This window comes from Argopecten irradians, chromosome 13, assembly GCF_041381155.1.
Source record: "Argopecten irradians isolate NY chromosome 13, Ai_NY, whole genome shotgun sequence".
In the NCBI taxonomy this organism is placed as follows: Eukaryota; Metazoa; Mollusca; class Bivalvia; order Pectinida; family Pectinidae; genus Argopecten; species Argopecten irradians.
In genome coordinates this window covers 37,033,151-37,105,239 of record NC_091146.1, presented here as the reverse complement: position 1 = coordinate 37,105,239, position 72,089 = coordinate 37,033,151, and the positions used below count along the sequence as shown (strand labels likewise).

The 72,089-nt window shown below is 35.8% G+C and overlaps 1 protein-coding gene across 6 annotated transcripts; it reads left to right on the top strand.

The window, feature by feature from the left end:
* The first annotated feature begins 17,244 nt into the window (after positions 1-17,244).
* LOC138306283 (uncharacterized) lies at positions 17,245-43,595 on the top strand. 6 transcript variants are annotated; one of them, XM_069246699.1, is made up of 8 exons: positions 19,405-20,103; positions 29,203-29,548; positions 30,107-30,166; positions 35,722-35,901; positions 36,757-36,870; positions 38,028-38,078; positions 39,934-39,964; positions 43,555-43,595. In XM_069246699.1, exons 2-7 carry the CDS (start codon positions 29,224-29,226, stop codon positions 39,945-39,947), a joined length of 744 nt encoding a protein of 247 aa, XP_069102800.1. In that variant the 5' UTR covers positions 19,405-20,103; positions 29,203-29,223; the 3' UTR covers positions 39,948-39,964; positions 43,555-43,595. The 6 variants fall into 6 exon arrangements, with proteins under 6 accessions (XP_069102797.1, XP_069102801.1, XP_069102798.1 ...); XM_069246697.1 differs by lacking the exons at positions 39,934-39,964; positions 43,555-43,595 and adding an exon at positions 20,643-20,821 and having other exon boundaries at positions 19,401-20,103; positions 38,028-38,225; XM_069246696.1 differs by lacking the exons at positions 19,405-20,103; positions 39,934-39,964; positions 43,555-43,595 and adding an exon at positions 17,245-17,391 and having other exon boundaries at positions 38,028-38,223.
* The last annotated feature ends 28,494 nt before the right edge of the window (positions 43,596-72,089 follow it).

Sequence of the window (72,089 nt, the reverse complement as noted above, 5' to 3'; positions counted from 1 at the left end):
AATCAAGCACTTATAATCTTTGTGTTAATTGATTAATATTATAACAACGTCTAACCAGGCATGGACACGCTAGTTAGACCACTGACCCGTGAGGCGAGTTCTATCTATTAGCGGTTTCCTAGTACATATATGTTTTTATTTTATTAACGTCTCAAAAATTATTATAATTATTATAAAATTATTATTGCAATGCATCAGGTTAAAAACAGATACAAATTTTAGACCGTGTAATATAGATCTCACTAATATTAAAAACCATTATATATGCTTTATCAAGAGACTAAATTTTTATCCGATAAGGATATATTAAGCATAAAATATATTCGTATGTGTTATGGTTTGTAATTAGGTATGAGTTCAGTACGACACTGGTCGATTTTCGGAGTCTCGGGGAAATCACCTTACGGAATTCTATAGATAGTGCTATCTAATAAATTTGTATCTGTACATTATTCATCATCTTCAGATATCATATGTTAGAACCAAAACTGTTACAGCTATGAGATTTTCCGTTTTAAAAGTTATCTTTATATTATTCATTATTCTATTATATGAAAAGAACTCGCCACATTAAAAACGATGCATTTGATTATGTATTAACAAATCAATAGGATGCATAAACGGTAGCCCAACTTTTATTCTGCATATTGTTTGAATCTAGAAAGAATATATCTGGTCTCCACTCACTCTCGAGAGTGACGCCCAACTTCAAAACCACAGTCAACCATAGTTTACCATTATACGGCTCTTTTGACGTACATCCAACGACTAACCTTCTATTTCCTGTTCTGTTTTGTTGCCTCCAATTTTACAATGAGATAGTCCAGGGGTGTAGAGATCTTAAGTGGTCGGAATTTCTGGAGTATCGAAGATGGTGTCTACTGTGTCTTGTACCACACGTACACAAAGAATAACACTCAGACGTATTTATAATATTTATTATTCCATTTATTTCCTCCAAAATTACGAAGCTTTCATCAACATTAACAAATAAATCATAACATGCATGCCAAAATCACACAGTGTATAGAAACAAGTGTCACGTGTGAAGAGTCATCATTATTACTATCGGTAATGAAATAGGCAAAACATTTCGCTCCTATATTATACACTGCCCCTCCAAAAGTTCTGTTACAAATGTTAAAATTAAAAATGCCATTAATGAATTAGAGAAGATGGATAAGTTGATAAATGATGTATACTGATGCCTGCAATAACAAGGTTTACATATCTCCGTACTTTATGTTTACTTGAAAAACTGCACGTATATAAAAACTTTCGGAGGGGAAATACATGTGTATCATTCAACCGAATCCTTTTCACAATTCCATGCACATTTGGTCTTTAATTGTTAATGAAAGGGCATGGTCACTTTCCGCCTGCGAGTTAATATAAGCCTCACACGGCTCTTGTTCGAACTAAAAGTACACTATAGGTAAAATGTAGCGTGAAGTATGATAAGAGATTTTGATATTATAGATCTCAAATGTCAAAAGTATTTTTCAAAAAACCCAGATCGACACAGTCTGTTCAATTATTTGCATAATAACTGGCAAACAACACCATTTATTTCTTTAATAGTATATGTATTTGCTGCTATAATTAAAGTGTATTAATAACTCATCCATATATACTCTCTATTGGATTGGTATGTTGGCACTATTATGGATCTTAATGGATTTGTGCAGTCAAAAATGATAATTTAAGTTTATGCTGGAAATGGCTTTGTTAGACCGTGTAGAAACCTCTCCGTGCCGCGCGCGCGACCGGAATAACCTGTAAACTGCCGATATTGAGGTCAAACTTTCTGACCACCCGATTATCCATATTTTCTAGCTCTAAACCGTGTGACGTCATAATAGTCCGTGGCTTATAGCTGTACTATAACTGATGTGCTATCACTTACATCGACGGTCACAGGAAAAGCCGATCAAAGATTTTTTATGATTACTTTTGAGTGAAGTTAATCGTACAATAACTTTGGCTCGAATATAAATAACTAAAAGAGTGAAATTCGATGTTTCAAATACTCTAATTTATGCTTTAATAGCAGGTATCTTCGTGTAATTATGAAAGAAAATCCACACAGAAATAAAAGTTTCAGATTTTTTGTCGAGGAGTTCAGCAACGAATAAGCTTTAATTAGATAATATTTTCCTGTATTCTGTATCTTTGATACATTGTGAATAACAATTGCAAAATTTGTGACTGTAAAATGAAATTTTACGTAACAATTTAAGAAATCCTTGATTAAAGAATCAAGGATATGATGCTTAACATACGTACACACCGATGATTGATCATTACAAACATTGTGTTGTGTGTTGCTAACCGAATAAATCGAGATACATTTATTACAATACCGTAAAACCTTTCAAACATGTGGTAGAAAGAATTTACTTTTGATATTATAAAAGATCAAATAATTGAGATATTAAGCAAAACAAACTATTTTTCAGACCGTGTGGTCGCTTTCAATTTAATTTTAATTATACGAGTTGACACACCGATATTATAGATATATAATTAGCCATGCCTTTTGTTTGATGGTTATGTAATACCTGGACCAGGATGTTGTTTACCTGTACACAGCGCCATTCATCGAACTCACCTGTAATTACCTGGCCGCGGGCAATTTGCTATTCGGTGGACTTTATCGGGTATTTGCTATTGTCTTACTGTCAATCAGGTTAGGACATCCGTTAATTGGATTGTGATTTGAATCATGGAAACCCCGTACATCTATGATCTAGGTTTTTTATTGTCACCTCCATTTTTAGAATGAAGATGTAAAAAGCAAATGGAAATAAAATATCCCTGATCATACCTAGGAATATATATTACATACACACATATATATATGTCGTACACAGGTAAAACAAAAATGGAAGATGACTTATTCAGAAACAAAAATGGTTCTAAGAACTATTTCAACTAAAGATTTAACCTTAATTATTCCAGTCTAGTACTGTAATTACGGAATCGTGGCATATAGAAATCTTCCGTAATTTCTAAGGTATTAGTAAAAATTCTAAGCATGTATTTTCACCATTTCGAATCTAAATGTACATGTATAGTCATACAAGAAGGGTTACAACATTATTACACTAAATATACTTATTTAAATATCACTTAGTATATTTTTAAAGATACAAGATATTATATCTATTTATAATGCCTGTATACAAGTAATTTCAATTTTCATTTGAACACTTTATGTGGTTACTTTTTGGATTATACGATAAATGTTCATATATCATACTATTAAATATCGGTATGATATACAAAACGGTCGACAATGAATATACTATTTTAAGGATTTAGTATAATTTTGAAATAATGAATTTAAATCTACACTTAATCTGTAATTTTGGAAAATATATCAGAAATACCATTGATGTATTTCTGCTTTTTAGTAAACGTTATGGATAAAGTTTCAAAGGCAACAGTATAGATATACATATTATTTTCGGTATAAGTTCGGTACTGTTACTCCAATATCACATAACTTATAACCGTCCATATTTTATTTTTACTCAAAAACTGTGCCGTGTTTGCATCGTTATAACAGAAGTTTGAAATAAAAACACGGATTCTAGATATATTCATGCTAAATTCTGGGATTTTACTCGTAAAATGATAGTGTTACATTATGCTGTTTTTTTTTATTACACTGAAATTTACATCATATGCTATCTAAATCTCAGTCCAGACTGATATATATACACCATGTTTTCAAGGCTAAATAGTGTTCAGCACTTACTCCAGGTAAAAACGTCGTCAGCTAAGTCTTGTAAAATCCAAGTTTTACAGATTATTGAAAATTGCTATCTGCTATTATGTCCAGATTAAAAGTTTTTAAAACTATTAATCATATCTGGACATAATTAACATACAATTTACCTTTTAATGATAACGTGAATTATTGTTGCAAAATAGTGACACAAAATAAAATTAATGCTTATCATTAAAAAGGTCCAATACACTATACGTTTTTAATCCGTTTTATTCAGCAATTTACAAGCAATTGAGTAAAGTACACATTTTCGTTTTAACCAATTTTATATATGTATACAAATATATATTATTACAGTGCATATCTCAAAAAGCAAGATGTAAGTTCGCCTTTGTATCAAACACACGTATATAAAGTGTACAGCGACACCAAAATATTAGGAAAATATGTTATATGTCCATAAAATGATAAATTGGCGGTAAATAAGGAAAGAAAACAGTTCAAAAAGTTTTATAAACATGTCTTCCTTGCTTTTGCGTTTTATATTGCAGGGACCCGGCATCTAGTGAAAAGGGAATGTTCTAATCCGGGTTCTCAAAGGTACAAACACAGTATGGCGACTAATAAAAACAATAACAGATACGTACATTGTACATCCCTGCTACACAATCGATACGTTGACAATTGTATACACTTTCATACTTGCAAATTCTGATTTTAAAATAGTTTCTTATTGTTTCAGAGGTTACAGACATTTATATTTATAATTGTTTATTGCTAAATATATTTGTGTAGATTTAGTGTTGACGCCAGCTTGCGAAGCGGTGCCGGGCCGTCACACGTACCCGCTTTTTGTTCATACGTAGAAATCCATGTTGTGAAATGTTATGAATAGATAATTGATTTCAATGTATCATATTTCTGTTATACAAGAAAAATCTGTTCATAACACTATTTAATATAAATATATACGAAATGTGAACCACCTGGCCAGACCACGACCGCTTGTGCATGGCTTCGCTGGTAGATCACCTCGGGCAACAGCCAATAGTTGGGAAATTAATAATATTTATACGTAATTACTAACACATACCTCAATAAGTATTTGTAAAAGATATATATATTTCGTTATTTCCCATGTATATATTATTTTAAATGAATGGTATAAACCACTGTTACACATAAATGAAGATGTATGTGTACGTACAGTATGGCTGCCGATATCTCGAAAAATAAAATCGTGAAATCGTTCAATTTCATGAGTTTATTTTTTCATTTTTTTAGTCACTTTTATTCCATGCGCCGTTATGTGAAGTCCGAAATTGAGGTGATATTACTTTAAAATAGTTTGAATGCATGTTAGATAGACTACATTTAGATTTATGAATATGCATATACACTAGCTGTATATATGCATGTAGCTAGAACGTAATTACTATAAATGCCGACCAGGACACATTGCGCAAGGCTTCGAGAATCCTAAAATACTCGTAGTTTTGTTTTAGAATATGATAAAAAGTAACTATAAACTGACTCATTTGAATGTCATAAACTAAATTCCAAAATTTCTGACGAAAAAGTTACCCAGAATACATAATTTTGTGACTCTGAAAAATGACGAAATTCGGGATCTCGGCAGTACTGTACGTAATGGCTGCCGTGCGCTTGGGGTAAATTTGGTCATAATCACACATCGTAAGGTGTTTTACCAAGTAAGACTTAGAAAACAGTAATCGCTTATTAAAATTTCAGTATAATATTTGGGGAAACTTGGAATTTGAATTTGTAGTTGCTGTCAATTTTGTAATTTCTGTCAATGTCGTAGGTCTAATGGCGACTGTGTTTTTTTTCTCGTGGCAGTCGAAAATGGAGTATAAACAGAGTAAAATATATGATTACCAGATGATCTAAATATTATTGTTAAATATATTTATTAACCCTTTTTATCATTAAAATAACACAATAGTTCTCGGATTGTCGTACTATTTATTACAATAAAATGTAAACAAACATCGCAAGCGGCTGTGTTCCCTCTATGTTTATGTGTAGATATACGGAGTTGTACCTTTGAGCGCCCGGATGTATCTTTGTGTGACGTCATCGCCATCTCTTCTGAAATCTCCTATTGATTAGTGACAACACTAATCCGCTTAGCTCCGCCCACTAATGGTTTCACTTCGGTGGCTTGGCTAGGTAAGCTACACAATAGTAAATTTTGACTGGCGATTTCGTCTTCACTTTTTGACACAGATTTTATTACCATACACCAAAATGGAGAATTAAATACTTCCCTTTACAATGGTATAATTCACTTTTCACTGCCACGTCTATGTCAATAGTTATCAACTTACCTGTATTTTTCTCTATTAGACAATACGTAAGCCAAGCCAAGTTAGGCCTTCCCAGTGGGTGTGGCCTAATCTACCCATCTGACCAATCACTGACGAAGACGGCAAGCGTTCGTATGAATCGCACGTGGTAATGATCAGTCGGTCACAGAGAGTCCAGCGGTCCAGGAGCCCCCCTGTGGCGCGATACAATGGGCCGCCGAGAAACTGAACGGTTCCCCTCTACCTGAACGATAAACCCACTAGACGAGCTCACCACCCCTACACGTCGACATTAATTTATTAATCGTATATACGTATGCCGCTTATTGTTAATAGCCCTATTAGCAGTATAGTATACGCATACGGATATGTACGTATTGGAAGGGGAGCGACCATTATTCTTAAAATATTTCATATTTTCTATTTTTGTGTGTTTTGAATATTGAATTTAAAATAAACTCTTACTATCGTAATTTGCATGCTAGAAATAACAATTCTCCTTAGCCTGTCAATAGACATATCCTTATCTCTGGAAGGCTACCCGCTCAATCGAATACGCACGATCATTGCCTGACTGCCGTGTGTATTGTACCTGTGTCACAGTGTGTTCTGTGTAATACCTGGGTAACGGGTAGGATTATACAGTTCACGTTATAGTTTGTTTCATTGTACAACGATTGATTGATTTTATGAGATCAGAAGAGAATTACAATGTGTTATATAACTTATGAATAAAACAGACGCAAAATAGAAAATATGTAATATTTTAAGAATATAATGGTCGCTCCCCTTCCGATACGTACATATCCGTATGCGTATACTATATACTGCTTATTGTAAGTATCCCTAATACTGCTACATATTTATACAACGTTATTTCATAAACTACAGGTTTTATGAGGGAGAACAGTGTGTGCCTCGTTTCATTATTCTAAACTTTCGTTAAATCATTCAATGTATTTATTATAAATAAATATTCTTTTGAGCTATTGTTGTCGGCTAAACTTTGTAGTAATTCTATATACTCACAGTCTAGTGTCCTAGTGTTATGAATCAAGCACTTATAATCTTTGTGTTAATTGATTAATATTATAACAACGTCTAACCAGGCATGGACACGCTAGTTAGACCACTGACCCGTGAGGCGAGTTCTATCTATTAGCGGTTTCCTAGTACATATATGTTTTATTTTATTAACGACGTCTCAAAAATTAATTATAATTATTATATAAAATTATTATTGCAATGCATCAGGTTAAAACTGATTACAAATTTTAGACCGTGTATTATAGATCTCACTAATATTAAAAATCCTATTATATTATGCTTTATCAAGAGACTAAATTTTTATCCGATAAGGATATTAGATTAAGCATTAAATTATATTCGTATGTGTTATGGTTTGTAATTAGGTATGAGTTCAGACGACACTGGCTCGGCCGATTTTCGGAAGTGTCTCGGGGGCAAATCATCACCTACGGAATTCATATAGATAGTGCTAATCTAAATAAATTTGTATTTGTACATTATTCATCATTCTTCAGATATTCATATTTTAAACCAAAAAACTGTTACAGCTAGCTATTGAGATTTTCCGTTTTAAAAGTTATCTTTATATTATTCTATTATATGAAAAGAACTCGCCACATTAAAAACGATGCATTTGATTATGTATTAACAAATCAATAGGATGCATAAACGGTAGCCCAACTTTTATTCTGCATATTGTTTGAATCTAGAAAGAATATATCTGGTCTCCACTCACTCTCGAGAGTGACGCCCAACTTCAAAACCACAGTCAACCATAGTTTACCATATTATACGGCTCTTTTGACGTACATCCAACGACTAACCTTCTATTTCCTGTTCTGTTTTGTTGCCTCCAATTTTACAATGAGATAGTCCAGGGGTGTAGAGATCTTAAGTGGTCGGAATTTCTGGAGTATCGAAGATGGTGTCTACTGTGTCTTGTACCACACGTACACAAAGAATAACACTCAGACGTATTTATAATATTTATTATTCCATTTATTTCCTCCAAAATTACGAAGCTTTCATCAACATTAACAAATAAATCATAACATGCATGCCAAAATCACACAGTGTATAGAAACAAGTGTCACGTGTGAAGAGTCATCATTATTACTATCGGTAATGAAATAGGCAAAACATTTCGCTCCTATATTATACACTGCCCCTCCAAAAGTTCTGTAACAAATGTTAAAATTAAAAATGCCATTAATGAATTAGAGAAGATGGATAAGTTGATAAATGATGTATACTGATGCCTGCAATAACAAGGTTTACATATCTCCGTACTTTATGTTTACTTGAAAAACTGCACGTATATAAAAACTTTCGGAGGGGAAATACATGTGTATCATTCAACCGAATCCTTTTCACAATTCCATGCACATTTGGTCTTTAATTGTTAATGAAAGGGCATGGTCACTTTCCGCCTGCGAGTTAATATAAGCCTCACACGGCTCTTGTTCGAACTAAAAGTACACTATAGGTAAAATGTAGCGTGAAGTATGATAAGAGATTTTGATATTATAGATCTCAAATGTCAAAAGTATTTTTCAAAAAACCCAGATCGACACAGTCTGTTCAATTATTTGCATAATAACTGGCAAACAACACCATTTATTTCTTTAATAGTATATGTATTCGCTGCTATAATTAAAGTGTATTAATAACTCATCCATATATACTCTCTATTGGATTGGTATGTTGGCACTATTATGGATCTCAAAGGATTTGTGCAGTCAAAAATGATAATTTAAGTTTATGCTGGAAATGGCTTTGTTAGACCGTGTAGAAACCTCTCCGTGCCGCGCGCGACCGGAATAACCTGTAAACTGCCGATATTGAGGTCAAACTTTCTGACCATCCGATTATCCATATTTTCTAGCTCTAAACCGTGTGACGTCATAATAGTCCGTGGCTTATAGCTGTACTATAACTGATGTGCTATCACTTACATCGACGGTCACAGGAAAAGCCGATCAAAGATTTTTTATGATTACTTTTGAGTGAAGTTAATCGTACAATAACTTTGGCTCGAATATAAATAACTAAAAGAGTGAAATTCGATGTTTCAAATACTCTAATTTATGCTTTAATAGCAGGTATCTTCGTGTAATTATGAAAGAAAATCCACACAGAAATAAAAGTTTCAGATTTTTTGTCGAGGAGTTCAGCAACGAATAAGCTTTAATTAGATAATATTTTCCTGTATTCTGTATCTTTGATACATTGTGAATAACAATTGCAAAATTTGTGACTGTAAAATGAAATTTTACGCAACAATTTAAGAAATCCTTGATTAAAGAATCAAGGATATGATGCTTGACATACGTACACACCGATGATTGATCATTACAAACATTGTGTTGTGTGTTGCTAACCGAATAAATCGAGATACATTTATTACAATACCGTAAAACCTTTCAACATGTGGTAGAAAGAATTTACTTTTGATATTATAAAAGATCAAATAATTGAGATATTAAGCAAAACAAACTATTTTTCAGACCGTGTGGTCGCTTTCAATTTAATTTTAATTATACGAGTTGACACACCGATATTATAGATATATAATTAGCCATGCCTTTTGTTTGATGGTTATGTAATACCTGGACCAGGATGTTGTTTACCTGTACACAGCGCCATTCATCGAACTCACCTGTAATTACCTGGCCGCGGGCAATTTGCTATTCGGTGGACTTTATCGGGTATTTGCTATTGTCTTACTGTCAATCAGGTTAGGACATCCGTTAATTGGATTGTGATTTGAATCATGGAAACCCCGTACATCTATGATCTAGGTTTTTTATTGTCACCTCCATTTTTAGAATGAAGATATAAAAGCAAATGGAAATAAAATATCCCTGATCATACCTAGGAACATACATTACATACACACATATATATATGTCGTACACAGGTAAAACAAAAATGGAAGATGACTTATTCAGAAACAAAAATGGTTCTAAGAACTATTTCAACTAAAGATTTAACCTTAATTATTCCAGTCTAGTACTGTAATTACGGAATCGTGGCATATAGAAATCTTCCGTAATTTCTAAGGTATTAGTAAAAATTCTAAGCATGTATTTTCACCATTTCGAATCTAAATGTACATGTATAGTCATACAAGAAGGGTTACAACATTATTACACTAAATATACTTATTTAAATATCACTTAGTATATTTTTAAAGATACAAGATATTATATCTATTTATAATGCCTGTATACAAGTAATTTCAATTTTCATTTGAACACTTTATGTGGTTACTTTTTGGATTATACGATAAATGTTCATATATCATACTATTAAATATCGGTATGATATACAAAACGGTCGACAATGAATATACTATTTTAAGGATTTAGTATAATTTTGAAATAATGAATTTAAATCTACACTTAATCTGTAATTTTGGAAAATATATCAGAAATACCATTGATGTATTTCTGCTTTTTAGTAAACGTTATGGATAAAGTTTCAAAGGCAACAGTATAGATATACATATTATTTTCGGTATAAGTTCGGTACTGTTACTCCAATATCACATAACTTATAACCGTCCATATTTTATTTTTACTCAAAAACTGTGCCGTGTTTGCATCGTTATAACAGAAGTTTGAAATAAAAACACGGATTCTAGATATATTCATGCTAAATTCTGGGATTTTACTCGTAAAATGATAGTGTTACATTATGCTGTTTTTTTTTATTACACTGAAATTTACATCATATGCTATCTAAATCTCAGTCCAGACTGATATATATACACATGTTTTCAAGGCTAAATAGTGTTCAGCACTTACTCCAGGTAAAAACGTCGTCAGCTAAGTCTTGTAAAATCCAAGTTTTACAGATTATTGAAAATTGCTATCTGCTATTATGTCCAGATTAAAAGTTTTTAAAACTATTAATCATATCTGGACATAATTAACATACAATTTACCTTTTAATGATAACGTGAATTATTGTTGCAAAATAGTGACACAAAATAAAATTAATGCTTATCATTAAAAAGGTCCAATACACTATACGTTTTTAATCCGTTTTATTCAGCAATTTACAAGCAATTGAGTAAAGTACACATTTTCGTTTTAACCAATTTTATATATGTATACAAATATATATTATTACAGTGCATATCTCAAAAAGCAAGATGTAAGTTCGCCTTTGTATCAAACACACGTATATAAAGTGTACAGCGACACCAAAATATTAGGAAAATATGTTATATGTCCATAAAATGATAAATTGGCGGTAAATAAGGAAAGAAAACAGTTCAAAAAGTTTTATAAACATGTCTTCCTTGCTTTTGCGTTTTATATTGCAGGGACCCGGCATCTAGTGAAAAGGGAATGTTCTAATCCGGGTTCTCAAAGGTACAAACACAGTATGGCGACTAATAAAAACAATAACAGATACGTACATTGTACATCCCTGCTACACAATCGATACGTTGACAAATGTATACACTTTCATACTTGCAAATTCTGATTTTAAAATAGTTTCTTATTGTTTCAGAGGTTACAGACATTTATATTTATAATTGTTTATTGCTAAATATATTTGTGTAGATTTAGTGTTGACGCCAGCTTGCGAAGCGGTGCCGGGCCGTCACACGTACCCGCTTTTTGTTCATACGTAGAAATCCATGTTGTGAAATGTTATGAATAGATAATTGATTTCAATGTATCATATTTCTGTTATACAAGAAAAATCTGTTCATAACACTATTTAATATAAATATAACGAAATGTGAACCACCTGGCCAGACCACGACCGCTTGTGCATGGCTTCGCTGGTAGATCACCTCGGGCAACAGCCAATAGTTGGGAAATTAATAATATTTATACGTAATTACTAACACATACCTCAATAAGTATTTGTAAAAGATATATATTTCGTTATTTCCCATGTATATATTATTTTAAATGAATGGTATAAACCACTGTTACACATAAATGAAGATGTATGTGTACGTACAGTATGGCTGCCGATATCTCGAAAAATAAAATCGTGAAATCGTTCAATTTCATGAGTTTATTTTTCATTTTTTAGTCACTTTTATTCCATGTGCCGTTATGTGAAGTCCGAAATTGAGGTGATATTACTTTAAAATAGTTTGAATGCATGTTAGATAGACTACATTTAGATTTATGAATATGCATATACACTAGCTGTATATATGCATGTAGCTAGAACGTAATTACTATAAATGCCGACCAGGACACATTGCGCAAGGCTTCGAGAATCCTAAAATACTCGTAGTTTTGTTTTAGAATATGATAAAAAGTAACTATAAACTGACTCATTTGAATGTCATAAACTAAATTCCAAAATTTCTGACGAAAAAGTTACCCAGAATACATAATTTTGTGACTCTGAAAAATTACCCAGAATACATAATTTTGTGACTCTGAAAAATGACGAAATTCGGGATCTCGGCAGTACTGTACGTAATGGCTGCCGTGCGCTTGGGGTAAATTTGGTCATAATCACACATCGTAAGGTGTTTTACCAAGTAAGACTTAGAAAACAGTAATCGCTTATTAAAATTTCAGTATAATATTTGGGGAAACTTGGAATTTGAATTTGTAGTTGCTGTCAATTTTGTAATTTCTGTCAATGTCGTAGGTCTAATGGCGACTGTGTTTTTTTTCTCGTGGCAGTCGAAAATGGAGTATAAACAGAGTAAAATATATGAATACCAGATGATCTAAATATTATTGTTAAATATATTTATTAACCCTTTTTATCATTAAAATAACGCAATAGTTCTCGGATTGTCGTACTATTTATTACAATAAAATGTAAACAAACATCGCAAGCGGCTGTGTTCCCTCTATGTTTATGTGTAGATATACGGAGTTGTACCTTTGAGCGCCCGGATGTATCTTTGTGTGACGTCATCGCCATCTCTTCTGAAATCTCCTATTGATTAGTGACAACACTAATCCGCTTAGCTCCGCCCACTAATGGTTTCACTTCGGTGGCTTGGCTAGGTAAGCTACACAATAGTAAATTTTGACTGGCGATTTCGTCTTCACTTTTTGACACAGATTTTATTACCATACACCAAAATGGAGATTAAATAATTCCCTTTACAATGGTATAATTCACTTTTCACTGCCACGTCTATGTCAATAGTTATCAACTTACCTGTATTTTTCTCTATTAGACAATACGTAAGCCAAGCCAAGTTAGGCCTTCCCAGTGGGTGTGGCCTAATCTACCCATCTGACCAATCACTGACGAAGACGGCAAGCGTTCGTATGAACGCACGTGGTAATGATCAGTCGGTCACAGAGAGTCCAGCGGTCCAGGAGCCCCCCTGTGGCGCGATACAATGGGCCGCCGAGAAACTGAACGGTTCCCCTCTACCTGAACGATAAACCCACTAGACGAGCTCACCACCCCTACACGTCGACATTAATTTTAAAACCAGCACGGCAAGTTTAATACCTACACACGTAGTTTAAAACCGGCACATTGAGGTCGTCAAACCTACACACCAGTTTGTGTCTAGAACAGTGCGCTGGTGACCTACACTATAATTTTGAAAGCTAAATAGTAATCCCAGAGGTTAAACACCAAGCGGAATACTTGAACATAAAATTTGGAGCCTAAACATAAATTTTGTCAGCTCTACACAAAACAGCCATAACTGAACGTGATATGAAAACAGCTCACTGGGAGAACTTTTTTGAACACTTTGGGTCTACCAGTGTAATTTGATTGATTGATTGATAGATAGATAGATACCAGTTAATTTGATTGATTGATTGATAGATAGATAGATTGATTGGTTGGTTGATTGATTGATTGATTGATTGATTGATTGATTGATTGATTGATTGATTGATTGATTGATTGATTGATTGATTGATTGATTGATTGATTGATTGATTGATTGATTGATTGATTGATTGATTGATTGATTGATTGTTTAACTACCGCCTAGCCAAACAAGCCTGCGCCTTCTACCACTGCGCCACATCCACTTTACATATATAGTGTATATATGCTCTGGAAATAAATTAGTCTCCGCCCCAAATTATATCAATTTTACATTCCACATATATTCATGTAATCAAATCTATCTACGATATTTTATGAGTGTGAGTCTCAGAGACTGTGATACACTACATATTCTAATTCAATCAGGGGCATACGAAGCGGGGGGCAGGGGGGGGGGGCAAACATGTCTTTTTGCCCCCCCCCATTTTCGCCGAGTGAAATGCTCTAAAAATGCACATTTGAAAGAAAAAAGGGTCCTACTGCACATTTTTGTACTTCATTTTAGAAAATTTTATGCTGCGCGGCGCGTTTCCTAAAACGTTCAAGCACGTAATGTTAAAACCTTTGATAATGAAAAATCAATACACACGAACTATACTAAAAATGTTCATCAAGGGATTATACTTATTCAAAAAATGCTTCTTAAAAGATTAATTTGTTTATATGTCTTAGTAAGACAATCAATTCATTATTATTTTGAGTTACACAAGAATGTGCCGATGGTGTGAATCCGGTATGTTCAGATCGCGCTGGGTTGCATATTAATGATAAAACGACACTCACAATTATCATTTCTAAATGCAGGTAACATTACCGTGTGAAAAACGCTTAAAAATCATCAAAATACAAAATCGTAATATTTTTTCTCGGGGGAGACCCCCGGACCACACAAAAACCAAATTATCGCGCCTACGGCGCTCGCAAATTCAACAAAATGCATCGTAAAACTCATCTCTGCTATTCAAAATCGTACATTTTTTCCCGGGGAAAACCCCCCGATCCCCCAAAAAACAAAAATCTCGCGCCTTCGGCGCTCGAAAAATCATCAAAATACATTGCAAAACTCAAAACTCGCACGCTAATTTGCGTATTCATTAATTTCCTGTTAGCGCGACGCCATTGTCTATAGATGTTTACAAGGATATATGTAATGATATATGAAAAAAAAGTATATCAAATATATCCTGTTGGTGCGGGGCGCGCAAGGGGGGGGGGTTATGAAATATCGAGGACCTTTGCCCCCCCCCCCCCCCCCCCCCCCCCATTACGTTTCATCTTCCTACGCCACTGCTAATTGATTTGATTGGTTGATTGATTGATTGATTAAATTGGTTGGTTGGTTGGTTGGTTGGTTGTTTAACTACCGCGATAGTTTATAAATGTAAATATTTAAAATTAATCGATGTTCACAATGTTGTTTTACAAGGCTGATAAGGCACAGTATACATATATAGCAGTATAGTACGGTGAATATTTGTAAACACTTGTAAGTCGTGTCATCATTCTTTATTCCTCAAAACTTGAGAGTACAGGGAAATGAAAAAAAGAGATATACATTGTAGATATATTGGAACAGACCTATTTACATTGAAAGTTCAGATCAAAGTTCGGTAAGCGATGAAATCGCACGACTACATGCATATTAATTTACATGCTAGTTAATACAGCTCATGTCACAACATCGTGAAAGTAGATTTCTGCTGACTTTTTGAGGAGATACGCACAATCTTTTGTAAATTCATCTGACAGTTCATCATCTTCAAATTCGAAATCCGGAATTTTTGCTTTGAATACTGTCTGAAGCAAAAGTTCTTCGGAAAGGTTAGACATAATTACATATGGCTGGATACCATAATAATCAATCACTTTCGTCATAAAAGTATCTCTCAGTAGGAATGTTCTTGTACAGCTTGTTACAAAATGTCTTATAATGTCGTATAGTGGCCTATCACATAAATTACATACGATGCGTTGTTCTCCAGGAACACAGGTAATCATTTTGCAGATATACAGCACTGTTTTATTGTCAATATCCGGTGTTTGCAGTATGTGATATGGTTTATCATATGTGGAGTGAACATATTTAAATCTCACGAAATCACTATCGTTGTCCATTCTCTCATGAAGCGACCGATCTTCATGTATAGCTATAGCTCCTTTTACAAAAAGCTCCCATTGGATCTTCGACGGAAAATTTGCGGACTGGATATACATTTTGTAGCACTGTATGAAGTCTAATAGATTGTACTTGACTAAAATTGACACAATATCGGGGATGAAACCCATTTGCTTTGCTTTTGGTGTGTCTTTATACTTGAATAGTCTGCGTATAAAGATGCTTTTCGGAACACTGGTGGGCGTGCATTCGATAATATTACGTAAGAAGTACAATTTCCTCTTTTCGATTTCGCTCTGGATTCTGCGTACTCCAACTATACTTTCGCACATGTCGGATCGCGTAGATCGTCTCAGATTTAAAATGAGCTTAATAGCATAGTGCTGGAATGTTTCAAGCTTGCGGATATCACATTTAGTTAAGTTTTTCTATAGTTCGCATCCAAATAGTATCGACGGAAGTATAACTTTCTTGTAAATACTAACATGTGTAAGAGGTTTAGTGTGTATACAATCAGTTCCCATGCGAGTGATAGAATGTAGCATGTTACGTCCTTTCTTGCAAGCGTTGTCAACGGCATCGGTGTTTTTCAGGTTAGAGGAGAGAATGATTCCTAAGGGGGAAACCCCGGACCCCAAAACTCGCACGCTAATTTGCGTATTCATTAATTTCCTGTTAGCGCGACGTCATTGTCTATAGATGTTTACAAGGATATATGTAATGATATATGAAAAAAAGTATATCAAGTATATTCAAGTATATATATCCTGTTGGTGCGGGGCGCGCAAGGGGGGGGGGGGTTATGAAATATTGAGGACCTTTGCCCCCCCCCCCCCCCCATTACGTTTCATCTTCCTACGCCACTGCTAATTGATTTGATTGGTTGATTGATTGATTGATTGAATTGGTTGGTTGGCTGGTTGGTTGGTTATTGATTGATTGATTGATTGATTGTTTAACTACCGCGATAGTTTATAAATGTAAATATTTAAAATTAATCGATGTTCACAATGTTGTTTTACAAGGCTGATAAGGCACAGTATACATATATAGCAGTATAGTACGATGAATATTTGTAAACACTTGTAAGTCGTGTGTGTACTATACTAGAGGATTCACATTTAAAAATTCAATGTAAACATGTATGTGTAATTTACTCAAAATTTGCTTGCTTGCACTGTTCCTATTAACAGTCAGTACGTCATTGGAAAACCCAACTGTTTCTATAAATATAGCACACGTCACATGTGTAAAGGAAACCCCATGTCTAACAAACAGGAAGCTGTATAGACCTCGAACCTCAGATCTCCACAACCGGGGAATGATGACTCTTGGCGTCCTATATAGCTAGTGTTTGATTTCAACGATTAACAGAATAGGTAAGTGACATTAATATCATTTTAAAGTCCATTTAGTCTATATATTGCGTCCCTGTCATTTAATTAGGTTTGTTTTGCATTGTGAAAATAAGAGGGATCCGGGGGATGTGGAGGCTTTCGGTACCCCTGGTGCTGTAAGAATGTGGGGATATGAGAAATAAGAGGGGCCCACGGGGATGTGGAGGCTTTCTGTACCTCTAGGGCCGTAAGAAGATGGGGATAGGATAAATAAGAGGGACCCACGGGCTGTGGAGGCTCTCGGTACCCCTGAGGCCGTAAGAAGGTGTGGATAGGAGAAATAAAAGGGACCCACGGGCTGTGGAGGCTCTCGGTACCCCTGAGGCCGTAAGAAGGTGGGGATAGGAGAAATAGTGGTAGGTCATACTAAGTAAACTGGAATCGAATCAAAACGACAGGCAGCCATCTTAGATTTTAACAATGTGATAATTTCTGTTCAAGTTACCTCCCTTGTATAACCTTTGGTAATCGAATTAATTTGTCAAAATGGTAAAATGTGCCTTACATATTTTTACGTTACAACAGTGTGTTATCACCACCCGTTGCTTGTTACCGATATTTCTAAGAAACTACTGAAAGGATTTTATTAAAAAATATTGTGAAAACTTAAGTTGCAAATGGACATTTTCATCGTCAGTTGTGTTCCCTCCAGTTTTACTATGAGATAGTTCAGGGGTGTAGAGATCGTAAGTGATTGGAACCCCTGGAGTATCGAGGATGGTAAACGTCTGAAGAATGGCACACTAACACTTATACCAGTCATCCTAAGACCAAGTCTAGTGCTCATACTGTTGCTAAGGTAATTAAATGTAAAGTCATATACACATGTACAGTGATTCCATCTGCTCAATATGGTTGTGAATTATTGCATTTGTCTAGAAAAGAGTTGATGAAATTAGAGAGACTCAGAGCTTAAAATTATATTCCAAAAAATGAAAAAGTTCTAATTATAATTGTAGTTTATATCTTTGTCAAATAATACAACACCTGTCGTTTGAAAGATCAACATTGGTTTTAGGTTGACTTCGTCGTATCGGTCATTATATATCATGCTAGTGTAGTCCCCAACTGTTTGTACAGTAGCACCACCTGGCGCGGATGATCTTTAAATCGTGTCATTTGATGCTCCATCTGTATAACTGTTTGATAAGATGGCTACCAATTTAAAAATCAAAAGAATGGAATACAAATGTTTACATTAACTATGTAGTTCTAGTAAATCTATGTAATCAATTTAATACGTTTACCAACACATTTACTAGATCAGCATCTAAACAACTAACCCACTGACAAAGTACTGAAACATCGTATTGTATTCTAAACACTCTCTGTTCAAGGAAGAAAAATTCGGAATAACTTAATTGTAGAAGTAAAATCGTCTCCTTCCTTCACAAATACCAAACACAATATGATTGATATCTTCAGGAAGGCTGTTTAGACCGTTTTCATAAAACTTTTTTTATTTCTATTACTATTAGTATTGTACCTCCTAGGAAATTGTTTGTTCGGTATTGTTTTATTTTCCCTATGTTAGCGTATAGACACTAAACAAACAAAAATTGTTTTTCTAAATTAGCATTTATGTAAATTAGACTATGAGTCTTCTGCTGAAAACCAAAAATGATAAACAATCCATTTATTGTAACACTTGTTTGTGTGATAATTTTATTTTATTTGTACTGAACGTTTTTAGATCAACAATTATGTCTTGTATTAATAGCTGTAACAGTGATAATTCTGGCATTACTACCAAATGATCCTTTGGGAGATTAGATATACTGAACAGGAAATAAATATTATTATTATTGTTATAAAACTGTCCTTTAAAATGATTGTGGTTTAAGTGTCGAGTAATGTACATGTACAGCAAAGGGTATACGTGCGTGTATATAATTCATTTTAAGGAAGTACGTCACTGGAAAACCCCACGGTCTCCATAGCTTAAGTCATACGGGTATAGGGAAAACCCATGTATTCAGTGATCTGTGTAAAGTTGACCACGCCTTCTTGTGTATAGACATTGACATACATTGTGGTTTAATTTTCATAAACTCTACTTTATCAGTATCATCTGTGTAGGTAAGCGTTATCGTGCGATATTTGTACTTTAAAATATTTCATCACGATTTTACTATCGTGTTACCTATAATGACAATACAACAAACCATATGTATACAAGCATGTACAACTTAATTGGATGATTTGAGAATACGTGTCACGTGAACATTTATTAGCTGTTCCTATTTTTAAAGCAATGCGTCAGTGGAATTTTCCACTGTCCCCGTATCTTAAGCTATATGTACATGCAAGTCAGTTAGACGTACTTTACCTGTGTCGAAGAAAGGTCTTGTGGTCTTATAACAGTTACCTGTGTAAAGTTACCTACATCTACCTGTGTATCATATATATATATGTAAATCGAACCTGAGATTTCTACAACCTGTGAATAATGACTTTTGGTATCCTACATGTATATAGTTAGCACTTGATTGGATCAGCGTTAGACATTAGGCTGTAAGATCAACCTATTACGTCGCCAAAACGTTTTCCGGATGTGTTGTGCCCACTGGGCTGTGTATATTAATCGAACTAATGACTTCTGCAACCATATATAGATATTGCTTGAATGAAACATCGACGTTAAGGTCTAACTGACCGGACATTTTAAAGACAACTGTAAGATCAACAAAATAGGTAAGTGGCAATTATGCAATCATAACAGAAACATATAGACTCTACATATACATGTATACCGTTTCTGACAATACACTGTAGATTGCAACACCTTAATTGTCCTTTAAACGAAGATTCGTTTCATAACGAGGAAATAGAGGGCACTTGTAAGACCTCTGAACCTCTGGGCCACGTCGAAATGAATAGAGGAAAACTTCTACATGATCGGTCAATTTTACTTGTAACTAGTATGTTCATTGGTTTCAACAAATACTTCATCAGTTCATAACGAAAAAAACCGTGACAGTGGAGTAACAATTTCATAGACAAAATAGTCCCAAAATGAATTTGGAATTTTGAACAGAAATCTTTAGTTAAATTCAGTTGAATTATATGGATTAATTTTAATAGATTTTTTTACGTCATTAAGATATACAAAAAAATCTGAGTGTACTCTCACCATAAGCCGTTTCGCGATTTATTTAAAGTACACTTATATTTGTGTTAAATCTCCATAACATAAAAGATCTATTTATGCAAATCCTTAAATTATTGTACAGAATCGGTATAAACGGGAGGACGAAACGAGCACGCCCTTTGTTACATCCGAGGAGTTCCGAGTGCTCATATACTGAGTTTCGGATCACATCTAGCACGCAAAAGCAGACGACTGATACATCGGATGAACAGAAATCAAATTTAAAAACAATCTTCGTTTTGTCAAACTGAGAAAATGAAGGTAAATGAAGTTGAATTAAGTATTTAATATCCATTTAATATGTGAACTGCTCTGGTAAATTTATAATGTCTAAGCTGTCACTGACAACTTGTGACAAGCAGTTAATCTGTGATAAGCAGTCACTGACTGGACACTTAAAATGGATACAGTTCAACAAGCTTGTATGGTGAAATATTAGCAGTTTTCAGTGACTGAGGTTAAAATTGGACTGCTGAGAACTTACCTACATAATATTGCTACAAAACTGTCTAATAACTTGCATATATTAGCAGACTTTAACTTTGACATAGGTGGTCATATTTAATCATTGAATCTTTGGATAATCTATTTCTGTCGGACACTGCTGCCCATAGGGACCTGACATGATTTTCTAAGCAACAGTATTTGTATATATATGAATATATAAATAGTTGGGAGCCTATTTCGACGAAACATTCTCTATTTCAGCTAGATCTACAATCTTCTGCATAACGGAAGATTAACATAGAAAAAAAAATCACAACAGTTTTGTCTGCTTTAGGCAGTTTCCGTGTAAGGTACATATACAAAAGAAAAAGATGAGATAATAGCCAAACAACAAGCATTTTCACCGCGACATGAACATGGTTCCGTCGAATGCACGTCAATATCGCTGACGTCATCAATGTACACCACGTTTACACCGCATGAAGTCATGACGCCATATGATTGTCTTTACCAACTTCCACACAGGTTATCTGTTTCTACATTCAATTCCTTAGTAGAAGTATGAATAGTGCTGATTCGATACGTAATTATGTAAGTGGGGTTAAAAAGCTACACATTCTTACAGATACGGATTATTCTAAAGTCAAACAGTTTGAGGTTAACCTAGCTTTAAGGGGCATTGCTCGGCTACATCCCCATTGTCCTGTCAGAGCTGCTCCCATTATAATTTTTCCTCAGATATCATCAGATTTTCTCAATTTATCAATTTTTCAGATCCAGTTCAAGCTACACTTTGGAGTAGTTTTTTGTTTGCCTTTTACCTGATGGCACGTAAATCAGACCTCATAAGTAATAATGCTAAGTTTGATCCTACACGTATACTGCTAAGACAGGATGCTCAGTTAAATTGGATAACTTACATGTGTGCTTGATGAATTTCGTATGCATGTCAGACAATTCTGCTAGCTGTATGCTTGTAATGATGTGTTGATTGTTGATTTTGCTTGCTTGTGAAGCTGTGTTTGCCTTAGATTCACAGGGACCTGGCACGAAAATGTTTAACCAACAGTATACATATATATATTATAGTATATTATACTATAATATAATATGTATACTTTGGTTAAAAATTTTCGTGCTAGGTCCCTGTGCTTAGATTAGTAAAGCTGTGCTTGCCTGAAATTGCTTATATGTGTAGCCCTTTCGCCCCTTATTATCAGTGAAAATCTGGAAATATGGACTTGCTTGAAATTCAGACCAGGGGTGAAAGGGCATTTATTTATTTATATATGTTTGTAATAAAATAGCCAAAACTAGATACTTTAGTTTGTGATATATAAAGGGAGGTAATTAAGTCTTTTCTTAACTTACTTTCGTGCAACTTCCCGTAGCACTTCCTTCTCATTCGCAGGCGAAACACATCTTCTTAAGACGCTTGAAATGTTATACATGTGATGTAGAACATCAATGTGTTGACAGTGACTTCGTGCCTGATATTATTTCTATTGTTAGTAAATACAACTTAATGGATTATATTCATAACTATATAAAATTTTGATATTTTCCTTCGAAGACAAAGTGGAAAACGCTAGTCAAAAGAAACGTCTGGTCTTAAGAGAACAATGATTTGAAAAACCTTTTAAATAACGACAAGGACATTGTAAGATTTAAATGTATACACAATATGTATGAGAAACCATTGAAATTGCTAAAATTACTACTACGTGATAATATGCAAACAAAAAATAATAATAAGACAAACATTGAACATTCCCGTGCTAATTCTAGGTACGAGTGTTCACTCTTGCGAATATTGCGGTGAGCTTTATAATGACGCTGTACTACATCTAGCTGTAGTGTGTCATTGCCAACCATTACGAAACTGTTAAGGAAAATTGTCCTTATACTGTATGTGTAATATTCACAGATCTATCTAATGAAGAATCCAAAACAACATAACTACCATTCTTAATATCTATCGCACCGCTCACAAGACGTCAAATTCATTGTGGCCTTGCGTATAATTCCCTTCAGAAAGACCACATATGTATTATGTAAAAAATGATGCTCGATGAGATTGATATTTTATGTGGTTCAGTTTATTGCCTAGAAGGAAAGATATCAAACAAGTAAATAAAATGCAACGAAGTTTTATAATGGTTTGCATAATCATTACTTGCTCCATTAGCAGTAATAGCACCAATTGTAGCTCTAAGACGACACCATTTTCTGTCAAAAGTCTTTTGAGCTACAATATTGCAGCTACAAAACTCAGTGTGACTTATCTTCTCATTACTCCTTGATCTAATGACATTTAGTGAAATCGTTCAGTTTTTGTTGCAGAGTTTATTTTTTTTAATTTTCAGTCGTTTTTATTCCATGGTCTGCTATGTGAAGTCTCAAATTGAAGTGATATTACTTTTAAATAATTTGAATACATGTTAGATACATGTACACATGTATACTAGCTAAGGCCTACATTACAGATCGTAGTACTGTAAATGCCGACCAGGACACATTGCGCGTGGCTTCAAGAATCCTAAAATACTCAAAGTTTTGTTTAAAAATATGAAAAAAGTAACTATATACTGACTCATTTGTATGTCATAAACTAAATTCTAAAATTTATGACGAAAAAGTTCTCCAGAATACGCGATTTTGTGACTCTGAAAAAGGACGAAATCCGGGATATCGGCAGTACTGTACGTAATGGCTGCCGTGCGCTTGGGGTAATCTACGAAAGCAAATTTTAATTTGGTCATAATCACACATCGTAAGGTATTTTACCAAATAGGACTTAGAAAAAAGTAATCGCTTATCAAAATGTCAAATTTAATACTCTCGTTATTCAATGTTCAAATTTTGAATATGTATGTTTCTGGTGAAAGTGCTTTATTATTGTACTACTACACATGTATGTGCATGAATAGCTATATAGTCCTAGAAGATACATTTTAAAACGAACCTTTTGGACCGTTTCGGTACAAGTGTATGTACCGATAAAGGAACGCTAGCTATGTGCTCTAGTTACTACGTAACTTCCGCTGTGTGTAGGCGTTGTCAAACCTACACCTTGTACCGCCTGCTGTCCTGGTATACGTAGTGGATCGCACTAACAAAATTATCGACTAAATATCCAGGAATCAACAGGTAGGCCTAACTATTTGTCGGATCAGTCAGCTAAGGACAGCAATCGTTAAACCTGTACATTTTACAGAAAAATGAAATAGGCCTAGACTAGTATTTTCTCAACTAACTCAATTAAACTTCCGGGGTCCTAGCATAGGCAGGTCCAAATGATCATAGCTGCCTGCACCCCTTCCCAGTGTAACGATTCGATTTGTCGTGTCCTTTAATATGTAACAAACCTTGAGTAACCCAGGTTCTATGGAATCACTCGCGGTTCCGTCCCTATACACGTACGTTCGTTGTGTAGCTATAGGTCAAAGGTCACCTAAGAAACCAGCTTCGTGTACCATGAAGTAAAAGTCGAGGCAGAGATAAACTTAACGATATATTTATTAACAACACATGGATTGCGAAGGTAAAACATATCACAATATACATATACTAATTCTCTCAACTTCCACACGTTTCCCCATAACTTAAGTATGGTACGAATATACATTATGTATAACCCAAGGGACCGTAGAATATACAGATACTAATTCCTACACCTACTGTATAAACCTACAGCTACCATCTAATTCTTAACAATACTGTAACATTTAGCTCCTAACAAACCTACCCACAGTCACCGCTCGACTCCTAACATTAGTTGGGTCTAGAAAGAAAGTAGGAAGTGAGCCTACCAGCCAAAGGCTTCTATAGGCTGACGAATTATCACGTTACACACCAATTTATACCCCGTGTAGAATATGGCAAAAGTCTCGTGCAAAAAGCTATGAAATACTTGATCCTGGCCTAATGCTATAGAAAATATCAACCAATGAAATTACGTAATCCAAAATATTGGCCATTAATGGCTATTAAGTACAAACGGAAGGAGAAACGCGTCTACATCCGGTAAAACACAAGAAAATATCAACATGACAAGCTACCGAAGAATAATATTGCAAAATATGCCGAAGTATCAATCCCACGACCAATATAGGCAATGAGATTTCAACTAAGGTATGCCAACAATAACAGCTGACCCATAAATAACCCAACCCAACGTTGTAAACTATGATTCCTAACACTAAAAAATCTATTCCCGCTACACCAGTATGACGACCATCTATAATTAAGAAATCTTCTATCCGGCCAGAGTACTGACAAAATAATCAAATTTTCAGTCCAGGGGTTACTTTTACTGTCGTTATATATCCACCATCCTCGATACTCCAGGGGTTACCATCACTGTTTATATATCCACCGTCCTTGATACTCCAGGGGTTACTGTCACTGTCCATATGTCCACTATCCCCGATTCTCCAGAGGTTACTATCACTGTCGTTATATCCATCATCCTTGATACTCCAGGGGTTATTTCCCCTGTTGTTATATCCTTATTCATCGGACAAGCGAGCTAAGAATGCCAGCTCTGAAAGATACAAGCCTAAAGTTTATATGTATATTAGCGTACATATGAGTTTTAATGTTTCTAAGTCGCAATATCATTTCATGATTAAGAAGAAAAAAAATCCTGTTATAAATCATTTAGAGACAGGACTAAATCGAAGTCAATATGAGCGATAATGATTCGGAAATTTGATAAAAAATCAAAAATAAATATTGAACATCGCTAGGTGGGTCCCATAAATAACTATTTTTAGGTCATCTGACCCGTCATGTTTCGTCCGTCGTCGTCCGCCGTGCGTTAACTTTTCACATTTTGAACTTCTTCTCAAGTTCTACCAGTGTGATTTGGCTGAAACTTGCCTGAAATGATCCTGACATGGTCCCGACAAAGTGTTCTTATTTTTCGGGTCGATCCGAAATCCAAGATGGTCGCCACAGCCGCCATCTTGATAACACATTTTGAACTTCTTCACAAGTTCTACCGGTGCGATTTGACTGAAACTTGCATGAAATGATCCTGACATGGTCCCGACAAAGTGTTCTTATTTTTCGGGTTGATCAGAAATCCAAGATAGCCGCCACAGCCGCCATCTTGAAAACACATTTTGAACTTCTTCTCAAGTTCTACCGGTGCGATTTGGCTGAAACTTGCATGAAATGATCCTGACATGGTCCCGACAAAGTGTTCTTATTTTTCGGGTTGATCAGAAATCCAAGATGGCCGCCACAGCCGCCATCTTGAAAACACATTTTTGAACTTCTCTAGCTCTACCGGTGCGATTTGACTGAAACTTGCATGAAATGATCCTGATATGGTCCCGACAAAGTGTTCTTATTTTTCGGGTCGATCCGAAATCCAAGATGGCCCCCACAGCCGCCATCTTGAAAACACATTTTGAACTTCATCTCAAGTTCTACAGGTGCGATTTTGCTGAAACTTGCATGAAATAATCCTGACATGGTCCCGACAAAGTGTTCTTATTTTACGGGTCGATCCAAAATCCATGATGGCTGCCACAGCCGCCATCTTGAAAACACATTTTGAACTTCTTCTCTAGTTCTACTGGTGCGATTTGACTGAAACTTGCATGAAATGATCCTGACATGGTCCCGACAAAGTGTTCTTATTTTTCAGGTTGATCCAAAATCCAAGATGGCCGCCACAGCCGCCATCTTGAAAACACATTTCGAACCTCTTCTTAATAAGTTCTACAGGTGCGATTAGGATGAAACTTGTATGAAATGATCCTGATATGGTCCCAACAAAGAATTGTCATTTTTCGGGTCGATCCAAAATCAAAGATGGCCGCCACAGCCACCATTTTGAAAACACATTTTGAACTTCTTCTCAAGTTCTACCGGTGCGATTTTATTGAAACTTGCATGAAATGATCCTGACATGGTCCCGACAAAGTGTTGTTATTTTCAGGTTGATCCGAAATCCAAAATGGCCGCCACAGCCACCATCTTGAAAATATATTTTGAACTTCTTCTCAAGTTCTACCGGTGCGATTTCGCTGAAACTTGCATGAGATGATCCTGACATGATCCCAACAAAATGTTGTTACATCTCTGGTTGATCCCAAATCAAAGATGGCTACCATGATACTATATCTAATTAATTTCCTATATGATTATTGCCAAGGTAGTCAGATGACCGTTAAGGTCTTGGGCCTCTTGTTTGTGATGCTGTGCAGGCGACACATCCACTTCTGTGGAATTCTTGTTATATTAGATATGTTGTTTCTTCAACAAATGTCAATGTGTATGTTAATTATAATAAAAATGTTAGTCAAAGAACTGCACCCTGAAGAATGCAGCGTGTGTGTAAGGAAGTCCACAAAGGAATATTGACTTTGTGAAAGTATCGTGATAATATTACATTCTAAATTATATTAAATTCCAGAGGATGAATTGGCCGCCATGTCGTACATCTTGTGCAATGCTGGTTTAGAGTTACTTCCCTTTACCTGCTAGCATCCGTAGCAACTCCAACACACTGACAATCATGATCGAGAACAATGTCGGTGTTTGCTTCATTGATTGTATATATAGCATGGGAAAAGTGACATTATATTGTGATTGTTACTGTATATATAGTTGCTAATATTCGCGGGGTTTTGATTTCGCCCTCTTCACGGTTTCATCTAAAGTCGCGAAATTTGTATAATGTTTATATTCTGTTGTATGAATGACACTTTCAAAGGGTACAAAGATAATTTATAAAAATGAATCTTTCGCGAATAAAGTCCAAACAGTAATTCAGGAAAATTTGCACCCGTGAGTTTTAACAACTATATACCGGAGTAGTATTCTGTTACTGTATCTATAACCTTTAGTTGTGTTTAAATCATTTGAGTCCAAGCTACTGAAAAAAATATCTGATTTAATTACTATTGAAACTATTGACAGTTTGGCGTTCTATCAGCGATTGTTATTGGCTTATTGAATTTGCCATCGATTGATCGATTTGAGAGGCATACAATCACAATATATCGATAGTGTGAAGTATTGTTACACCCCTCAACACGCTGATCATACTTGTAAAGTGATAGCGGATGGATAAAGTGTGTTTCGGGTGGATAAAATGCTAAAATAGATAAAAACAAACATGGACCTGTTAGATGGTTAAGGATATCTCAACCCTCGTGAAATGAAATTGGCGTTGAACACTCGGCAAGTCTAGTGCTGGCCAGCCAAAATCTTTCACTTAAAAAGGAACTAATAGAATCTTACATGGGTCTGTCAAGTGGACAGGTATATCTCAGGGTTGACAGATCCATGTTTGATTATTTTTTCTCCCTTACTTAGTAGAAAAAAATGTGATGAAATTTTAGCAAGCTTTTCATTGTGTCACTAATTCAATGAAATTTTGCAAAAACCCTTCTAAGGCATCAGCCCAAACAAAATTGTGATTTATAGGGCCCCCACCTCCCAGAAGGCTGAGGAAAGGGCCAAAATGGGTAAAATTGCATGGCTAAAATTTCAAAAATCTCTTCTCAACTCGCAAGGTTTTGTTACATATATAGTTCTCCATAGATCATAATGCATCAGTGTTGTTGATGAAACTTCGGAAAATTGGGCTGTTTTATCAAGTCAGTCAAGTTACTACCTTGATTATATTAACATACATTGACAGACAAGTATAATACAAATGATCTAACATCCTACACATAGATCTTATTTGCTAAATAGCAATATAAGATATTGGGGAAAAAAACGAGAAATTACGCAAGTTGTGCAAACAATGTATTTTTCATCATCAAACAGAATTGCAAGACTTTTAAAAATAATGTTCTAATCATCCAAATAACTGCATTACATGCGTGAAAATAATCAAATGATTAGACTGCCAATATCAGGTATACCTGTCACACAATACAATCTTAGTGGATCACTTCGGTTTTGATTTTAGGTGACCTCAGCTACATCTCACCTCTGACCTTTTCATTTTCCTGCCGGGGGATCAAATTCTGGCCTGTTATATTAGGTAAAAGAAAAAATGGCTTAACCACTACACGACCCGACTGGTTAGACAAAATCTTATATTTCAGATTTTAATCATGTGTATGAAGAAGTTATTTTTGCATAAATTAATGTGCGAAGATTTCTGGCGTACCTAATTTACTTACTGTATAACTTATCAAGCTATTGATATTTTTCTGTTTCAGATTTAAATTAACACTTCTAAAATGGCAGCCAGACGAGAGACCAAGACAGAAGATATCAATGAGGATATCATTTTCAAACATAATCTTCTTGTCGACCATCTGAGTGTACACATGGTGGAAGATGACTTTCAGTCATTAATAAAACTATTTAAGGATTGTCCCCATGCACCAAAAGACTTAATCAACATTACAACTGTTCAAGAGCTATTTGTAAAGCTCAAGAAAAACGAAAACATCAGCATTGGACGCTATGAATATTTTACCGAACGGTTAGAAAAAGTTGATAAAAGTTTGGCTTCTTATGTAAGAAGAGAAGAACAAGAGATTAGATATATCCTGAACTCAGGTAAGCTTTGCATCACGCAAAATTTATAATTATGATTTCTTCATCTAATTGGCTAACATTAATTTGTATACCGCTATAATTTCTTGTATTCTAAAGTAATAATGTTTTCCGTCTGTCCAACTGTCTGTCTATCTTGTCGGTCATTGTGCTCCCTCAACTGTCCGCCATAAAGTGAAAAATTCAAAATGGTAGCTTTGATTTCCTATTCCTGGTTGAAAGTTATGAACTATATATATAACAAATTGGCAGTTACAGCTATTTGGTAAAGGTGTCAGATATTCTATAACCATCCTACATTCTAATGTCTAATATTCCACATGTAACTGTACAAATCACTGTCCCTGCACATTATAATATATAACATATCAGGGACTTTTATGCATAATTTCTAACCCTTATACAAGGTTCATAGACAGGTTTTCTCATATTTCATTAATTTTACATTGATTGTTTCCATATCTCGGCATATATATATATACATATATTATATTAATATTAATGTATACACACATGGGCAAATAATTGGCTATACTAGTTTTAACTCTGCCTTTCTTGTAGGTCTATCACCAGCGAAACGATTGCGAATGGGACAGGAATGTATCCAGCAGTTAAATTCAGGTGTGTTATTAGGCTTTAGCACACTTACAGTAAGGGTGTTAACGCCTTATGCTATGGAAATTAACAACAATCCTAGAAATCTGATTGGTTCAATTGTTCCAACAATTTACTAACACCATCTGGTGACAAATCTTTCTATGAAATATTGCTGTCATTAATCAATATAATTTTCTGTATTAATTCAAATTACTACAACTTGAATAGTTCAATCACAGAAAACCAATAAAATTGAAAATATTAGCATGTCTTAATTATTGGACACATTTCATGTCAAAGATGATATAAAATACATTTGTACATGTACCTATAGTATACGTAATAATAATATATTCTCAAGACGTGAAGAAAATTTGACATAGTTGCTTCCCTTTGTTTCTCTCGGTCAGTGCACATTTGAAGGTCAAGATTGAGAAACACTAATAAGCTTCAAAATTTGGAAATTCATTTCAAGTACATTATTAGTTATATTGAAACTGTATGTCATTAGCTGAAAAATACTTAATACTAGCGGTGGCCATGTGGCCTGAGACAACCAATACATTGAATGGATCAACCACTGCTTTTAATCTCTTGATCAGCAGACTTCATCAGCAGAGACTTGATTATGACCCATATATCACCCAGCAGAGACTTCAGCTCAGTAGAGACTCGATCAGTAGAGACTGGATCAACAGAGATTTGGTTAATCACCAAGTAGAGACTTGATCAGCAGATACTTAGTCACCAAGTAGAGACTTGATCAGTAGAAGCAGAGACTTCACCAGTAGAGCATTGATTAGTAGATAGAGAGACTTGACCAGCAGAGACTTGATCAGTAGAGCTTTGACCATAGAGACTTGACAGTAGAGCATTGATTAGTAGAAGTAGAGACTTGACAGCAGAGACTTGATCAGTAGAGCTTTGACCAGTAGAGACTTCACAGTAGAGCATTGATTAGTAGAAGTAGAGACTTGATCAGCAGAGACTTGATCAGTAGAGCTTTGACCAGTGGTTGAGAGACTTGTCAGTAGAGCATTGATTAGTAGAGCAGAGACTTAACCAGTAGAAGCAGAGACTTGATCAGAATAGACTTGATCAGTAGAGATTTGACTAGCAGAGACTTGACTAGCATACTTGATCAGTAGAGATCATGAACTAGCAGAGACTTGACAGCATACTGATCAGTAGAGACTTGAACAGCAGAGACTTGACCAGTAGAGACTTGAACAGCAGAACAAGTGACATGACCAGCAGAAGCAGAGACTTGATGAGTAGAGACTTGACGATTAGAAGCAGAGAGACTTGAACAGCAAAAGCAGAGACTTGACCAGTAGAGACCTGATTAGTAGAGACTTGACCAGCATCAGCAGAGTCTTGAACAGCTTAACAGAGACTTGACCAGGAGAGACCTGATAAGTAGAGACTTTAATTTATCAGGAGAGACTTGACCAGTAGACCAGGGATGGGTTCAATTACATAGCAATGTAATTAATTAAATTACACGTTACATTTTAAAATGGCATTACTATTACCATTACCATTACATATACAGACTTTCAAAATTGGTGTGATCAAAAATATTACATAGTACGGATACAAATATAAGACATTCTACATTGGTAGAAGTAACAGAAATAAAAAAAATGTTAGGTTATAATTGTGTTTACATGATATGTTATAACTTTGCCACCATTGGAAATCTATAAATGTCATAGACTTTATCAGCAGAGACTTAATCACCCAGCAGAGACTTCAGCTCAGTAGAGACTCGATCAGTAGAGACTAGATCAACAGAGTCTTGACCAGCAGAGACTTGATCAGTACAGACTTAATCACATACATATATATGTAGCAGAAACAGAAACTTGATCAGCATACTTTATCAGCAGAGACTTAATCAGTAGAGACTTGACCAGCAGATACTTGATCACTCAGCAGAGACTTTATCAGCAGATTTAATCACTCAGCAGAGACTTGATCAACAGAGAATTTACCAGTAAAAACTTGATCAGCTGAGACTTGATCAGTGAAGACTTGACCAGTAGAAACTTGATCAGCTGAGACTTTATCAGCAGACACTTTATTACAAAGACTTGATCAGTAGACTTTTTCACACAGCAGAGACTTGATCAATATAGACTTTGCCAGTATAAACTTATCATTAGGGTCTGACAGCAGAAACTTGATCAACATACTTGACCAGAGAGACTTGACCAGCATAAACTTGATCAGTAGGGACTTTACCAGCAGAGACTTGATCAGCTGAGGCATGACCAACAGAAACTTGATCAGCATACTTGACCGGAGAGACTTGACCAGAAGAGACTTCATCAATCAGCAGAGACTTAATCAGCAGACTTGACCAGTAGACTTTATGTGCAGAGACTTTATCACTCAGCAGCAACTTAATCAGAAGAGACTTGACAAACTTTATTAGCATACTTGACCCATAGAGACTTTATCACTCAGCAGAGACCTAATCAGCAGAGACTTGATCTGTAGAGACTTCATCAGTAGGAACTTGACCTGCAGATACTTGATCACTCTGCAGAGACTTGATCACTCAGCAGAGACTTTATAAACAGACTTAATCACTCAGCAGAGACTTGTTCAGCAAAGACTCGATCAGTATAGACTTGGCCAGAAGAGACTTGTTCAGTACAGACTTAATGGCATAGCAGAAACAGAAACTTGATCAGCATACTTGACCAGCAGAGACTTTATCACTCAGCAGAGACTTTATCAGCAGATACATTGTACTTGATCTGTAGAGACTTGATCAGTAGAGGTTGACCAGCAGATACATGATCACTCAGCAGAGATTTCATCAGCAAAGACTTTATCAGCAGACTTAGTCACTCAGCAGAGCTTGTTCAGCAGAGACTCGATCATTAGAGACTTGGTCAACAGAAACTTGACCAGTTAAGACTTGACTAGTACAGACTTAATCACAGCAGAAACAGAAACGTGATCAGCATACTTGACCAGCAAGACTTTATCACTCAGTAGAGACTTGACCAGCAGATACTTGATCACTCAGCAGATACTTGCCCAACAGAGACTTTATCAGCAGACTTAATCAGTAGACACTTGACCAGCAGATACTTGATCACTCAGCAGAGACATTATCAGCAGATTAAATTACTCTGCAGATACTTGTTCAGCAGAGACTCATTCAGTAGCGACTTGACCAGTAAAAAATTGATCAGCTCAGGTTTTATCACTTCGCAGAGACTTGACCAGCAGAGACTTTATCACTCATCAGAGACTTGTTAAGCAGAGAGTCGATCAGTAGATACTTTATTACAGAGACTTGATCAATAGACTTTATCACCCAGCAGAGACTTGATCAACATAGACTTGACCAGTAAAGACTTAATCAGTAGACTTGACTTGCAGAGACTTACTCAGCAAAGACTTTTCACTCAGCAGAGACTTGATCAGTAAAGACTTGACAAGTAGAAACTTGATCAGCAGAAACTTGGTCAGCATACTTGACCAGAGAGACTTGACCAACAGAAACTTGGTCAGCTTATTTGACCAGATAGACTTGACTAGTAGAGACTTGATCAGCAGAGACTTGATCATTAATTACTTGACCAGTAGAAATTTGATCAACATACTTTATCAGAGAGACTTGACCAGCAGATACTTGACCAGTAGAGACTTGATCAGCAGAGACTTTATCAGTAGGGACTTGACCAACAAAAACTTCGTCAGCATACTTGACCAGTAGGGACTTGATCAGCTGAGACTTGACCAGAGAGGCTTGACCAACAGAAACTTGATCAGCATATTTGACCAGAAAGACTTGACCAGCAGAGACTTGACCGGTAGAGACTTGATCAGCAGAGACTTGATCAGTAGGGACTTGACCAACAGAAACTTGATCAGCATACTTGACCAGCAGAGTCTTTATCACTCAGCAGAGACTTAATCAGCAGAGACTTGATCAGTAGAGACTTGACCAGCAGATACTTGATTGCACATCAGAGACTTGACCAGCAGAGACTTTATCAGCAGACTAAATCACTTAGCAGAGACTCGATCTGTAGAGACTTGACCAGCAGAGACTGGATCAGTACAGACATAATTACATAGCAGAGACTTGGTCAGCAGAGACTTGACCAGTAGAAACTTGATCAGCTGAGGCTTTATCACTCAGCAGAGACTTGACCAGAAGAGACTTGACCAGTAGAAACTTGATCAGCTGAGACTTGATCAGCAGAGACTTGACCAGTAGATACCTGGTCAATATAGACTTTATCGGTAGAAATTTTATCAGCAGAGACTTGACCTGCAGAGACTTGATAAGTAGACACTTTAATAGTGGACACTTGATCAGCTGAGACTTTATCACTCAGCAGAGACTTGATCAGTAAAGACTTGACAAGTAGAATTTTGATCAGCTGAGAATTGATCAGCAGAGACTTGACCGACAGAAACTTGATCAGCATACTTGACCAGTAGACACTTGATCAGTAGGGACTTGACCAGTAGATACTTGATCGTTAGAGGCTCAGTTACTCAGTAGAGACTTGACCAGAGAGACTTGACCAGCAGATCGAGACTTGATCTCTCAGCAGAGACTTGAACAACAGAGAATTGATCAGTGAAGACTTAACTAGTAGAAACTTAATCAGGTGAGACTTGACCAGAAAGACTTGACTAACAGAGACTTGATCATAAGAGACTTGATCAGTAGGGACTTGACCAGCAGAGACTTGATCAGTAGGGACTTGACCAGCAGACTTGATCAGCAAAGGCTTGACTAACCAACTTGGCCAGCATACTTGACCAGTAGAAACTTTATAAGCAGAGACTTGACCTGCAGATACTTGATCAGTAGAGACTTTAATAGTGGAGACTTGATCACATAGACTTGATCAGCAGTGACTTGATCAGTAGGGAATTGACCAGCAGAGATTTGATCAGTAGGGAGTTGACAAGCAGACTTGATCAGCAAATGCCTTACTAACAAACTTCATCAGCATACTCGACCAGAGAGACTTGACCTTCAGAGACTTTATCACTCAGCAGAGACTTAATCAACAGAGACTTGATAATTAGGTACTTGACCAGCAAACTTGATCAGCATAGACTTGACCAGTAGATACCTGATCAATAAAGACTTTATCAGTAGAATCTTTATCAGCGGAGACTTGACCTGCAGAGACTTGATCAGTTGAGACTTGATCACAGAGACTTGATCAGCAGAGAGACTTGATCACAGAGACTTGATCAGTAGAGACTTGACCAGTTGAGACTTGATCAGCAGAGACTTGATCAGTAGAGACTTGAGATGTATGTAATCAGTGTGATCATTTTGTAAAAGTTTGAACGATAATTGTCCGTGTTTATGCTGTGAAAACGTAGGTTGTATGTACTTGTCAGAAAAATGAAGCAGTTTCTGCAGTTTTAGGGCAGGTAACTCCCACAACAAAATAAAATAAAAATGTACTTTTATAGCATACACATACTTTTCATATTAATATATAAACCGACTCAATGAAGATTATTCTTTTGAGACAAAGATTTGATTTTGATCATTCGATCTTGTTTCCATAACATTGCAGATAGTAACATCAACCCAGTTGGAGCTGAGAGAGTCAGTCAGCTGATGAATTCTTTCATCTCTGGTGCCGTCCCTGGTCAGACCGAAAGTAATGCATCAAGCGAAAATGCAGGAACAATAGCCAACCCGGAAATCTTTTGTGGAGCAGTGGCCAACCCAACAACTGGCAATTGCAATCAACGTATGACATTATTTTCAGCGTAGATTATATGTGCATGAACTCAAAATCTGCTTGATTTAATGTAAATTTGCTCACTCATATTTCGGTATAATTATATAGAAATTACAAAATATTTTGATGAATCATAAATGAAATAAAGTCTTATTTGTATCCTAATACGAAAATTTTATGAAATTAATGAAAATATGAACAATTTGCCATACATCTTGCATGCACTAAGACATGTTGTTACATGTTATTAAACCAATCTCAAAGTTACGTAGGTCAAACATTGAAAATCTTGAATTCACTACCTTGGCCAATTTTCTGTATCATGATGTCCATGCTTCAGACACGATTCATGGACACTGGTTCCCTAAGGCATCTTAGTTTGTCATCCATTAGTCACAGTACATACATTTCATTCATCAGTCAACAGTCAAAACTCTTTTCCCGAGGTGTTGGGACCAATCCGATTAACTGTTTTTGGGTTTGTCCCAACACAGAGAAGAAATAGTTTTGACTGTTGACGGACATGGCATGAAACAACAGTTTTATTTTACTTGAACCGCAATCTTAAACTTATTACAGCTTCTGGGGAGAAAGAATTTCTTCAAAAGAACATTTTGGTCTGCTGATGTTTATGATATCAACAATTAATTATGACGTCAACAATTTAGTGTATGCAAAACTTTCTCGCAAAATTATGGACCGGAATAGATTCTGAGGATTTGTATATTTGTAACGATTTTCAAGCCATTTTATGTGAAAACAGTCGTAAATTATTTTATTTACATTTACATAGAGGGTCGAGTAGCAACAACATCTTATCCCCCAATGTATGTCAATCTAATTCTTATTTCTTACTCTTTTCAGTCACCGTCATTTATAATGATCTCAGGAAATATAAAGATGAGTTTAACATTGAGACTATGAAAGTAAAACATGCTGAGAATCTATCCATCGGGGAACAAACAGTTTTACCACCAGGTTTGTATGTAAATTACGTAGCATTTAATGCTATCGGAATAAACACAATTTACACAACAATTGATGCTGCAATATAACATGTAAAATTTATCATTTGGGGCCGCGGTGGCTGAGTGGTTAAGATGTTCCGACATATTACCACAAGCTCTCCACCTCAGGATGCGGGTTCAAATCCCATTAGGGGCAGTTGCCAGATACTGACCGCTGGTCGGTGGTTTTTCTCCAGGTACTTCGGCTTTCCTCCACCAACAAACCTGGCACGTCCTTACATGACCTTGGCTATTAATAGGACGTTAAACTAATAAAACCAAACCAAACTAAATTATCATTATTTCTATGTCCGTAAAACTGGAGAGGACTATTATAGTGTTAGTGTCAGTCTGTCTGTCCATGTCTGTCTGTCTGTCTGTCCGTCCGCCCATCTGTCTGTCCGGATGATGATTTCCAGATGATAACTTCTGAATTTAGTAATAAATTTTGTTGAAACATCATGTAATGGTAGTTTATGAGGTAACACATCTCTGGGTTGATGTTGGGTTCAAAAGTTCAACTACAAATGTCACTTACTAAAAATAGATTAAGGTCAATGTAATAACAGGTGGGGACCAGTAGGGGTCATATAATTTGTTTGTACTGAATAAAGCTTTACGGGCTTATTGATATATACTAGCTAGATATGCTCAACTATTGTCATTAGCTAGTACATTGTCATGTTGAGTTTGATATAGAATATCGACCTGATGTTGTTTTTGTAAGAAACGCCAAGTCAATATTTCTTTTGTGACATCACAACCAGGCTGATAATGTATTTGTCCATTGTCTAAACATTTCACTCTGCATGGTGGTGTACTATGTACTATGGTCATCGGTTATTCTTCTGTAATTAACATGCACATAAGATAATCTTTTTGACACTTGTCAAAGAATCTACATATCAAATATAAGTTTAAAGATATGTAATTCGGACGCTGTGGTAGTATATCACCCTTAAAGAATCTAAAATAAGGATATAAGGATATAAGGCTTTGCACTTGGCCATTATATAGGTCCATACTGTAATTTATGAAATAATATAATGGGTTGGTCTACATACAAAACATGTTCATGTACTATAATTTTATGAATCTGAGAATCATAATATGTTTCTTGTTTTCTAGGTGGTCCTCCTGTTTCCGATCTTTCGGCAGGTAGTTCAAGTCACTCCCAAAGTAAGTTTCACAGGTGAAAATTTGGATATGATAAAGTGATATTGAGCATGCATTATTAACTAATAGTTAATGTAACGTAATTAATGTTACTAGTCATATGGCAAGATATTGTAATACAGAAATAATGTAATGTAATGTTACTAGTCATATAGCAAGTAATACAGAAATAATGTAATATAACTAGTCATATGGCTAGATATTGTAATACAGAAATAATGTAATGTTACTAGTCATATGGCAAGATATTGTAATACAGAAATAATGTAATGCAATGTAACTAGTCATATAGCAAGATATTGTAATACAGAAATAATGTAATGCAATGTAACTAGTCATATAGCAAGATATTGTAATACAGAAATAATGTAATGCAATGTAACTAGTCATATGACATGATATTGTTATACAGAAACATATGCATTAATCATAAAGCAAAGGATTTTTAGCTCGCATTTTGGCTGTTTGTTTGGTGGGCTCCCCTTCAAGCAAAGTGATGGAAGTGTTTTACAGCCCCCCAGCTAAGCCCGCTAGAGATTAATATCTAGTGTCTAATGATCACATACGATCTGCTAATCGATGTGTAAAGCGATTCATCATATGGACTCTCTATATCTTATCCACAATTTGTTTGCTCGGCCGCCCTCCCCGCCATGACTCATACACAATTGCCACTGCGCCATCCTCACAGTACCTCCCTCGCTCTATCCTGTATGTTGGACGAACGTCAGAAATAGCATAAATAGAGGTAAATTCTTTTTAAATCTGCTATAGGGCATAGGAAATCTCACCATCGCTGCTCTCTGCGCGGTGCCGCGCATCCCACCACAATAGGGATAATATCGCCTGGTTAAATTCTTTAAATCGCCTAATAGGCATAGAAATATAACATTTGTTTTTGGTGGGACCAAATTGGGATAATAGAGGTAAATTCTTTAAATCGCTACTAGGCATAGAAATCTACATTTGTTTTTGGTGGGACCCAATAGGGATAATAGAGGTAAATTCTTTAAATCGCTACTAGGCATAGAAAATCTACATTTGTTTTTGGTGGGGACCCAATAGGGATAATAGAGGTAAATTCTTTAAATCGCTACTAGTCATATAGTTCTATATAGATCGTATGCTAGTTTGGCCAGGAACATGCTTGTGGGAAGGGGAACAGTGTTTATATAAAATCTTGGCTCTGACAACCCTGGGGCAGGAAAAATGGAATGAAAATGAGATAAATTAGGTAAATTCTCTAATTTTGATAATAGTCATAGAGTTAAGCATGTATTGTAACTTTTCCGTCTACTGAGACAATCATGCGATGTCCTATAAAGATTATGACGTCAAAACTACCTGTGACGTCACAATAGTGTTTTTACACACATGTCTTACGATATTTATGACATGGCCGTATGACATGGCTGGACGGGTCAGTTATGTGATAAAATCTAATAGTTTATACTCTTACATGGTGGCGGAGTGGTTAAAATGTCTCTTCATAATTACCACAACCCTTCCAAACTCTTGGTCGCGAGTTTTAATCCCATGTGGAGCATTTGTCAGGTACTGACTGCTAGTCCGTGGTTTTTCAAAGCTGGCACTTCCTGACCCAGGCTGTTAATAAGACGTTACATTAATAAAACCAAAACTCTGTTTCTTATGGCATTGCTTAGTTCCAGGTGTGCGATACAAGCGCTCTGAGCCTCTCGTTCATTTTTAACTACCCTGGACGCTTATTTGGTCGAATACGGTGAATATTTTGTTTTGAAACAGAGTACTAACAATATCGAAGACAAGGCAAATTGTGTGAAAAAATAGTATAAATGAATTATTCTTATGTAAAATGTTTTTTTCTTTATTTTTACAGAGATCCATCACTGACCTTTTACCTATAATAGGTGAGTCTTCTCAGCTTATATGTTAGTACAGTTTATACATTAATGTATTCACTATATATTAGTACAGTTTATACATTGATGTATTTACTATGTTAGTACAGCTTATACATTGATGTATTTACTATATGTTAGTACAGCTTATACCTTGATGTATTTACTATATGTTAGTACAGTTTTATACATTGATGTATTTACTATATGTTAGTACAAGTTTATACATTGATGTATTTACTATATGTTAGTACAGTTTATACATTGATGTATTTACTATATGTTAGTACAGTTTATACATTGATGTATTTACTATATGTTAGTACAGCTTATACATTGATGTATTTACTATATGTTAGTGCAGTTTATACATTGATGTATTTTACTATATGTTAGTACAGTTTATACATTGATGTATTTACTATATGTTAGTACAGTTTATACATTGATGTATTTACTATATGTTAGTACAGTTTATACATTGATGTATTTACTATATGTTAGTACAGTTTATACATTGATGTATTACTATATTTTAGTACAGTTTATACATTGATGTATTTACTATATGTTAGTACAGTTTATACATTGATGTATTTACCTATATGTTAGTACAGTTTATACATTGATGTATTTACTATATGTTAGTACAGTTTATTACATTGATGTATTTACTATATGTTAGTACAGTTTATACATTGATGTATTTACTATATGTTAGTACAGTTTATACATTGATGTATTTACTATATGTTAGTACAGTTTATACATTGATGTATTCACTATATGTTAGTACAGTTTATACATTGATGTATTTACTATATGTTAGTACAGTTTATACATTGATGTATTTACTATATGTTAGTACAGTTTATACATTGATGTATTCACTATATGTTAGTACAGTTTATACATTGATGTATTTACTATATGTTAGTACAGTTTATACATTGATGTATTTACTATATGTTAGTACTGCAGTTTATACATTGATGTATTTACTATATGTTAGTACAGTTTATACATTGATGTATTTACTATATGTTAGTACAGTTTAATACATTGATGTATTCACTATATGTTAGTACAGTTTATACATTGATGTATTTACTATATGTTAGTACAGTTTATACATTGATGTATTCACTATATGTTAGTACAGTTTATACATTGATGTATTTACTATATGTTAGTACAGCTTTATACATTGATGTATTTACTATATGTTAGTACAGTTTTATACATTGATGTATTTACTATATGTTAGTACAGTTTATACATTGATGTATTTACTATATGTTAGTACAGTTTATACATTGATGTATTCACTATATGTTAGTACAGTTTATACATTGATGTTTTCACTATATGTTAGTACAGTTTATACATTGATGTATTTACTATATGTTAGTACAGTTTATACATTGATGTATTTACTATATGTTAGTACAGTTTATACATTGATGTATTTACTATATGTTAGTAACAGTTTATACATTGATGTATTTACTATATGTTAGTACAGTTTATACATTGATGTATTTACTATATGTTAGTACAGTTTATACATTGATGTATTTACTATATGTTAGTACAGTTTATACATTGATGTATTCACTATAATGTTAGTACAGTTTATACATTGATGTATTTACTATATGTTAGTACAGTTTATACATTGATGTATTTACTATATGTTAGTACAGTTTATACATTGATGTATTTACTATATGTTAGTACAGTTTATACATTGATGTATTTACTATATGTTAGTACAGTTTATACATTGATGTATTTACTATATGTTAGTACAGTTTATACATTGATGTATTTACTATATGTTAGTACAGCTTTATACATTGATGTATTTACTATATATGTTAGTACAGTTTTATACATTGATGTATTTTACTATATGTTTAGTACAGTTTATACATTGATGTATTTACTATATGTTAGTACAGTTTATACATTGATGTATTTACTATATGTTAGTACAGTTTTATACATTGATGTATTTACTATATGTTAGTACAGTTTATACATTGATGTATTTACTATATGTTAGTACAGTTTTATACATTGATGTATTCACTATATGTTAGTACAGTTTATACATTGATGTATTTTACTATATGTTTAGTACAGTTTATACATTGATGTATTTACTATATGTTAGTACAGTTTATACATTGATGTATTTACTATATGTTAGTACAGCAGTTATACATTGATGTATTTACTATATGTTAGTACAGTTTATACATTGATGTATTTACTATATGTTAGTACAGTTTATACATTGATGTATTCACTATATGTTTAGTACAGTTTATACATTGATGTATTTACTATATGTTAGTACAGTTTATACATTGATGTATTCACTATATGTTTAGTACAGTTTATACATTGATGTATTTACTATATGTTAGTACAGTTTATACATTGATGTATTTACTATATGTTAGTACAGTTTATACATTGATGTATTTACTATATGTTAGTACAGTTTATACATTGATGTATTTACTATATGTTAGTACAGTTTATACATTGATGTATTTACTATATGTTAGTACAGTTTATACATTGATGTATTTATATGACATATGTTATTTACTATATGTTAGTACAGTTTATACATTGATGTATTCACTATATGTTAGTACAGTTTATACATTGATGTATTTACTATATGTTAGTACAGTTTATACATTGATGTATTTACTATATGTTAGTACAGTTTATACATTGATGTATTCACTATATGTTAGTACAGCTTATACATTGATGTATTTACTATATGTTAGTACTGCAGTTTATACATTGATGTATTTACTATATGTTAGATACAGTTTATACATTGATGTATTTACTATATGTTAGTACAGTTTATACATTGATGTATTCACTATATGTTAGTGCAGTTTATACATTGATGTATTTACTATATGTTAGTACTGCAGTTTATACATTGATGTATTTACTATATGTTAGTACAGTTTATACATTGATGGTATTTACTATATGTTAGTACAGTTTATACATTGATGTATTTACTATATGTTAGTACAGTTTATACATTGATGTATTTACTATATGTTAGTACAGTTTATACATTGATGTATTTACTATATGTTAGTACAGTTTATACATTGATGTATTTACTATATGTTAGTACAGTTTATACATTGATGTATTTACTATATGTTAGTACAGTTTATACATTGATGTATTTATATATATGTTTAGTACAGTTTATACATTGATGTATTTACTATATGTTAGTACAGTTTATACATATATATGTTAGTACAATTTATACATTGATGTATTTACTATATATTCGTACAGTTTTATACATTGATGTATTTACTATATATTAGTACAGTTATATACATTGAATGTATTTACAATATGTTAGTACAGTTTATTCATTGATGTATTTACTATGTGTTAGTACAGTGTGAGGATGTAAAGATATTAACTGTATTAAGAGAGTAATAAAAGTTACCTTGACGCAACAACACAATTTTGTATTGTGATAATATCAGCTTTTTTTATTCGCTGTTTTGTACTTTTTGTTATATTTTTAGAAACAACTATTAGCTTGATCAAGACAGAAAAAGAAAAAGAAAAAAAGTTCATGCCGACCAAAGCTTACCTGATGCTCAAGAGAAGCTCCGAAAGAACAGAGTTTTTGTGATCAAGGGGAAACACGGGGGATGGGGGGAAAACGTCTACCACGTTCCAGCTGGTTCACTGGTTGATGGAGGAGGAGGAGCAGTGCAGAACACACCTGTTAAGATTGATGAAATCAAGGATTTGAAATTAATAGCTCCAAATTCTGGCCATGCTTGTATTATTGATGACATATTTGGTGAGAGAAACATTGGTAGATCGGGATGTGCAAGAGTGGAACAAAAGGCTTAAAAATGTAGAAAACACTTTTTTGTTAATAAACAAAACCAGACAAATTTATTTACTTATCACAATTCGAAATGAAATATTTAATGATTTGGCAAAAAATTCTCGAGGGACAGTTTTTACGAAAGACAACCTTATTGATCTAAGCTCAAATGAGTATAAAATCAAGGGTGAAAAACAAAAACTATTAGCAATGTACACGCCAACAAATCTGACATGGACAGAGGAAGAAGAGGAAAAAAATTCTAGGTTATGCACCTCATATTGGATTCCCTCAATGTTGTCAACTTTTCTATAATTCTGCTGAATTGCAGAAAAAACGAGCAGATTTTTTTGAGAAACCAGTTCAATTTTTCATAGAAGCTCTGTCAAATTTACCAGAATGTCCTGCCATTCTGTTTCTCTTCCTCAATGGTGGAGAAATAAAGGTAAATGATTTAGACCCAAACGGGGATAAAGTAGACAAAACATTGTTAGAACAAGCATTTAGCATTGAATTAGTTGATAGTGAAGATCAAATAAACCTGGAGAATGAGAAAAAACAAGTAGGTTTTGTAAGAAAGAGTTTAGACAAACTATTAGGATTTTTGGTAAGGAAGGAGGAACTTGGTTGTCTGGGGAGGAAGTGTACAGATTTGATCATGATTCTATATATGTCACTGTAGCTCTGTTGTATGGAAAGAAAACACCTGTTGGTCTTCATAAAACATTGTCCAAGAAAAGCTCTCAGTTATCTAACAACTGTAGAAACATCTACAGACATGGTTGTCATATCACTGGTCATTACAATGATTTGTGTGAAACGTTTGCTCCGAGAGTTTTGAGAGTGTGGAGATGTATGATATGGAGATGTATGATTATGATACTGTGATTGGTTCTCTAGATGTGTGGAAAGATCCTGTATTTGTTGAGATGTTTGACAAGTATTTGAATGAGAAAAAGGCTAATAAAGTTGACATATTGAATAAAGCATGTTTTGTCTGGATCAGTTCAATTAGCTTTGTATCTATTGAAAAAAGGTGTTGGTAAAACCTAAGACGAGTTGTTTACTTGAATATGAGATGAAACAGGAATTGTTAATATACAGCATGTATGGGCTGGTTTCATCATGAGTGGGGTAATGTATCTGCTCAGTGTCGGGGCCAATAAAAACCTGGACGAAGGACATCATTGTTATATGTGGTGGTGGGAAAGGAGTATTGGACCTGTACAATACAGTTACGACTAGTTATGGTGTCACTCCTTACAGGGAGGGGTTAATTGGGGGGGACCTGTACACAGTACGGACAGTATGGTGTCCACTCCTACAGGGACGGATGGGTTAGGATATGAATGTCTACATCTGGGCGTAGTATGTATACAGAGAGAATCTATAGTATAAACAGCTTGTTGTCAACGCTTTTTTTTTATTTTTTTTTTAAACCCTCACCTCGTTCATTGGTACTGATGATGGGGGACTAACACCGCTCCATAGAGGCGGCGGAGACAGGATAACTGTTCTATGTTCCAGTACAGTAGAAAAAAACTGTACTTAAAGGTTTGTGGTAGACAGGGCAATGCTTGAGAGGTAGGACGGTTCTTTTGGTACTTATAGATTGTGTGTGTAGTGAGTACATGTGTATAGTTAGTGAACCGTGACGGGGAGACTGTGTTACATCGGGCAGTTAGTGGTAGTGGGGGAAAAAACGGATTTGTGTTTTGTATATTTGTAGGTCTCTACCCCGCCATGACCGCGTGTAGAGGTAGGCTACGAAGTTCTTTGTCATTTTCTACAATTATTATAGCTAACTAATACAACATATGTTAGACATGTTTATTGAGTGTGGAGAGATGTGTAAGGAAACACATCGGAAACATTAAAACAGTATTACGACATTTAAAATATACTGGGACGGGGGAGGGGAGATCTGCTTTTAGACTTGGCGAAGGAATGGAAAGGGAACAGTAAACAACCCTTTGTTATGACCATCTTATGGGCAGTGTTTTCTATAATATATATGACTATCAATATTCACAACTAGTAAGTATACACAAATAATCATCACAAATCATATTAAACAATCATGTATACATTCAGGATAAAAGTAAGTATTTTCCAGGGGAACAATCGATCCATTGTCGAGATTTTGGTCCCGATTTTACCGAACGACTTCGAGCTGCGCCTCTAGGGGGTGTTGTCTCGACGACGTCCGATTACAACGGGTTGTGTCAGGAAACTATGGACGTCTAGCCAGATCAGGCAGATACAGTCCGATCAATGTATACATATTAAAAATAAGGAGTAACACCTTGGAATGATAATTTTTATTCTTGTTTTGTACAAATATTTGATTTAATGATTTACGTTTTATAACCTAGTCATTAAAAACAAAATAAAAATACAACGATGTTTGGATAATTCAGCACCTGTTGTTTTTAGGTTTTTATATTTTCGTTTTTTTGAAGAGCCTAAACACATACATTTCACCTTCACCTCATATCGACACATATTTCACTTTGGTTCAATAAAAACAATGTTTTTATAGTAAGACTACAATATGAAAGACGATCTGTAAGCTATTCAGAATCTTTTTTATTTATTTTTATTTATATTTTAATTGTTTTATTTTTTTTTGTTGATTGAATTAATTTATTTAATTTTTGCCTTAGTTTGTAACTAAAAAAAAAAAAAGAGTAAAAATATCAAGACTTTAAAATCATTTATTTTGCTCTCGAACAACAATTTCTCTTCCTTACTAAGACATAAATTTAAAAAGATAGTCGTTAGCGTTTTAACTTGTGTAATGAAAGGACATCGCGATTTTGTTTGCGGTACAAGGGAAATAACTGGTTTAGTACTAACACAATTTGCATTGACGAGGAGACGTCACATCGAATATGACCGACAGTTCCATTTGAGTAGGTTTCGGGTCTGAGTTGTACAGACACGTTCCATTTGGTTAGGTATTGGGTCTGAGTTGTACAGACCTCGTTTCCATTTGAGTTAGGTATGCGTCTCTGAGTTGTACAGACTACGTTCCATTTGAGTAGGTATGGGTATGAGTTGTAACTGACATCGTTCCATATGGAGTAGGTATGGCGCCTGAGGTTGTACATTTTAATATGATTTTATTAATTTTGATTGACATTAGTAAAACAGTTTTCATCCAATTAGAGTTGTCGTTACAGTAGAGTTATACATTTATGCGTTATCTTTGTCAAATTTTAGGCATTGTATTTGTATTCTATTGTAACTTGTATTTCGAGCTCGTCAGAAAACCGATTATTATTAAAATTGGCATTGGATATATGTATCACACATGCTAGATTTTATATGATATTACTAATCCATTGCCTCCCCTAGGAATCGATACTCTGGTCCTCTGTCTTGATAATCCCACGCTCGTAATCCAATGATTGAGCTTAAGAAAGTCTCTATCGAGAAAGGTGGTATATTGTATTAGTGTGTTTTCAACAGAGTTTCTACTTATATATGGGCTATAACTTTCAGTTTTATGATGTCATATTTTGGATGTTCTCTAAAATTTATTACGGAGATACAGATTTTCCTCTGCATTACTCGTATGAATAGTGGACGCTTTACACTTGTAAAGCACTTGAATATGTTGAAGTGTGGTATAATTAAATGGTATGTATTCAAAATTACTCGTATGAAAGAGAAGATCTTAAAATGTATGTATTCTGTACATGACTTTTATACTGGGAGTATATATGGTTAGATTTGATCTATAAAAAATGTATGTATTCTTGTATATAACTTTGATACTGAGAGTATATGTTTTTTTAGATTTGACTCTATATAAAATGTATGTAATCTGTATTTTGACTTTATATACTGAGAGGTATTATGTAGATTTGATCTATACAATATCTGTATTCTGATAAACCATTCTTTTAGGTTGATTTTGGTAGTATATGTTAGGTGGTGTCTATATTCATTGACAATTTACCCATTCAATATTTCAGTTTCATTTGTCTTCTGTATTTTGTCTAAAGACCGATTCTACACAAACAGTTTAAATTTAAAGCAAGAACACGGACAAGTCATGTCTTTAGCACGTGCTTTGATACTTTGTTATTTAACAAACGTTATTATTGTGTGTATGTAATAAAAATCAACATTCATAACTACCGTCTTCTGTTGTAGTGACATTTTAGGTCATGCTGATCAGATGAGGATGGCATATAGTGACGTCCGGTCGTCATGGGCTGAATCTTGCTTCTCAATGATCAACTGACATGACCGCTGACAACGTGGTTTGTTATTTTTCGGGTCAATCCCGTATAATCTAAGATGGCCGACACCATACCGCCATCACTGAATAACAATTTTTTGAACTTCTTGCTCAATTGCTGCCCAGTGCGATTTTGACTGAAAATTTATCGTTAAATGATTAAAACATGGTACTGACAAGTGTTATTATTTTTGGGTCGATCCGAAATCCAAGATTACCATATCTAATTTATTTCCTATGTGTGACTGTGAGCAAAGGTATTCAGTTGATTAAGTAAGGTCCTTGGGCCCTCTTGGATTATGATATGTTCGGTCTTAAATGAAATTTCATTTCATCTATTTTATCGCTCCAGGTTCATTATTTTCTACAATCTGATTACAATACAGATATTTTTCAGAATACGTTTGATAAGAGGATCTGACAACATCCCATTAGGGGTTTTACGTTCTGGTGACCTTTGGAAATGGCCGATCACATTGCTGTTGTAACCAGAAATCTTGTTCTGGGAACGAACAGAGTTTGAAAAAGCTGTTCAGGAATTAGTTTCATGTACGTAATCCTCTCCCCAAAGAGCACAAACAAAGCTTAATAATATATGTACACCACACTGGGAACCGAATAGCGTTTTCAAAATGATGTAGCAGGGATGAAGAAAATAATCTGATGTACGGGTGGGATTAAAGGTCATCCGAACATGACCCCTTTATGGGATGTCGTCTTCAAATCAGATAGATTCCCCTAATGGACACGTATACAAATATATTTACATGTGAGAATTCAATGGGTTATCGGGCGGAATAATACATATCACGCCACTGTCTAGTTTCAAAAAAATAGGATAATTGTCTTAATGAAAACACTTCATTGAATAGTTGTGTTGGATTGATTGATGAAAAATTATATATCGGCCTTTATAAGTTATAACGTCAGTAAACATTTTGTGTAGATTTGAAAGGAAATACTATTGTTTTACCGATAAATTAAAATTAAGGTGGGTAGAGTTTTTTTGTCCTGGTGAACTAATTTCTCAGATCCTGTGCACTGTAGGATGGGTCTGCAAATGGATATTTATAAACTTTACCTAATATCTCGACTGAAAAAGTGTGCACTGGGGAAAGGTTCAAAGATGTATATAAACTGTAAATATTTCTCTCAGATCCCTGTGGTACACTAGGATAGGTCCAAATATGTATAAACACTGTAACTAAGTCTCAGATCCTGTTTTCACTAAGATAAAAATATAAACTGTAAACTAATTTGCAGATCCCTGTGTACACTAAGATGAGATCCATACAAATATATATGAACTGCAACTAATTATCAGATTCCCTGTGTACACTAGGAGAGGTCCAAATATATATAAACTGTAACTAATTCTTCCCTGTGTATGTAGGATCCTATATAACGTAACTAATTCTCAGAACCCTGTGTACACTAGGATAGATCCAACTGGTATATATAAACTGCTCAACTAATTTCTCAGTTTCCTGTGTACGCTAGGAGAGGTCCAAATATAGATAGTACTGTAACTAAATTTCTCAGAACCATTTTAGGTACCAACTAGTCTGTGATGTCATCTTTTGTCGTTCACCCAGTGGCTGGTTTTGGTGGTTAAAGGAATAGAAATCGGATATATAGGTACTTGTCGAAGTGAGAGAATGGGCAGTTAAGATAGAACACGAAGTTCTTTTAGCGTATATATTTCTATATTTAACTTTGTTGAATACGACTAAAGTTCTAAAAAAATTTTTTACCTTCTAAACTCTACAATTTGAAGTTAGTCAAACAATGCTTCCATTCCGTGATCCGGAAGTGGTAAACTGTACATGTACTTTGATCGGCAAATGAACACATTGGGCTTAATACCGGGCGCATTCCTCATATCTTCAGGGGTTCCGATCACTGACGATGTCTACAACCCCTGGACTATCTCCATAGTAAAACTGAAGGCAACAGAACGCAACACGTAATTTAGTCCTTTGAATGTACACCAAAAAGAGACGTATAAACGGTACTCTGTGGTTGACTGTGTGGCTTTGAAGTCGGGTATGCGCTCTCTTTGTAGTCTCTCAAAGGAAACCCTTTGCAGGCCTGTTTTTTTTAGTTTAAACATATTTTATTTGATACAAAGTCAAAAGGAATTAGGCACAAGTTATACAACTTAGAAATGCCCTCTCCCATACAAAATGTATATGATGTTACATAATCAAACATACAAGAGCAAGCATTAATGATTGTATATCAAATTATATGTAAAAGAAAGAAAGAAAAAAAGAAACAAACAAACATTAATAATTTATTGGTAGTCACATTTGATTTGTTTAGCCATACCAGCACCCACGTTTTATAGCTACATGTAAAATTGTTTCAACATTTGACATTCATGACGTGACTAATTCCATACAATTGAACATTAATTTTGTAAACAATCTAAAATGATATATAAATGATTTTACAATTAATATCTTAGAAATACATTTTGGCATTAATGTTGTTTTAGAAAAAATATCATGAAACAAGTTTTGACAATGAAATGCCAGCAATCATCATTTAGCAATCAGTGAATGTTGTTCGATCAAACAAAGCGATTGGTATTTCTTATATATTCTTGAATTGTCAGGCGTATGCTTTCATTATCTTTCGGACTAAGTGTATCAGAACCATTAAGTATCAACTTCAAATTAATATTCGTATTATACAAAGACAATTTTCTCATAAGTATGACACGGTGGTCATTGAATTGGTCACATTGGAAAAAATAATGAAATGCATTTTCTATAGGAAATAAACAACGACAAGATGGTGATAAAACTAAATTAACTTTGGAATAAATCAGCATTTAACGCACTGCAACCATGGACGAAGTCTTGTATGCATAATATCAAGTTTTCTGTTTCCAACTGACCGTCTTGCTACAGTCTTTTTCCGTTTGATTAGAGTTTTAAATTTTGTAACAGTTTCATGAAGATCTTACTGTCAAATCTAATGAATTCCAAAGCTTCACTGTACTGGGTAAGAAACGATTTTTCAAATAGCACTAGGCGACACCTAGGGGATACATAATCATGATTATTTCTTAAGTTATAAACGGTACGTTCATTAACCCTATCAGGTAAAATATCATGTAAATAAGACGGAGCTATATTATGATGAATTTTATAAAATAATGATAATTTTTTCTGCTTCCGTCTTTCCGATAATGTGTAGATCCAACCAGTTTCCATATATAATGAATTTCTACTTGCGAAAGAGGTTAAACCTGTAACTATTCTGGCAGCTTCTAATGGTTTTTTTTTCCTAATTTTTCTGAATCTAAATTGGTGCATCCATCCCACACCTCACTCGCGTATTCCAATAAAGGTCTAATAAACAACAGTATATAATTTAGACAGCGTTTCCTCCTTTTAATGTAAATTTCAACTTGCGCAAAACTGACAAATGCCGTGAGGCGGAGTTAGCAATATTAGTAATATGCGTTTCCCATTTCATATTTTCATTCAGAGTTATACCCAAGTGTTTGTGTAAACCACCGTTAGTCAAGATCGTGTTATCAAATTGCACAATTAATATCTAATTTTTCAAGAGAACCGTTAAATAAAACTACTTCGGTTTTATTAGGATTAAAATTTACTTTCCATTCCATTGACCAGCGCTCTATAATTGATAAATCATGATTTATGTGTTGTTCAATATCTTGGATGTTATTTGAAGAATTACGCGAGAGAGGTGTCGTCAGCAAACATTCTTGATAAGGAAAACAAATGTTCAGATATTTGATCGTTTATGAATATCAAAAATAACAATGGTCCAAGAACCGACCCTTGAGGAACGCCAGCTTTTAAATAACCAGGATTTGAGTAACAATCACCAATAACGACAATTTGATTTCTATCACTATTATATAATCTTTTTATCCAATTATAGATATTTCCCCTGAATTACCATTTGAAAAGAGTTTTTTAAGTAATCCACGATGCCATACCCCTATCAAATGCTTTCTGAAAATATCGAAAAATACCATACAAGTTTGTTGTTTATTTTCTAATGATACACATATATTATGATAAATTTCTAAAAGTTGGGATACGGTAGAGTGTCCCGGAAGAAAACCAGACTGATGACTTATATAGAAGATTGTTATCGATGACAAAATTATGGCAGATGTTTATAAATAGCCCCCGCTCTAAAACCTTGTAACTTTACTTACAGTACTTAGAAGTGAAATCGGCCTGAGTAATTAGAGGTTAGAAAACGTTCACCCTTTTTGAATTATAGGCATTACCACATGACAGTTTTACCATTGACTAGGCAATTTACACCTGTCTCAGGGGATAGATTAAATAGTAATTGCAAAGGAAAACACACGGTTTCTCAGCTGTGTTTTTTAACATTTTCGTGACTAATAGTATCTTTGCAGCTGGCTGTGATTGGTTTCAGATTTTCCCCCTGTGCTGTGGTTCAGATTTTCCCCCTGAGCTGCCTTCAGTCGGCCTTATAAACTTCGAATATCCAAATGCAACATTTCACCGCTTGATAAATTACCTAACCATACTATCGATTATACAATTATGATGTCAAGATAATTGAACATACCTTTAAATCTTAAATATATTTTGTGTATGCATAGACATCAACACATTCATGTTGTCGTCTATATCACGGTACACCGGAAATTGCTACACGTGAAGCAAAAAGAGTAAAATATCAGTTTGACAGAAGGTAAGATATTCACTAATTGTAATTGTAGTGTACGGAGTATAGCTAGTAAAAATTGTAATTGTAGTGTACGGAGTATAGCTAAAAATCAGTATAGTTCGCGAGGTGTACGGAGTATAGCTAAAATTGTAATTGTAGTGTACGGAGTATAGCTAAAATTGTAATTGTAGTGTACGGAGTATAGCTAAAATTGTAATTGTAGTGTACGGAGTATAGCTAAAATTGTAATTGTAGTGTACGGAGTATAGCTAAAATTGTAATTGTAGTGTACGGAGTATAGCTAAAATTGTAATTGTAGTGTACGGAGTATAGCTAAAATTGTAATTGTAGTGTACGGAGTAAGTATAGCTAAAATTGTAATTGTAGTGTACGGAGTATAGCTAAAATTGTAATTGTAGTGTACGGAGTATAGAGCTAAAATTGTAATTGTAGTGTACGGAGTATAGCTAAAATTGTAATTGTAGTGTACGGAGTATAGCTAAAATTGTAATTGTAGTGTACGGAGTATAGCTAAAATTGTAATTGTAGTGTACGGAGTATAGCTAAAAATTGTAATTGTAGTGTACGGAGTATAGCTAAAATTGTAATTGTAGTGTACGGAGTATAGCTAAAATTGTAATTGTAGTGTACGGAGTACGGAGCCCAATCCTTTTTGTTTTGTAAAAATTGGAAATAAAATATATTTAAATCAAAAATCACTAAAGCGTAACTATATTTTCATATCCATCTGGTTTGTATCCTTTCGGAACACCTCTGCGTTAATTATTCTTCCTTCCGAACGGTTCTCTCTTAACATTATATTACGCCAGCCTGTTTACAATTATAAGACTCTGATTTTTACGTTGTTGATATCCAAGTTTAATGTTTAAATGTTCCGTTTGTGTATATAGGATAACACTGATCGTACATGATAATGTACATGTAAGTTATTGACAGTGTTTATCATCATGCTGAAACAAATTCTGATATACACAACCTGTGAATTGATTGATGTGAATGGTTAATGTTAACTGGTAAAGTTAATACGAATTTATCGACCTAAGAAATCGTTAGTACTTTTCCTAATCACAAATAATGTAGAAATGGAATTACAATGGTATCACGTGACTTCGGGTTGAGATATAATTTGGTTGTTTTTTCATATTACTCAATTAAAGTTTGATTGCGGATGAGAATCGAGGCCCATATACAAGAAGTTTAATTAGCTAGTGTGACTGTTATATGTCCTCATTAGATGTCAGATGTAAAACGCTGTTTTCACTTGGCAGTTCCAGGGGAGAATGGCGTCCCGAAATCTAGGTCTATCACGCAGCCGAGCAACTCTTAACTTCATTATCACGACATACGACAGCCAGAGGGCGCCATTAAGTCATGGTTGATTAATTACCAACAAAAATGTGTAATCTCGTCATTAGCTCACGTGATCTGGTCTTATACATGTATGTGGTGGTGTTAGTCTAATCATAGTAACGATTAAAATCAACAATTCTATACCAAATATAGTGCATAAAACTTCAAGTAACTTCAACTGCATTGTAGCTACATATAGGGCCGACGTTTTGTACATGTAGTAGCTAGGGCCGACGTAATGTACATATAGTAGCTAGGGCCGACGTAATGTACATGTAGTAGCTAGGGCCGACGTATTGTACATGTAGTAGCTATGGCCGACGTAATGTACATATAGTAGCTAGGGCCGACGTAATGTACATGTAGTAGCTAGGGCCGACGTAATGTACATGTAGTAGCTAGGGCCGACGTATTGTACATGTAGTAGCTAGGGCCGACGTATTGTACATGTAGTAGCTAGGGCCGACGTATTGTACATGTAGTAGCTATGGCCGACGTAATGTACAAGTAGTAGCTAGGGCCAACGTAATGTACATGTAGCTAGGGCCGACGTAATGTACAAGTAGTAACTAGGGCCGACGTAATGTACATGTAGCTAGGGCCGACGTAATGTACATGTAGTAGCTAGGGCCGACGTATTGTACATGTAACTAGGGACGACGTAATGTACATGTAGTAGCTAGGGCCGACGTAATGTACATGTAGCTAGGGCCGACGTAATGTACATGTAGTAGCTAGGGGTGACGTAAAGTACATGTAGCTAGGGCCGACGTAATGTACATGTAGTAGCTAGGGGTGACGTAATGTACATGTAGCTAGGGCCGACGTAATGTACATGTAGTAGCTAGGGGTGACGTAATGTACATGTAGCTAGGGCCGACGTAATGTACATGTAGTAGCTAGGGCCGACGTATTGTACATGTAGTAGCTAGGGCCGACGTATTGTACATGTAGTAGCTAGGGGTGACGTAATGTACATGTAGCTAGGGCCGACGTAATGTACATGTAGTAGCTAGGGGTGACGTAATGTACATGTAGCTAGGGCCGACGTAATGTACATGTAGTAGCTAGGGGTGACGTAATGTACATGTAGCTAGGGCCGACGTAATGTACATGTAGTAGCTAGGGGTGACGTAATGTACATGTAGCTAGGGCCGACGTAATGTACATGTAGTAGCTAGGGGTGACGTAATGTACATGTAGCTAGGGCCGACGTATTGTACATGTAGTAGCTAGGGCCGACGTATTGTACATGTAGTAGCTAGGGCCGACGTATTGTACATGTAGTAGCTAGGGGTGACGTAATGTACATGTAGCTAGGGCCGACGTAATGTACATGTAGTAGCTAGGGATGACGTAATGTACATGCAGCTAGGGCCAACGTAATGTACATGTAGTAGCTAGGGGTGACGTAATGTACATGTAGTAGCTAGGGGTGACGTAATGTACATGCAGCTAGGGCCGACGTAATGTACATGTAGTAGCTAGGGGTGACGTAATGTACATACAGCTAGGGCCGACGTAATGTACATGTAGTAGCTAGGGGTGACGTAATGTACATGTAGCTAGGGCCGACGTATTGTACATGTAGCTGGCCGACGTAATGTACATGTAGTAGCTACGGCCGACGTATTGTACATGTAGCTAGGGCCGAACGTATTGTACATGTTAGTAGCTAGGGCCGACGTATTGTACATGTAGCTAGGGCCGACGTAATGTACATGGTAGCTAGGGCTGACGTAATGTACATGTAGCTAGGGCCGACGTAATGTACAGGTAGTAGCTAGGGCCGACGTAATGTACATGTAGCTAGGGCTAACGTATTGTACATGTAGCTAGGGCCGACGTATTGTACATGTAGTAGCTAGGGCCGACGTATTGTACATGTAGCTAGGGCCGACGTAATGTACATGTAGCTAGGGCCGACGTAATGTACATGTAGTAGCTAGGGCCGACGTATTGTACATGTAGCTAGGGCCGACGTAATGTACATGTAGTAGCTAGGGCCGACGTTATGTACATATAGCTAGGGCCGACATATTGTACATGTAGCTTAGGCCGACGAATGTACATGAAGCTAGGGCCGACGTATTGTACATGTAGCTAGGGCCGACGTATTGTATATGTAGTAGCTAGGTCCGACGCATTTTATATGTAGTAGGGCCGACGTAATCTACATGTAGTAGCTAGGGCCGACATATTGTACATGTAGCTTAGGCCGACGTAATGTACATGTAGTAGTTAGTGCCGACGCATTGTACATGTAGCTAGGGCCGACGTATTGTATATGTAGCTAGGGCCGACGTAATCTACATGTAGTAGCTAGGGCGGACGTATTGTACATGTAGCTAGGGCCGACGTAATGTACATGTAGTAGCTAGGGCCGACGTATTGTACATGTAGCTAAGGTCGACGTAATGTACATGTAGCTAGGGCCGACGTACTGTACAAGTGGCACGGGTCGACGTATTGTACATGTAGCTAGGGCCGACGTATTGAACATGTAGCTAGGGCCGACGTAATGTACATGTAGCTATGGACGACGTAATGTACATGTGGCTAGGGCCAACGTATTGTAAATGTAGCTAGGACCGACGTATTGAACATGTAGCTAGGGACGACGCATTGTAAATGTAACATGGGCCGACGTAATGTACATGTAGCTAAGGCCGACGTATTGAACATGTAGCTAGGGCCGACGTATCGTACATGTAGCTAGGGCCGATGTATTGAACATGTAGCTAGGGCCGACGTAATGTACATGTAGCTAGGGACTACGTAATATACATGTGGCTAGGGCCAACGTATTGTACATGTAGCTAGGGCCGACGTATTGAACATATAGCTAGGGCCGACGTTATGTACATGTAGCTAGGGCCGACGTATCGTACATGTAGCTAGGGCCGACGTATCGTATATGTAGCTAGGGCCGACGTATCGTACATGTAGCTAGGGCCGACGTATCGTACATGTAGCTAGGGACTACGAAAAATACATGTGGCTAGGTGCGCAACGAAATGAACATGTAGCAAGGGCCTACATAATGTAACAATAAGCTGGGGCACGACGTATTGTACATTTAGCCATAGGGCCGACGGATTGCTACATGATAGGTCTAGGGCCGGGACCGTAATGGTTGGGCAAGGTAGGCTAGGAGGGCTTAGACGTATTAGTAACATGTATGCAAGGGCCCGCACGGTAATGATAAATTTTGGTATGCCTTAAAGGGCACGTACTGAATTGCTACAGTATAGTGGCTAGGGCCAGACTATATAGTACAAGAAGGCTAGGGCCGAACGTTATGTCGAATGTAAGCTATGGCGCTAGACGTATTGATTACATGTAAGTCTAGGGCGCAGTAACTAAATATCATAGCGATATGCATAGATGTCGCAAGGGCCGACTAAATGTACATGTCGCCTCAGGCCCGACGTAAAGGACATAATATTTAATCTAAGAACAAACAACTACAGAATTGAGACGTCAAAATTACCACTTTAAATTCGATCCGTCCAGCTTTATATCAAGTGTTCGTAGTGAGTCAAGTTTCACAGGCCAAAAGCCGTAGTACTATAGAATTCATAATATTTTAAATGTCAAATGGTCAAGACAAGGAAACTCGAATCTATAAGTAATATGAATTGAAGGGTAATTAAAATCGCGTCCCGCAGCGGGTACGACATGCAAGACATGCAGACACGTGTCACAATATTGCTGGATTTCCCGATTGCGTTGCAAATCACTCGGCATGTCCTACTAGTAAAGAACCATGTCTAACTGGCGACCCTTGCAACCTGGGCACCTGGGGCTGGGTAAGGCACGAGACTCAGTATATTTACAGGCCCCACGTGAAGTCAGTCAGCAACATTTGTCTTCTGATGGAAAAGACAGTGGAAATCACACGCAATTCTGATATATGTACGCAGAACTCGGATCCAAGATGGCGGAGCTCATTGTTCTAAAGAAAGATTGGACTCGCTTAACGAACTGAATTTTCAGTTATTTTTATAACAAAATATTGTTGTTTGGATCATAAAACAAAGGTATTGAGAAGTATTGAAGACAACTCTCACAATAAATAAATAAATAAATAAATAAATAAATAAATAAATAAATATAGCTGTCACAATAAATAAATAAAATAAAGACAAATGTCTTAATAACAAAACTAACTAAACTAAATAAATAAATAAATTAATTAATTAATACGTCAATCAATCAATCGATCGAATCACAGCACTTGATGCATGTGTACCATTGTGTATGGGCTATATTTACATGTGTATATTCCGTACAGCTCCATCTATAGTGCGATTTCAAAATTCGATAAAATGGAAGAGTTTATTACAAATTGTGATATAGTAAATATGGGTTCGGATCTGTAAAATTGGTCAATATTCATGCATCCAAACAGTTTGGTATTTTTATGGTTATTTCTTTGTCACGTGATCCGGAGCGTAGATTATAAAGACGGATTATCTGGCTAATCAGGCAGCCCTCAAAGCGACACCTATCGGGGATGGTCCGACTATAAAATGTTTAATTTGTTATTTTATTCTGTTTAATGTTTATAAAATATCTATAGATATCAATCATAGCCATCGTCAAGTGGCCCGCAGATATAAACTATAGTGCGGTAATCTCTGACTACAATAAACATCTCTAAAGCTTGATCATGGTGCGGTAAGAACCATGATGTTTCTCTGACTACAATAAACATCTCTAAAGCTTGATCATGGTGCGGTAAGAACCATGATGTTTAACTTGCTACAGTTAACATCTGTAAAGCTTGTTCATGGTGCGGTAAGAACCAGTGATGTTTCTCTGGCTACAGTAAACATCTCTAAAGCTTGGCCATAGTGTGGTATGAACCGTGATGTTTCTTCTGGCTAAAGAAAACACCTCTAAAGCTTGGCCATGGTGCGGTGTGAACCGTGATGTTTCTCTGGCTACAGTAAACATCTCTAAAGCTTGGCCATGGTGCGGTGAGAACCTTGATGTTTATCTGGCTAAAGAAAACATCACTAAAGCTTGGTCATGGTGCGGTAAAAAACCTCTGGCTATAAGAAAACATCTCTAAAGCTTGGCCATGGTGCGGTAAAAACCGTGATGTTTTTCTCTGGCTACAGTAAACATTTTTAAAGCTTGTTCATGGTGCGGTAAAAACTATGATGTTTCTTTGGCTACAGTAAACATTTCTAAAGCTTGGTCATGGTGCGGTAAGAACCGTGATGTTTTCTCTGGCTACAGAAAACATCTCTAAAGCTTGGCCATGGTGCGGTATGAACCCTGATGTTTCTCTGGCTACAGTAAACATCTCTAAAGCTTGGCCATGGTGTGGTATGAACCGTGATGTTTCTCTGGCTACAGTAAACATTTCTAAAGCTTGGCCATGGTGCAGTAAAAACTATGATGTTTCTTTGGCTACAGAAAACATCTCTAAAGCTTGGTCATGGTGCGGTGAGAACCGTGATGTTTCTCTGGCTACAGTAAACATCTTCTAAAGCTTGGTCATGGTGCGGTAAGAACCATGATGTTTTCTCTGGCTACAGTAAACATCTCTAAAGCTTGGTCATGGTGCGGTAAGAACCGTGATGTTTCTCTGGCTACAGTAAACATCTCTAAAGCTTGGTCATGGTGCGGTAAGAACCATGATGTTTCTCTGGCTACAGTAAACATTTCTAAAGCTTGGCTCATGGTGCAGTATGAGACCGTGATGTTTCTCTGGCTACAGTAAACATTTCTAAAGCTTGGTCCATGGTGCGGTAAGAACATTGTCGTGTGATGTTTCTCTGGCTACAGTAAACATCTCTAAAGCTTGGTCATGGTGTGGTATGAACTGTGATGTTTCTCTGGCTAAAGTAAAACATTTCTAAAGCTTGGCCATGGTGCGGTGAGAACCGTGATGTTTCTCCTCTGGCTACAGAAAACATTTCTAAAGCTTGGCCATGGTGCGGTGAAACCGTGATGTTCCTCTGGCTACAGTAAACATCACTAAAGCTTGGCCATGGTGCGGTAAGAAAACCGTGATGTTTCTCTGGCTAAAGAAAACATCTCTAAAGCTTGGCCATGGTGCGGTAAAAACCATGATGTTTCTCTGGCTACAGTAAACATCTCTAAAGCTTGGCCATTGCTGCAGTAAGAACCGTGATGTTTCTCTGGCTACAGTAAACATTTCTAAAGCTTGGCCAAGGTGCAGTATGAACCGTGATGTTTCTCTGGCTACAGTGAACATTTCTAAAGTTTGGTCATGGTGCGGTAAGAACCGTGATGTTTCTCTGGCTACAGTAAACATCTCTAAAGCTTGGTCATGGTGCGGTATGAACTGTGATGTTTCTCTGGCTAAAGAAAACACCTCTAAAGCTTGGCCATGGTGCGGTGTGAACCGTGATGTTTCTCTGGCTACAGTAAACATCACTAAAGCTTGGCCATGGTGCGGTAAAAACCATGATGTTTCTCTGGCTACAGTAAACATTTCTAAAGCTTGGCCATGGTGCAGTAAGAACCGTGATGTTTCTCTGGATACATTAAACATTTCTACAGTTTGGTCATTGTGCGGTAAAGAATCGTGATGTTTCTCTGGCTACAGTAAACATTTCTAAAGCTTGGCGAAGGTGCAGTATGAACCGTGATGTTTCTCTGGCCACAGTGAACATTTCTAAAGTTTGGTCATGGTGCGGTAAGAACGTGATGTTTCTCTGGCTACAGTAAACATCTCTAAAGCTTGGTCATGGTGTGGTGATGAACTGTGATGTTTCTCTGGCTACAGTGAACATTTCTAAAGTTTGGTCATGGTGCAGTATGAGCCGTGATGTTTCTCTGGCTACAGTAAACATTTCTAAAGCTTGGCCAAGGTGCCGTATGAAACCGTGATGTTTCTTCCGGCTATAGTAAACATTTCTAAAGCTTGGCCATGGTGCGGTAAAAGACCATGATGTTTCCTCTGGCTACAGTAAACATTTCTAAAGCTTGGCCATGGTGCGGTATGAACCGTGATGTTTCTCTGGCTACAGTAAACATTTCTAAAGCTTGGTCAATGTGCGGTAAGAACTCGTGATGTTTCTCTGGCTACAGCAAACATCTCTAAAGCTTGGCCATGGTGCGGTATAAACCGTAATGTTTCACTGGCTACAGTAAACATCTCTAAAGCTTGGCCATGGTGCGGTAAGAACCATGATGTTTCTCTGGCTACAGTAAACATCGCTAAAGCTTGATCATGGTGCGGTAAGAACCGTGATGTTTCTCTGGCTACAATAAACATCTCTAAAGCTTGATTATGGTGCGGTAAGAGAACCGTGATGTTTCTCTGACTACAATAAACATCTCTAAAGCTTGATCATGGTGCGGTATGAACCGTGATGTTTCCCTGACTACAGTAAACATTTCTAAAGCTTGACCATGGTGCGGTATGAACCCGTGATGTTCCTCTGGCTACAGTAAACATTTCTAAAGCTTGATCATGGTGCGGTAAGAACCGTGATGTTCCTCTGGCTACAGTAAACATCTCTAAAGCTTGGTCATGGTGCGGTAAGAACCGTGATGTTCCTCTGGCTACAGTAAACATCTCTAAAGCTTGGTCATGGTGCGGTAAGAACCGTAATGTTTCTCTTGCTAAGTAAAAACATCTCTAAAGCTTGACCATGGTGCGGTTAGCAACCGTGATGTTTCTCTGGCTACAGTAAACATTTCTAAAGCTTGTTCATGGTGCGGTAAAAAACTATGATGTTTCTCTGGCTACAGTAAACATTTCTAAAGCTTGGCCATGGTGCGGTAAGAACCGTGATGTTTCTCTGGCTACAGTAAACATTTCTAAAGCTTGGCCATGGTGCGGTGAGAACCGTGATGTTCCTCTGGCTACAGTAAACATTTCTAAAGCTTGACCATGGTGCGGTAAGAACCGTGATGTTTCTCTGGCTACAGTAAACATTTCTAAAGCTTGGCCATGGTGCGGTAAGAACCGTGATGTTTCTCTGGCTACAGTAAACATTTCTAAAGCTTGGCCATGGTGCGGTAAGAACCGTGATGTTCCTCTGGCTACAGTAAACATTTCTAAAGCTTGGCCAAGGTGCAGTATGAACCGTGATGTTTCTCTGGCTACAGTGAACATTTTCTAAAGCTTGGCCATGGTGCGGTGAGAACCGTGATGTTTCTCTGGCTACAGTAAACATTTCTAAAGCTTGGCCATGGTGCGGTAAGAACCGTGATGTTCCTCTGGCTACAGTAAACATTTCTAAAGCTTGGCCATGGTGCGGTGAGAACCGTGATGTTCCTCTGGCTACAGTAAACATCTCTAAAGCTTGGCCATGGTGCGGTAAGAACCGTGATGTTCCTCTGGCTACAGTAAACATTTCTAAAGCTTGGCCATGGTGCGGTAAGAACCGTGATGTTCCTCTGGCTACAGTAAACATTTCTAAAGCTTGAATCATTGGTGCGGTAAGAACCGTGTTGTGTTCCTCTGGCTACAGTAAACATTTCTAAAGCTTGGTCATGGTGCGGTAAGAACCGTGATGTTCCTCTGGCTACAGTAAACATTTTTAAAGCTTTGCCATGGTGAGGTAAGAACCGTAATGCTCCTTTGGCTTCTCTAAAACTTTATCATGGTGGTTTAAGAACCTAAACTGTGAAGACCCAATACAGCTACAGTGGATATCGGAGGCTGTTCACTGGCGGTTGTTCACGATCTGTGAAATAACACAGCCGTGTCAGAGGTTGTTCACGAAACTTCACCCAGCGGGTATATACACTTAACAGCCAGAATGTATAAATAGTGACATGGCTAACTCAGTTTACTGTTGACGAGAAACGTTATTTGTTTAGCTACTGGCGCAATGTCACTTTCAATCAATCGGGATTGACTTTCGTCTCTAAAACTGAATCCCTAGCGACTCACGGCAACTAAACGCTTTCGCTATAAGTTCCTACAATTATATTATCGAGAAGTTGTGTCTGCTGGCCTCGTTTTCGCCTTGGCTGTGTGGTGCTATTTAAAACACAATTGCTGCCACACAGTGATATGTAAATCCGAGGTTAATTGCCTTTTATTTGTTTATTGTTTAATTATCACTTATTCGTGAAATGTTTTGCCGTAAGGTTATATAAAACTTTTCACTATTTTTGGCGTATTGAGAATGGCCTGCAGGGTACAAAGAATCGACTGAATTATTGAAGTCTATGAAGTTAAAAATACATCGTGTATTTGCATATATTGTTTAGCTATGTATTTGCCAGTCAGCGAAATGTCACACTTTTTAGAAGAAAAGTGATTTTTACATAGTTAGTTTGTTACATGTTACTATTTCAGTGATGGTGAGAGCTGAACAGTTACCTGGTGACATTACTTATATGTACAACAGATAGCTTCAAACTTGTCGATTCTAAAAAATACAAAACGAGCTTGACAATTCAGAGTTATATATGATCAGAGTACTGAATGAAGAAAACATGACGACACGACTTAAATATTACAACATCCACAAATTATTGTGATTCAGACATTTTATCTCAAGTGCAGTATAGTTAAATCATCATGTGACTAGGACATATTATAGTCATTGTGACTAGGACATATTATACGGTCATTGTGACTAGGACATATTATACGGTCATTGTGACTAGGACATATTATACGGTCATTGTGACTAGGACATATTATACAGTCATTGTGACTAGGACATATTATACGGTCATTGTGACTAGGACATATTATACGGTCATTGTGACTAGGACATATTATACGGTCATTGTGACTAGGACATATTATACGGTCATTGTGACTAGGACATATTATACGGTCATTGTGACTAGGACATATTATACGGTCATTGTGACTAGGACATATTATACGGTCATTGTGGACTAGGACATATTATACGGTCATTGTGACTAGGACATATTATACGGTCATTGTGACTAGGACATATTATACGGTCATTGTGACTAGGACATATTATACGGTCATTGTGACTAGGACATATTATACGGTCATTGTGACTAGGACATATTATACGGTCATTGTGATAGGACATATTATATACGGTCATTGTGACTAGGACATATTATACGGTCATTGTGACTAGGACATATTATACGGTCATTGTGACTAGGACATATTATACGGTCATTGTGACTAGGACATATTATACGGTCATTGTGACTAGGACATATTATACGGTCATTGTGACTAGGACATATTATACGGTCATTGTGACTAGGACATATTATACGGTCATTGTGACTAGGACATATTATACATTGTGACTAGGACATATTATACGGTCATTGTGACTAGGACATATTATACGGTCATTGTGACTAGGACATATTATACGGTCATTGTGACTAGGACATATTATACAGTCATTGTGACTAGGACATATTATACGGTCATTGTGACTAGGACATATTATACGGTCAGTGTGACTAGGACATATTATACAGTCATTGTGACTAGGACATATTATACGGTCATTGTGACTAGGACATATTATACGGTCATTGTGACTAGGACATATTATACGGTCATTGTGACTAGGACATATTATACGGTCATTGTGACTAGGACATATTATACGGTCATTGTGACTAGGACATATTATACGGTCATTGTGACTAGGACATATTATACGGTCATTGTGACTAGGACATATTATACGGTCATTGTGACTAGGACATATTATACGTCATTGTGACTAGGACATATTATACGGTCATTGTGACTAGGACATATTATACGGTCATTGTGACTAGGACATATTATACGGTCATTGTGACAAGGACATATTATACGGTCATTGTGACTAGGACATATTATACGGTCATTGTGACTAGGACATATTATACAGTCATTGTGACTAGGACATATTATACGGTCATTGTGACTAGGACATATTATACGGTCAGTGTGACTAGGACATATTATACAGTCATTGTGACTAGGACATATTATACGGTCATTGTGACTAGGACATATTATACGGTCATTGTGACTAGGACATAGTATACGGTCATTGTGACTAGGACATATTATACGGTCATTGTGACTAGGACATATTATACGGTCATTGTGACTAGGACATATTATACGGTCATTGTGACTAGGACATATTATACGGTCATTGTGACTAGGACATATTATACGGTCATTGTGACTAGGACATATTATACGGTCATTGTGACTAGGACATATTATACGGTCATTGTGACTAGGACATATTATACGGTCATTGTGACTAGGACATATTATACAGTCATTGTGACTAGGACATATTATACGGTCATTGTGACTAGGACATATTATACGGTCATTGTGACTAGGACATATTATACGGTCATTGTGACTAGGACATATTATACGGTCATTGTGACTAGGACATATTATACGGTCATTGTGACTAGGACATATTATACAGTCATTGTGACTAGGACATATTATACAGTCATTGTGACTAGGACATATTATACGGTCATTGTGACTAGGACATATTATACAGTCATTGTGACTAGGACATATTATACGGTCATTGTGACTAGGACATATTATACGGTCATTGTGACTAGGACATATTATACGGTCATTGTGACTAGGACATATTATACGGTCATTGTGACTAGGACATATTATACAGTCATTGTGACTACGTCATATTATACGGTCATTGTGACTAGGACATATTATACGGTCATTGTGACTAGGACATATTATACGGTCATTGTGACTAGGACATATTATACGGTCATTGTGACTAGGACATATTATACAGTCATTGTGACTAGGACATATTATACGGTCATTGTGACTAGGACATATTATACGTCATTGTGACTAGGACATATTATACAGTCATTGTGACTAGGACATATTATACGGTCATTGTGACTAGGACATATTATACGGTCATTGTGACTAGGACATATTATACAGTCATTGTGACTAGGACATATTATACGGTCATTGTGACTAGGACATATTATACGGTCATTGTGACTAGGACATATTATACGGTCATTGTGACTAGGACATATTATACGGTCATTGTGACTAGGACATATTATACGGTCATTGTGACTAGGACATATTATACGGTCATTGTGACTAGGACATATTATACGGTCATTGTGACTAGGACATATTATACGGTCATTGTGACTAGGACATATTATACGGTCATTGTGACTAGGACATATTATACAGTCATTGTGACTAGGACATATTATACGGTCATTGTGACTAGGACATATTATACAGTCATTGTGACTAGGACATATTATACGGTCATTGTGACTAGGACATATTATACGGTCATTGTGACTAGGACATATTATACAGTCATTGTGACTAGGACATATTATACAGTCATTGTGACTAGGACATATTATACGGTCATTGTGACTAGGACATATTATACAGGTCATTGTGACTAGGACATATTATACGGTCATTGTGACTAGGACATATTATACGGTCATTGTGACTAGGACATATTATACGGTCATTGTGACTAGGACATATTATACGGTCATTGTGACTAGGACATATTATACAGTCATTGTGACTAGGACATATTATACGGTCATTGTGACTAGGACATATTATACGTCATTGTGACTAGGACATATTATACGGTCATTGTGACTAGGACATATTATACGGTCATTGTGACTAGGACATATTTATACGTCATTGTGACTAGGACATATTATACGTCATTGTGACTAGGACATATTATACGGTCATTGTGACTAGGACATATTATACGGTCATTGTGACTAGGACATATTATACGGTCATTGTGACTAGGACATATTATACGGTCATTGTGACTAGGACATATTATACGGTCATTGTGACTAGGACATATTATACGGTCATTGTGACTAGGACATATTATACGGTCAGTGTGACTAGGACATATTATACAGTCATTGTGACTAGGACATATTATACGGTCATTGTGACTAGGACATATTATACAGTCATTGTGACTAGGACATATTATACGGTCATTGTGACTAGGACATATTATACGGTCATTGTGACTAGGACATATTATACGGTCATTGTGACTAGGACATATTATACGGTCATTGTGACTAGGACATATTATACGGTCATTGTGACTAGGACATATTATACGGTCATTGTGACTAGGACATATTATACGGTCATTGTGACTAGGACATATTATACGGTCATTGTGACTAGGACATATTATACGGTCATTGTGACTAGGACATATTATACGTCATTGTGACTAGGACATATTATATACGGTCATTGTGACTAGGACATATTATACGGTCATTGTGTGACTAGGACATATTATACGGTCATTGTGACTAGGACATATTATACGGTCATTGTGACTAGGACATATTATACGGTCATTGTGACTAGGACATATTATACGGTCATTGTGACTAGGACATATTATACGGTCATTGTGACTAGGACATATTATACAGTCATTGTGACTAGGACATTATTATAAGTCATTGTGACTAGGACATATTATACGGTCATTGTGACTAGGACATATTATACGGTCATTGTGACTAGGACATATTATACGGTCATTGTGACTAGGACATATTATACGGTCATTGTGACTAGGACATATTATACGGTCATTGTGACTAGGACATATTATACGGTCATTGTGACTAGGACATATTATACGGTCATTGTGACTAGGACATATTATACAGTCATTGTGACTAGGACATATTATACGGTCATTGTGACTAGGACATATTATACGGTCATTGTGACTAGGACATATTATACGGTCATTGTGACTAGGACATATTATACGGTCATTGTGACTAGGACATATTATACGTCATTGTGACTAGGACATATTATACGGTCATTGTGACTAGGACATATTATACGGTCAGTGTGACTAGGACATATTATACGGTCATTGTGACTAGGACATATTATACGGTCATTGTGACTAGGACATATTATACGGTCATTGTGACTAGGACATATTATACGGTCATTGTGACTAGGACATATTATACGGTCATTGTGACTAGGACATATTATACGGTCATGTGACTAGGACATATTATACGGTCATTGTGACTAGGACATATTATACGGTCATTGTGACTAGGACATATTATACGGTCATTGTGACTAGGACATATTATACGGTCATTGTGACTAGGACATATTATACGGTCATTGTGACTAGGACATATTATACGGTCATTGTGACTAGGACATATTATACGGTCATTGTGACTAGGACATATTATACGGTCATTGTGACTAGGACATATTATACGGTCATTGTGACTAGGACATATTATACGGTCATTGTGACTAGGACATATTATACGGTCATTGTGACTAGGACATATTATACGGTCATTGTGACTAGGACATATTATACGGTCATTGTGACTAGGACATATTATACGGTCATTGTGACTAGGACATATTATACGGTCATTGTGACTAGGACATATTATACGGTCATTGTGACTAGGACATATTATACGGTCATTGTGACTAGGACATATTATACGGTCATTGTGACTAGGACATATTATACGGTCATTGTGACTAGGACATATATTATACGGTCATTGTGACTAGGACATATTATACGGTCATTGTGACTAGGACATAGTATACGGTCATTGTGACTAGGACATATTATACGGTCATTGTGACTAGGACATATTATACGGTCATTGTGACTAGGACATATTATACGGTCATTGTGACTAGGACATATTATACGGTCATTGTGACTAGGACATATTATACGGTCATTGTGACTAGGACATATTATACGGTCATTGTGACTAGGACATATTATACGGTCATTGTGACTAGGACATATTATACGGTCATTGTGACTAGGACATATTATACGGTCATTGTGACTAGGACATATTATACGGTCATTGTGACTAGGACATATTATACGGTCATTGTGACTAGGACATATTATACGTCATTGTGACTAGGACATATTATACGGTCATTGTGACTAGGACATATTATACGGTCATTGTGACTAGGACATATTATACAGTCATTGTGACTAGGACATATTATACGGTCATTGTGACTAGGACATATTATACGGTCATTGTGACTAGGACATATTATATACGGTCATTGTGACTAGGACATATTATACGGTCATTGTGACTAGGACATATTATACGGTCATTGTGACTAGGACATATTATACGGTCATTGTGACTAGGACATATTATACGGTCATTGTGACTAGGACATATTATACGGTCATTGTGACTAGGACATATTATACGGTCATTGTGACTAGGACATATTATACGGTCATTGTGACTAGGACATATTATACAGTCATTGTGACTAGGACATATTATACGGTCATTGTGACTAGGACATATTATACGGTCATTGTGACTAGGACATATTATACGGTCATTGTGACTAGGACATATTATACGGTCATTGTGACTAGGACATATTATACGGTCAGTGTGACTAGGACATATTATACGGTCATTGTGACTAGGACATATTATACGGTCATTGTGACTAGGACATATTATACGGTCATTGTGACTAGGACATATTATACGGTCATTGTGACTAGGACATATTATACGGTCATTGTGACTAGGACATATTATACAGTCATTGTGACTAGGACATATTATACAGTCATTGTGACTAGGACATATTATACGGTCATTGTGACTAGGACATATTATACGGTCATTGTGACTAGGACATATTATACAGTCATTGTGACTAGGACATATTATACGGTCATTGTGACTAGGACATATTATACGGTCATTGTGACTAGGACATATTATACGGTCATTGTGACTAGGACATATTATACAGTCATTGTGACTAGGACATATTATACGGTCATTGTGACTAGGACATATTATACAGTCATTGTGACTAGGACATATTATACGGTCATTGTGACTAGGACATATTATACGGTCATTGTGACTAGGACATATTATACGGTCATTGTGACTAGGACATATTATACGGTCATTGTGACTAGGACATATTATACGGTCAGTGTGACTAGGACATATTATACAGGTCATTGTGACTAGGACATATTATACGGTCATTGTGACTAGGACATATTATACAGTCATTGTGACTAGGACATATTATACGGTCATTGTGACTAGGACATATTATACGGTCATTGTGACTAGGACATATTATACGGTCATTGTGACTAGGACATATTATACGGTCATTGTGACTAGGACATATTATACGGTCATTGTGACTAGGACATATTATACGGTCATTGTGACTAGGACATATTATACGGTCATTGTGACTAGGACATATTATACAGTCATTGTGACTAGGACATATTATACGGTCATTGTGACTAGGACATATTATACGGTCATTGTGACTAGGACATATTATACGGTCATTGTGACTAGGACATATTATACAGTCATTGTGACTAGGACATATTATACGGTCATTGTGACTAGGACATATTATACGGTCATTGTGACTAGGACATATTATACGGTCATTGTGACTAGGACATATTATACGGTCATTGTGACTAGGACATATTATACAGTCATTGTGACTAGGACATATTATACAGTCATTGTGACTAGGACATATTATACGGTCAGTGTGACTAGGACATATTATACGGTCATTGTGACTAGGACATATTATACGGTCATTGTGACTAGGACATATTATAAAGTCATTGTGACTAGGACATATTATACGGTCATTGTGACTAGGACATATTATACGGTCATTGTGACTAGGACATATTATACAGTCATTGTGACTAGGACATATTATACAGTCATTGTGACTAGGACATATTATACGGTCATTGTGACTAGGACATATTATACGGTCATTGTGACTACGTCATATTTATACGGTCATTGTGACTAGGACATATTATACGGTCATTGTGACTAGGACATATTATACGGTCATTGTGTGACTAGGACATATTATACGGTCATTGTGACTAGGACATATTATACAGTCATTGTGACTAGGACATATTATACAGTCATTGTGACTAGGACATATTATACGGTCATTGTGACTAGGACATATTATACGGTCATTGTGACTAGGACATATTATACGGTCATTGTGACTAGGACATATTATACGGTCATTGTGACTAGGACATATTATACGGTCATTGTGACTAGGACATATTATACGGTCATTGTGACTACGTCATATTATACAGTCATTGTGACTAGGACATATTATACGGTCATTGTGACTAGGACATATTATACGGTCATTGTGACTAGGACATATTATACGGTCATCATGTGACTAGGACATATTATACGGTCATTGTGACTAGGACATATTATACGGTCATTGTGACTAGGACATATTATACGGTCATTGTGACTAGGACATATTATACGGTCATTGTGACTAGGACATATTATACGGTCATTGTGACTAGGACATATTATACAGTCATTGTGACTAGGACATATTATACGGTCATTGTGACTAGGACATATTATACAGTCATTGTGACTAGGACATATTATACGGTCAGTGTGACTAGGACATATTATACGGTCATTGTGACTAGGACATATTATACGGTCATTGTGACTAGGACATATTATACGGTCATTGTGACTAGGACATATTATACGGTCATTGTGACTAGGACATATTATACGGTCATTGTGACTAGGACATATTATACAGTCATTGTGACTAGGACATATTATACGGTCATTGTGACTAGGACATATTATACAGGTCATTGTGACTAGGACATATTATACGGTCATTGTGACTAGGACATATTATACGGTCATTGTGACTAGGACATATTATACAGTCATTGTGACTAGGACATATTATACGGTCATTG

Bases quoted from the DNA above. Each gene is read 5' to 3' on its own strand.
- LOC138306283 (XM_069246697.1), top strand. From the start codon at position 29,224: ATGGCAGCCAGACGAGAGACCAAGACAGAAGATATCAATGAGGATATC. The intron at 29,549-30,106 runs GTAAGCTTTGCA...CCTTTCTTGTAG, and splicing joins TAGATATATCCTGAACTCAG to GTCTATCACCAGCGAAACGA. The intron at 36,871-38,027 runs GTTTGTATGTAA...CTTGTTTTCTAG, and splicing joins ACAAACAGTTTTACCACCAG to GTGGTCCTCCTGTTTCCGAT.